At 45.7% G+C, this 71,797-nt stretch overlaps 1 protein-coding gene across 4 annotated transcripts; it reads left to right on the top strand.

Moving 5' to 3' along the window:
- The first annotated feature begins 2,455 nt into the window (after window positions 1–2,455).
- Window positions 2,456–42,525, top strand: 1500009L16Rik (RIKEN cDNA 1500009L16 gene). 4 transcript variants are annotated; one of them, NM_001145198.1, is made up of 6 exons: window positions 2,628–2,797; window positions 17,672–17,696; window positions 37,208–37,243; window positions 37,897–37,976; window positions 39,356–39,393; window positions 41,681–42,525. In NM_001145198.1, exons 1-5 carry the CDS (start codon window positions 2,752–2,754, stop codon window positions 39,358–39,360), a joined length of 192 nt encoding a protein of 63 aa, NP_001138670.1. In that variant the 5' UTR covers window positions 2,628–2,751; the 3' UTR covers window positions 39,361–39,393; window positions 41,681–42,525. The 4 variants fall into 4 exon arrangements, with proteins under 4 accessions (XP_011241859.1, XP_011241860.1, NP_001138670.1 ...); XM_006514060.4 differs by having other exon boundaries at window positions 2,633–2,797; window positions 39,361–39,393; XM_011243557.3 differs by lacking the exon at window positions 17,672–17,696 and having other exon boundaries at window positions 2,456–2,797; window positions 39,361–39,393.
- The last annotated feature ends 29,272 nt before the right edge of the window (window positions 42,526–71,797 follow it).

Consider the following 71,797-nt stretch of genomic DNA (forward strand, 5'->3'; position numbering starts at 1 on the left):
GTTTGTGTCTCTGTCTGCTGAGTGGCCTGAGTGGTACTGCTGTGCGGTGCCACCATACTGGACGAAGCTGCCACAGATAGCTGGTAGTGTCAGGCCAGTTTCTGGATCTCATGGTGTACTTTCACTATTCTTACGGGTGTCTCAGGAGTGACTCGCAGGGTCAGGTAACAGAATTAAAGAACAGTGCAAGGGGTGGTGGCACATGCACTTAGTCCCAGCACTCAGGAGGCAGAGGCAGGCAGATCTCTGTGGGTTGGAGTGAGCCTGGTCAGTGAATTCCAAGACAGCCAGGGTGATTACAGAGAGAGACCCTGACTCAAAAAAAAAAAAAACAAATTATCTATCTATCTATCTATCTATCTATCTATCTATCTATCTATCTACCCACCCACCCACCCACCGATCCATCCATCCATCATTGATACAGATACAGAGAACAGTATTTTTTTTTTTTTGGCTGTTTGGTATAGCCTTTCAATATAGGATTTGTTTAGGGATGGCCTCTGAACCAAGACAGCAGAGGCCAAGGTGGAAACCAGTATACTGTGGATCAGTCTCTAGGTGGGAGTGTTCACTTGGAAGGCTGTGGTACTTCATGAGTAGAGACTTGTTGGAAGGAGTGGGTCACTGGGTGTGGGCCCTGAGGTTATCATACGACCCAGCAGTTTCCTGTCTGCTCTTGGATCCAGTGAGACCAGCCACCTGAGGCAGGAATTTAGTTCACAGTAGCCAAAGGGAAAACGGCTCCCGATGCAAACTCCAAGCTACTCACGTATGTTACAGTGTAAATGGATGTTAAGTGCAACTAGAATGCTAGGTTTAAACACCAAAGCTAGACTCACCAAGGACGACCAAGACAAAGACCCTTACAGCTGGGTACAAGTCACTCAAGGATTTGATACAACTCAGACAAACCATGAGGTCCAAGCCCAGCATCGGTGAGCTGCTCCCACAAGATAACCCCCCCCCATCAGTTAGTTAAGAGGCAGCTGTAACATTGTAGCTGCCTTTTGGTAGCTGTGAGGACAGACAGAGCTTTGAATAACTGACAACATTTAGGATACTCACAGGGCAGGAGGTAACACCAAAAGAGTTACTTTCTCTTTTTACCGAACTTTTATGTCTTAGGAGCCTGACTCATTATCCTTTAATGTTTTTCCCTGTAAACCTCTTAATAAAGTTTCCCACCTCACTCTTACAAGCATCTGCAACTTTAATCTTTATTGGCATAGGACAATGAGCTTGGAGTCACTGCCTCTGGTCAATCATGGCGATAGTTAAGTGTCCACTACCTTAGGACTCTGGCTCAGACCCCCCTGGCTGAGAAAGACTGTTGCTCTCCAGCCCTATAACAGCTTCATGTGCTTTTAACGCCCTCCCTTCCCCACCACAATGGATGGAACTTCCCTCCAATCATCAGCCAGAATAAACCCTTCCTTTCCTAATTTACATCTTGTCAAGTATTTTGTCACAAAACTCTCTCTCTCTCTCTCTCTCTCTCTCTCTCTCTCTCTCTATATATATATATATATATATATATATATATTACAGTTGTGGAGTAACAATGAAGTAAATTTATCGCTGAGGGTCACCACAGTATGAGGGACTGCATTAAAGGGTCATATGTAGCATTAAGAAGGCTGAGAACCACTCTTTTATATGACCCCTCAACATACCTATAGAGTTAAGCCCATTTCTTAAGCCGTTCCACCCTGTATAACTCCATTTGTGTCCCTGTTTTGATGTAGCTAATTTGTTTATAATTTGTCTGTCTGGGGACACAGTCTCCCACATGTTTGCAACCCCAGAGCTTAGTAAAGAACTTGGCACAGTCAGGGCTTCTCTATAAATAGCGAGTTTAAACCGGAGCTCTACTTCCTGGCTTGAGCTTACCTCTCAATGAGTTTTATTGATTCTGCATTGTGAGCCAGGAGGACACTAGGGAACGGAGGGTCCTCGTCTTTAAGGAATTTGTATTACTGCTCAAAAGCTCAAGACCTATTATAGCAGATGGTGTTAGCTGAGGCACAGGTGCTGAGCAGTTTACAACCTCTCAGTGTGGCTCCTAAAGTCCCACAGCTGTCAGAGGGCAGAGCAGGAGTTGTGGTCCCAGCAGTTAGGGACCACGGAGATTCATAGATCTGCCTTAGATCAGAAAGCAGGGTATACAACTCTAGTTACAGATCTGGGAGACATTGATTGTAAGGAGGAGCACCAGGTCTGACCGACCTGGGGCAGAGCTGGTTTTTCTAAGTGAGGAAGGATGGAGCTGTCTCAGCTTTCTTCGAAAGCAGGAGAGGTTTTGGTTTCCTCTTCAGATCTGAATATCAATTAGTCTGTCGACCTTAGCCTTATCAGACGTACACCCAGGATACTCAGAGCAGGTGTTCCCTGTCACTTCCTCTCCTCTCCACATCCTGGGGACAGGGAGGGGCCACGAAGAAAGAGAGCGAAGGTGAACAAGAGGGAGAGCGAGCGGGTGAGACCTGCTGCGGACCACGCCTTCTGCCATGACCCCCAAACCCTACTTTAAACTCCCGCCCACTTTCAACCGCCACCAATGCTTGGCCCAGGAACGCGCAGAAGGCTGCGCATTGGTCGGTGCCGTGGTTGCCGCGGTGACGGGTGGGTTCGTGGGGGTCCCCGCGCGGGGCGGGGCTAGGGCTGTCCCTAGTCCCGCGCGCCGCCTCCTTCTGGGTCTCCTCCACTGGGACCTGAGGTCCAGAGCGCGGCTTCCCTGCGGGTGGCGCGATGGGTTGCGGGAACTCCACGGCCACCAGCGCGGCCGCGGGCCGAGGTAAGCAGAGCTGCGGGGCGTAGGTCCCTCGGGAGAGGGGGCGGCGGCGGCGGCGGGGGTGGGGGTGGGGGCGCAGTTCCTTCGGCCCATCCTCAATTTCGAGCCTGGAGCTCGCCTGCTTCTGGAAAGACCGAGAGGAAGCCGGTGCCCCTGTGCGGGGGCGGTCACGCCCGGATTCAGCGGGGAGGACAGTCGCCTGGGTCCTGCAGCCTGTCTCTGCATCCTTCTGGGGAGCAGAATTTCCCAGACGTGTTTCTGGTCCCTCACATCCCCTTTCTATTGGCTTGCATCCAGGCCTCACCCGGACCCCTTGGCTCCCAGTCCCTGCGCCTGGGAAAGTGTTGCTGAGCAAATCGGGACTTTTTTGGGGGTGGGGCCGAGTGCCAGTGGGTTGGGGACAGCAGCCTGCAGGGCTCTAAAAACGCATCCGTTTGGGTCTGCGTACTTAAGACCCACCCTGCTGCCCGCTAAGATTTTCATAGAGGAGCTGCGGTACCTAGACGCACAGATTAGCTTGATGGAGCTCTGGACTGGCCTCTCTTTTTGATAAATTTTCACTTAAAAATACATCCAAACTTGTCTGTGCACGACTTCATTTCGTTGATTGGCAGGGCAGGGCTTCTAGATTTTCCTGGCTAAGCCAGGCTTTGTATCAAGTAACTTACTGTAAGATTCAGACCCTCTGATAAAACTAGCTGATGTTGGGATTTGTTTGGGGTGGTGTTCTCTGCTGACGTATTTTAGCGTCTTTTTGGATAGGGTTCCCTACCTTCTCTAGCTGAGTCCAGTCAGGTATCACAGCCCACTCTAACCAGCAAGCGCAAACGGTAGTCAAATACTGCAGTGTTTGCGGAGCGGATGTGGGTGTCCAGCTATTGAGTTTTGAAACCTTAGGGATGTCACCTCCCATAGCCAAGTCCTTAAGGCTTGGCAGTTATTTTTGTGATTGATTGAAGCACTCAGGTTTGAACTCAGGGTCTGATCATTGCACGTGCTGCGCAGACCTTTGACCATCGGGCTGTATTCCTGGTATCGTTCTTTACTTTGAGATAGGGTCTCACTAAGTTGTCCAGGCATGCCCTGATCTCACTGTGCTGCTCTGGCTGGCCTTAAACTTGCTACTCTCCTAGATCCGTCTCTTTATGACCTAGGACAAAAGGCCTGCAGTACCAAGCCTGGCTGAACTTGTTTAAACATTTACAGGATGGGAACCATTGTGGAAATCTATTCAAATATTGGCCAGATTTGGTCTATCTTTTTTTTGGGGTGTGGGGCACAGTCAATGTGATACTTTTGGATTAAGTGTGTCTCAAGGGATCTAACTAAAACATCTGGGAGTCTAGGCCCAGGGAAAGTATATCCATTCCAGGTGACCTTCGTTGTTTTGAATTTAGGTCTGTCTTTGGTATCTGCAGACAGCCACTGGGAAGCAAATCTTTTAGATTCCTATAGCAGTGACTCAGCTTAGTTAGTATCCTATGCAAATGAGAGCAGGGGCGGGATTTAAGCTGGGGTGTGGCCCCGTTTCATTGCAACAAGGAAATCAGGAAAAGTGTCAAAGCGTCAAATGTCCGTTCTGAGGCTCAGTGTAACCTATCGCACGCGTGCTTGGCTGAAAGAAAAAAAAAAGAGTTGAGAATGTTAAAAAACAAAAACAAAAACTGAAAGGAGGACCCAGAAAAGATTTAGAAATGAAGAAAGTTTGGCGCATTTACATTCTTTAAGAATCTATTTTTATTCCTATGAATGTGCAGCTGTACGCTATGTGCATGTAGGTGCCCGAGAAGACCACAAGAGGGCAGCATATCCTCCGGAACTTGGGTTCCAAGCCATTGTGAGCCACTGTGTAGGTGCTGGGAACCAGACTTGGGTGATCAGCAAGAGCAGCAAATGCTCCTAACTGCTGAGCTGTTAGTTCAGCCCTGCACAGCGACATTTTATTAACAGACTGCTTGTCAGATTTGGGGCTAGAGGGAGAAGTATTGTTGTTAAGTGAAAATTGGAACGATGATAACAGAAACGTTAATGTACAAATTACATTTCAGTGGTGGGGTGGCCAAGGAGTGGAGACATTGGATTTTAGGCTGGAGATGTAGCTTTAGGTGGTACCTGCCTAACACACACAAACCCTATAGACTCTATCTTCCAAACCCAATAAAGTGGGCATGGTAGTGCCGGTCTATAATGTCTTGGTAAATATTTTAAAAGGGTTTCTACCCCACATTAAATCATCTGCTTCCAAAATGAAAGACACAAAACCTTTGTATTTATAATAAGCCTTAAAGCACTAGAGCTGGGCAGATATCAGTCCTCTATGCTGGTTTGTCTGCTTCCCTGTCGCTAAGTTCCTCCTGGGCCGGTCCTACCCCAGCAGGCCGCCCTCATGGCCATGTGCTCACTATCTACCTACCCCACGGCCATTGGTACCTTCTTTCTTCTTCCTCCCCTCTCCTCACCACAGTCTCTGACTTTGACCCCAAGCCCAGGAACCAAAGCCCCACCTACCTCCCTTCTGCCCAACTACAAGCTGTAGCCATCTTTATTCAACCAATAAGTTAAGGAGCAAGGTTTACACAACAAAAGCTGTTACCTGTGAGAATTCACTCTTCCTGAGGCAACTAGGCCTTGGGATACAGGAATTTAGCATTATTATACATAGCAACAGACCAAATCTCAACACTCCAGTCAGGAGGGTCAGAAGTTCAAGGCCATCCACACTAGTCCCTCACTTCATAGTGAGTTCAAGCCATCTCAAAATCAAGTAAACAAATAAAATAACAACAACAACAACAAAACAACTATCTGCCACAAACAAACAAAAACAAACAAACAAACCTCAAATCCTCCAATCTTTCTGCTGCTAATCTTGGTAATCCTACAGTCAGGGACAGGGTAGGAGGCTCACTCCCAAGTTCATGGCCAGCCTGGTCTATATGGGGAGTTCCAGAATAGTCAGACTGTCTCTTAAGGGGAAAATAAAAATCCTATTTCTTGGGATCAAGAAAAAAAAAAGATTCTCTTTGCAAGCATTAGGTTGACTTTTCCCCTTTTGAGTAGCTCTCTCCCTGGGTAAAGGGAAGTGCAGCTCCATCGGAAAGGATCCCTCCGAGTGCCCGTCCTTAATGATCTGCTTTTGTTTGTGAAGGACAGGCATGCTAGAGCACGCTGTTCTCTGGCTTGCTCTTTGCTAAAAATTACTTTATGTTCAGAGAGAGCAGGGCAGGGAGTGGTACATCCCGTAGACCGGAAGGAGAGGACGCTGTGAGGGGGCGTGTTGGCGACATCATCGCTAACCAGGCTCTGCCCTTGGCTTTGAGAAGTTCTTCTCAAACAGTCCCCAGCCTGTGTGTCCAGCTGGCTGCCTTCGGCATTTGGTCATTGTTATTTTCTGTCTGTCAGCTGGTGGTAGGAATTTCGGTTTCTGAAAGGGAACACATCAAGATGAGACGTGGAAGAGCAGAGAGGGATACCCCAACACAGGGATGGTTGCTCCAGCTGCAAACCGTGGCTTTGCTATCACAGTCAGTAAGGGCCGGGCTGCAGACCTGTCCCGAGCCTGGGAGATCCCGTGAATGGATGAGGCTGTCCTGGACCTCTAGGTATGAACTGAGTGTAGTTTTTAAAATGTCCCAGGAATCCTGCTTTCAATATTTCATACTTTTCAGTAGCCATACTGAAGAAAAAGAATGTAATTAAAAAGGCAAATGGAGATGAAGGAGAGTGACCTTGGACTGGAAGCTCAGGCTTTGATAACTGTTGCTGGCTGTGTTGCTGTGGGGGGGCATTTGGCTATGCTTTTCTGAGCTCTGGTTCCTTTATCTATATTGTGGTGGTATAATTGGATGTACCCTGTTTCCTAGGGCCTATGTGAAACTCCAGATAATGGATCGAAACACTCTGTAAAATGAGATTACCGTATTTGCAGTAAGAAGTTATTAGTACGTTGAAAAAAAGGTGGCTTCTGGAAATGTTTTTCTATACGAAAACGACAAATATGCTTTTGTCTCAAGAGGTCTGAAACCATGTCTGTCTGTCTGTCTGTCTGTCTGTCTGTCTGTCTGTCTGTCTATCTATCTATCTATCTATCTTTGTGACAGTCTCTTCATGTATCCTGGCTGACTTAGAACTTGCTATGTAGACAGGGCTAGCTTCCAGTGAAGCTCATTTTGTTCCCCACATATCCAGGCAAATCCAGACACTTATTTCTCTTTTCTCCCAGCTATCTGGACCACTGACTTTCTTGGCTGTAGCCTAGGGAACTTGGCTAGTATGACAGATAGACATGCTGCATAGGGGCTGAGAACATGTGAGTCTGTATGCCACATCAGTGGAGAAGCTGGGGAATGTGGTCTCACGGCCATGGAGACCCTGTCACTCTTCAGATTCCCTGTGTCCTTGACTTCAAGCTTACCCATGGCCTACCGCTGTGCAGAGCGCTGTCCCAGAGACTACAGGACAAGGGAGGAGCTGCCAGCAAGAGATGATTGGAGATTGGAGTCCAGTTTTCTGGCTGTTGAGGAGCTAGATGTGGAAGGCTTCGTCTGTGAGAACAGTCGCATGGGACAGGAGAGCAGTGGATGGTAGAATGCACCAAGAGCAGCCGAGCGACAGGGCTCATCAGAGAAGGCTTCCTGGAAGGGGAGTTGAGTTGTTGATGCTGATGGTGTTGTGAGACCCCTTTGAGTTTGGAAAAACTCCCCATTTTAAGGGTCTTATTCTTTCTTTCTTTTTTCCTTCTGGTGTTGGCTGCCCAACTCAGGACTTTGCTCGTGTTAGGCAAGCACTGTACCACGGCACCACAGAGCTTTCTTCCAATTCTTATTTATTTAGTTTCGGGAATGCTTGATCCTCTTGCCTTGTCTCCCATGTGCTGAATTCCAGAATGTTCCCCGTTGCTCTCAGGAACAGCTCATTTTACTATTTCCACAGGAGCACTTTCTCCCCATAGGAGTTTTGATCTTTCGCAACTGAGAGCTATGGAGGGACGGCTGTTTGTGGTTTCTGTTTTGTGGTGTTTTTTAGCATTTCTCCTGAGAAATGGCTGTGCAGAGTGCTCTGTTTGGATAGTTATTCCCATACAGGGAGCCTTGGCGGGGGGCCCTTGTCCAAGCAGCCAGGAACTCATACTGTGTGTTAGTCTTCCAGCTCTTTCCTCAGGAGGCAAAGACTGAAGTCCAAGGGATCACTCAGTCCTTTTAAAAACCATGGGGAGGGCCATGCAGAGTGGCACATTCCTTTAATCCCAGCACTCAGGAGGCGGGGGCGCCGGGTCAGGGGCAGGTAGATCTCTGTGATATTGAGGCTAGCCTGGGCTATATAACAAGTTCTAGGCCAGCCCAGGATTATATAGTGAGATCTTGTCTCCAAATAAATGAATAAATAATAAATTACGAAAGGAAAGGAACACAGATCGCACAGAGGGAAAGCTGGGGAAGTGAGTCAGTTGGTCGAGTGCTTGCCTTGCAGCCTCTGAGACCTGAGTGTGGACCTCAGAAACTCCGTCAAGAAAGCTAAGGGGCTTTTACACATTACATCCAGTAGCGGATGGACACAGATGCAGAGACCCACACACAGTCAAACACCAGGCAGAGCCCGGAGAGTCCTGTGGAAGAGTAGGGGATAGAACTGAGCTAGAGGGAGGGGAGCTAGCACCACAGGAAAACCCACACAGTAAACCCATGGGGGCGCACAGAGACGGAACCATCAACCAATGAGCATGCAGGGGCTGGACCTAGCCCCGCCCCTCCATATTTCTAGCAGATGTGCAGCCTGGTCTTCATGTGAGTCTCCTAACAAGTGGAGGGGGCACTGTCTCTGACTCTGTTCCCTGCCATTGGATCCCCTTCCCCTAGCTGGACTGCCTTGTTGGGCCCCAATGGGAGAGGATGAGCTTAGTTCTGCTGGGATTTGATGCTCCAGGATGGGGTGGTACCTTCTCTGAGGAGAAGGAGAGGAGTAAAGGGGGAGGGGGGAGATTTGTAAGGGTAGGGAACTGGGAGGAGAGGAACGAGGGAGGCTGTGGTTGGGATGTGATGTGAATAAAAAAATAAGTTATGGAAAAAGAAACAAACAAACAAATAAAAAAAGAATAGAAACATACAAAATCCCAGCATGGGGTTGGGGGAAAGGAGGAGACAGTAGGATCTCTAGGGCTTGTTGGCCCCTCCAGCTTTCCATACTTGGCCAGTCCCAGGCCATAGAGATCCTGTGACTAGAGAGGGATGGCTCCTGAGGAACACCCACCTGAGGTCGACCTCTGACCTCCACGTGCACACATATGCCTGCAGTCACAGGAGAGTGTCTGCTCACATACACAGTTCATATAAGTATATACTATTAAGCGAGTCTTTGGAATGGAAGCCAGAAAATCCCTTTTTTAATGTAAGTCAGAAATTTTCTTTAAAGCTCCACCAGGAACCTGGGGAGATGGCTCTATTGTTAGAGGGCTTGCAGGTGGATGTGTGAACGGGAACCCACGTAAGTGCTGGGTGGGCGTGGCGGCCGCCTGGGTGAGCGTGTCAGCCACCTGTGTTGGTTTTCTCCTTCTCCACTTTATTTTTTTAAGTCAAAGCTTTTCACTGAACCTGGGCTCACTATTTTGGCCAGGAAACCCCAGTGAGCCTTCTGTCTTTGCATAGAGTACTCCCTCACCCCCTGCTGGCCAATGGTGGGATTACAGGCAAGCTGGCTCTCCTCAGTGAACAAGGTGGAGAGAGATAGTGAGGAGAAAACTTGACCATGGTCTTCCACATGCCTGTGTATTCATGCATATATGAGCATGCATACACACACGCATACATGTGCACACACACACACACACATACATGAAAAAAAAGTCCCAGCATTCCTAGATATCTTCAATATCCCGTTTCACTGTGAAATAAAGGTTTACCTCCTGGGCAGTTTCTTTAGAAGCATTTGGCATGTGACATTTGCATAAGTCAGTTGTATTTCTTACCAGAGATAGCTCGTGGGCAACCATCTGGCCTTGTTTTTATGGGCAGTTTATTGTTATGATGCTTCTGATTTTTATGTAACAGTGGTCAGGAGGGGAGGAGCTTAGCAATCGCCTTATTTATCAGTGTACCTGGGGAGCTAATGTAATGCTTCGGGGTCCAATTATCTAGATTAGTCATCGCTTTGTCCTCAATGAGCTGAGTAATTGTATTCCCTTTACTGTAACCACGAAGGTCCAGCCTTTCCTGGTGTCTGCAGATGGCTTGATGGTGTGGAGGTGAGGCCGAGGTGCTTAGCATTAACCCATGCCTGGAGGGAATGATAGGAGACGTTGATGCTGTCATCAAAGTGGTCGAGGACAGCTTGCCTTGTTCTCTCCTCCTGCCCTAGGGTTAGAAAGGCCTAGAACCTTCCTTCTGCTCTTGTAAGCAGAGAGCGCTGCTTTCTCTCTGAAGCACATTGCTGTCTTGTCTTGTCTTCCTTCCTTCCTTTCTCTTTTCTTTTCTTTTCTTTTTCTTCCCTCCCTCCCTCCCTCCCTCCCTCCCTCCCCCTCCCTCCCTCCCTCCCTCCCTCCCTCCCTCCCTCCCTCCCTCCCTCTTTCTTTCTTTCTTTCTTTCTTTCTTTCTTTCTTTCTTTCTTTCTTTCTTTCTTTCTTTCTTTCGACAGGGTTTCTCTGTGTAACAGATCCCTGGCTGTCCTGGACTCAATTTGTAGACCAGGCTGGCCTTGAACTCATAGAGATCTGCCTGCCTCTGCCTCCCAAGTGCTGGAATTAAAGGCTTGGGCCACTACACCCAGCCTCTTTTGTCATTTTTATCTTGTGTTTCCTTCCCCCCATGGAACATTCTTCTGAGACCCCCTTATATTTTATTCATAGCAATATCCTGGGCCTCTAGACCAGTTTCCAAACTTAAACGTTATATTTCAATCAATGGATCAATCCGTCAATCAGGTGTGTGTGCAAGAGTGCATGCACGAATGTGTGAGTGTTTGAATGTGTAAGTGTGCGTGCATGAGTGTGTGTGTGAGTGTGAATGTGTGTGTACAGGTATGGTGGCCAGATGTTGGGGTTCTTCGACTCTGTTGATTGCCACCTTACTTTTTATGACAGCCTGTTAATGAACTCGGGGCTCAGATTTGAACTAAACTGGCTTCTGTGACCCTCTTGGCTCTGCTCCTTGGCAAATCCTGGGGTTACAGGCATGGCCTGCGGTGTCTGGCTTTCACTTGGGTCCTGGGGATCCAAATCCAGGTTCTTGTGCTTGTAAAGCCCAGACCCTCAATCTCAAAACTTTTAATGGGATTTTTTTTAGCTTTCTAAAAATTTATTTGAGTGAATATGTTTGAGAAACAAATAAGAAGGAAAATGAAGTTTTAAATTGTGTGAGCACACGTGCCCTGAAGAAGTAATTGGGAAAATGAACTGCAACTGTGAACAATTAGGAAAGCCTGCTCTGCAAGAAGTGGGATCTGACTGGGTTTGAAGATTCTGTAAAACGTGAATAAATAGGATATGGAAGAGTGGTTTTTGTCTCTTGACTTTTTTAGGGTGTAGGGGGTCCAGAAATCAAACCCAGGGCTTCATGAACGCTGGACAAGGGTTTAAAGTCCCACCTTTAGCTGGAGGGCATCTCTAGCGTCCTATAGTGTCCTGAAGACAGATGTGGCCTTTGGGCATGTATTATAGGTAGTGAGAAGCCTGGCTTGGCTGGCTCCCTTGTATTCTGAGATGGGACAGAAGTAGGAGGGCTGGGTCTGGGGCCGTGAGGGGAAGGAGAGGCACCTCAGCACTGAGAGTGTGGGGTTTGGAGCCCAAAGGAGCCCTGCTTTCCCATCTGTCTGTTGTGACCTTGGTCAGCCTGCTTAACCTGTCTGTGATATCGTTTCCTCGCCTCTAACCTTGGGGAAATAACAACCGGATCTTTGCAAGAGTAAAGCAGTTAATGTGTCTACCCTGTTGGAAAGAGTGCCTTACCCACTGGAAGTGCTGAGAGCCTTCACAGTGCTAGTGTCCCACAGGGAAAGGCATGAGCCACAGAAAGTGTGCACTTACAAGAAGGGTCAAGATGTTGGAGTGGAGCTTTTCAAGTGCCAAGAGTGCCTTGGGCCAAGGCCAGGGCACAGAGGTCCTGAAGTCAGTCCTGGAGACTGGCTGAGGGAGGATGCAGGGGGGATGGAGAAGGAGAGGAACAAGAGGGATGGAGGAGGAGGGAGATGGGCAGGTGAGAAAGCTGTTTGGACTGGGTAGCAGCAAGGAGGGTGGTCGCCCACTGTGAGAGTCAGCTAGGAGGGATGGGGGTCGCATTCGGGGAATGGAGAGGGACTGGTTACCTCCGTTGTCTCAGATAGGCAAGAACATGATTTTTCCCTCATTCCTGTTATTCGTTCTCTGTCCTCGGAGCTGACACTGTGACCACATGAGAGGCTCCTGAGGGTGGTCCTGCCGAGTCAGTTCCACTGTGAGGGACTTTCCATGGACGGTCATGGATGAGATTACGTTACAGTAGCTGAATGGTATTGTTTTACCATTATCTGGCTGCCTTTGGTGTGTGTGTGGGGGGGGGCGTATGTGTGTGTGGTGTGTGTTTGTGTGGTATGTATGTGTGTGTGTGATATGTGGTATGTGTGTATGTGTGTGTGTGGTGTGTGGTATGTATGTGTGTGTGTGATATGTGGTATGTGTGTATCTATGTATATTTGTGTGTGTGGTATGTATGTGTGTGTGTGATGTGTGGTATGTGTGTACGTATGTGTATTTGTGTGTGTGTGGTATGCATGTGTATGTATGTATGTATCTATCTATCTATCTACATACATATGTATGGTATGTGGGTGGTGTGTGTGTCTGGAGGCAGAGGAAGACACCAAGTATCCCACTTCATTATTCTCTACCTTATTCTAGTCAGCCTCTGGCTGAATCTGAAGCCTTGTTGTCTGAGTTAGACTGGCTGTGCAGCAAGCTGCCGCCTGTCTCCCCCCCTCCCCCAATGCAGGGGTTGTAGTTGTGTGTGTGATCATGCCCAGCTTTCATGTTTTGCTGTGGATTGGAACTAGGGCCCACATGGGTCTGCAGAGAACGTTCTTGCCAACAGAACCCCCTCCCCAGGCCCCCAAGCCCCATAGACTTCGTTTGTTTTTCTTTTCCTTTTTCTTTTTCTCTTTCTTTTTTTAACCTCTAAAGTTAAAGTGTTTAAGAAGAACCTAGAGTCAAGGAGTTTTTCTGTGAGAGCATTAAACTCATCGACATGACTGCCTATTTCTGGGACACATTGACCTGAAATTTTTCTGTGTTATTGGAAGAAATACAGCTTATGAATCTGTATTGTTCTTTCTGGGGGAAAAAGAAACCCGAACTCCAAGCCGTCATTTGAACTAATGAGTGGTTGTTTTCCTTCTTTTGACCAAATTGAGACTATGATTAGGTTTAGTACCAAGACTGGTCAGAGGAACCAGTGTGAAGTGTTAAAATGAAGGAGGATTGCTTGTTTTTCTCTGCATGTTTACACAGCTCTCAGCAGGATTTGTCTTTTGAAAAACAGTGAGACATTCTGCCTGTCTTTATTGTTTCCCATAAGCACCAAAGTTATTTAGCTTTCTGATTGCTTATACTTGAAGGAGAGTGCCTTGTAAGATGCACTAGTTTTTTTTTTTTTTCTAATATGAAAATGCATGCTATTTTTTTTTTTTTTTTAGATGGGAAAAGGAGCTGGATGTGGCTGAGAGGTAGACCTCTTGGGCTGGGTGTGGCTCAGTGGTAGACATCTTACATTGGGTGTGGCTGAAAGGTAGACCTCTTGGGCGGGGCATGACTCAGTGGTAGACATCTTGGGCTGGGTGTGGCTCAGAGGTAGACCTCTTGGGCTGGGTGTGGCTCAGAGGTAAACCTCTTGGACTGGTTGGGGCTGGGAGATAGACCACTTGAGCTAGGCGTGGCTCAAGGTAGACATCTTGGATTGGGTGTGGCTCTGGGGTAGACCTCTTATCTGTGGTGTTCAGTGGTAGCACTCCTGCCTGGCATGCATATGTTCTGCTTTTGCTACCTAGTGCTCCACCGAATGGGAGGGAATTCTCTTGGCTCATGTATGCAACCTCTCACATTAACCAGTGTGTGAATTTGAACAATTCTAAGAACGTTCTGGGCAGCCTGACTCATTCTTCATACTCACTCTGTATGGAGGAGCATCTGCCTATGGGATGCTTCCTTCTAAGCATGGAAGCTACCGGGATAAGGTGGTGTCTTGCATCTAATTGGCTTGGTGGGTTTGTTTGTGTTCTTAGAAATGTGAGACATGTCAGGGAGAATGTATTCTTCCCAAATATGAATTTTACTGTGTGTGGCTGTTTGAATATACTTGACCCACAGGGCGTGGTACTTTTAGGAGGTGTGGCCTTGTTGGAGAAAGTGTGTCACTGTGGGTGTGGGCTTTGAAGCTCCACCCAGTGAGGAAGACTCAGTTTCTCCTGGCTGCAGTTAGATCAAAGTGTAGAACTGTAAGGTCCTCCTGCACCATGCCTGCCTGGATGCTGCCATGCTCCTTCCTTGATGATAATGGACTGAACCTCTGAACCTATAAGCTAGCCCCAGTTAATTGTTGTCCTTATAAGAGTTGCCTTGGTCACGGTGCCTGTTCACAGCAGTAAAACCCTAACTTAGGCATCATGAGTTTCTTTTTAAAAGTGAAGCAATTAATCAACTAATTAATTTAGTGGTGGTGGTAATTGAACCAGGCCCTCGTTTATGCCAGGCAAGTGATCTAACACAAAGCCATGAAACCTCAACCAGTAGAATTTAAAAACTTTTGAACAGCACCGTGTGTGTGTGTGTGTGTGTGTGTGTGTGTGTGTGTGTGTATGTATGTGTATGCCTTAGCATGCTTTCGGAGGTCAGAATACAGATCATTGGTGTCAGTTCTATCTTTCAACTATGTGGGTCCTTAGATACTCAACTCAGGTCGTCAGCCTTGGCTGCAGACATCTTACCCCCATCCCCATCCCACCCCCGAGCCACCTTGTTGGCCCTGGAAGTGCGTTTTAAGGTGAGGAAAGACAGGAGTAAGGTGATGTCATATTGAGTGGTCTTCCTTAAAAAGCTGTCCCCATCCCCTGATACGTGAATGTTCCCCTTTTCAGACATATAGATAGCCAAGTGAGGGACTTCCTGGCAAGGTGATGATACTAGATGGTCTGATTGGGCCCTCAATCTAATAAGAAGTATGCTTGCTGCCACACAAGAAATCCCAATGGCTTTAAGATCAAGCAAATTGGTACTTCAATAGCAGATCATATATATATATATATATATATATATATATAAATTTGGTTTGATTGAGTTTGCAGTGCATTTTTATGTGGCAAACTTTTGATTTCAAGAACTCATGGATACAGTAATGAAAGTGTAAAGGAGAAGGTGAAAACTATTTTGGTAAACTTGTGACAACAGCTCACAGCTCACAGCATGTTTCAGTCTTAAAGGTAGTTACCTTCAGAAAGAAACGGGCCTCTTCTGTAGGTTACGATTTCTTTTCCATATAAGACAGACCTTCCCTCCATTTCTTTAAAAAATAATTTTAAAGATCATTGTATTTATTTTATGTGTTTGTGTGAGTGTGTGTGTGTATTTGCACCGTGCTTACCTGGTGCCCTCTAAGGTCACAGGGAGGTATGGACTCTCCAGGAACTAGAGTTAAGGATGTTTGTGTACCATCATGTGGATGCTGACTGGGAACAGGGTCTCTCTTAACCACCAAGCCCTCTCTCCAGCCTCTCCCTCTGTCTCTTGTGTCTTTTAAGGCCCATGGCATTAACTCACAAATCCTGTTAAACAGGGAAGAGGCAGTCTGTCAGAAAATGAAGGTTTTAGTTGAATAAATTATAAACCAAGTTTATACAGTTTAGAGCAAATGGGGTTTTTATTTTATTTTTTGCCACTTTGAATAATTCTGATCAAGGCATTTTTGACATAAATTAGATTAGAAATCTTGATCCCATTTATTGTAATTATACAAACATGGTTAAAATGCTACAGGAGGTCAGACACTTATATATGTTTTTTTATTGTTTTATGATCTGATCCTTTTTCAGGATAGTGGTTTAAAATTTCACATTTATGTACCTATGGACTCTGATATTTTTGCCACAGATTTCCAAACATTACACAGTTATCTTAAGGGAAAAAACATCTCTGAAAAGAAGCAGGTGTGAAGGAGTCATAGTCTCTGCACCCTAGTTGTTAGCTGACCGTGTTATCTGGTTTCTCAATGGCAATTCCTTTCCTTTCTGAAAATGAGGTTCAATTGCTCTACAACCCTGCTGGCACCTGGGGTGAACTGTGGCTGGGTCCTTCCCCTTACCCCAGCCACAGCTACTAAACACACACACACACACACACACACACACACACGCACCACACACACACACACACACACACACACACACACACACACGCACGGGTGTGCCCGCCATTTTCCAATAAGGCATAGCTATAAGGAGATGCAGACTTTGGGAAGGTGACACTAGCCATTCCCGCTGAGCCTGCTTGGTTGGGCACCGGCAGTGAGCCCAGCAGGGAGAGGCTCTTCTGGTACCCAGAGCCTGGTGCAATCAGGGTGAAGCAGATTGAGACTTCCTGATAGCTGATTGAAGTGGGTGCCGATTACACAGCATGCTGCTGGGTGGTTGTTGTTGTTTGTTTGTTTTTGTTTTAAAAAGAATTTGGCTACTATGCTTTGCCTTCCAAGCCTGCTCTGTCTGCGCAGGGTGCCCCCATTCTCTAGACACTGGAACATAATGATTCGGTGACTGTTAGACAAACACTGGAGAAACGACTCCACAGGAGACAGGAGACAGGGAGTTGTCTTCCGGTTCTGTGCTGAGCCATCCCTGGGATGTGTCGTTGTCCGTCCGTCCGTCCGTCCGTCCCCCCCCCCCCCCGGCAGTCTGTGATAGCGCCATGTGCTCTTCAGCAACTGTGGCCTCAAGATGGGTTTTCTGTATTAGAGATTCTGCGAATCAAAGTTTCTCCCACCTCTGGATGTCCCCTCCCCCACCACACAAGGAACAAGAATCCACTCCCTCTCCGGCTTCCCGTGAATGAAACTAAGGAGAATATTATTTCTTTCTGGTCTTTCTTCTAGATCCTCTGCTGGTTTCAACTCTGAAAACTACTCTTTCTTTGAGGCACTGATTGTTTATTATTTATTCGTACTACCAAAAAATCCTCTCGCTGGTTGTTTGTTTGTTTTTTTATAATTTAATTTTAGGTGTTTTGTATGTTTAATTTTAGGGTGGTGTAAAGGATTTTAAATTCCAAAGTATCTGTCTCTGCCTGCTTGACTCCCTGCCTGCTTGCCTGCCTGTCTCCTTCTGCACGCATGTAGGCACGCACGCACTCGCACACTTTATGGAGGGAACTGAACTTGCGTTCAGCCTGGTCGAGTCACATGGCATTCGGTGTCTTCTCCTTAATTACTCACCCACTTCGTAAGCATGCCTTCCCTCCTTTCTCTGGAACACTGTGACCATTTTCATTTCCTTTGAGAAGGACAGTCTTTTTGCCCTTGTTTGATTCCAGAGGGGAAACGAGGTTTCACATGGTATAGGATGGCATAATGTCTTAGCTAATAAAGGTAGGAGCCACGCTCCCAGGCTTTCAGATAGAGGTGAATGCAGGGCACAGAAGATCTGTGAAGAGCCCTGGCCTGTGTTTGGTCTGTGGTGGTAAGGGGAAGGGGCTAGACTCAAGAGAAATAGACTCAGAGTGTGCATGCACGCACAGATTCACACATGCACACACACACACACACACACACACACACACACACGCATATTCCATCTAGGAATTTCCGATTCATTTAGGTATTGGGTATAGTTTTTACAAGTACTATCACACCAATACAAATGTTTTTCTTTCCCCCCTAGGTCCAACAGGAGCAGTTAAAGACACGTGAGTACTTGACATTTTGGTATTATAACCTCTGTCTCTGAGAAAAGCTGTTTTTTGTGGTTCTGACTTTTAGGAGTCTAGGCGTGGCTGACAAGACACAGGAGACTTTCTGTGCTGTGCGCTTGTAAATGTTACCATTTGATTGACAGCTAAGCTACTATTTGAAGGATGTTAGCATTTGCAACTTTCCCTGTTAGCCCTTCAGTTACCCTGGCATGCTAGCTTAGAGTGTTTAATAAGAATCTGTTTCTCTTTCCACCCCAACCTGTGCAGAGATTGAGTTAGCAACAGCGGTCGTAGGGGAGCCTGACACGTGGGGCCTGGGACCCTCCTGTGTCTCAAAACTATCCAGGGAGGAAACTGGAGCCGAGCCTACACTCATTTATTCCTGTGGCAATACCTCGATATTCCTAGATACTCACGGGAATGCCGTGGCCGTTTTCGGCAGCATGAGGGGATCTTCCTGAACGTCATGTGTTGGAAAGGCAACCCCAGACCCCTCTGTTGATACTTTGAGCTTTTTGGAGGTAATTTGGGTTCATCATGATGGCAGAGCCCCCATGATGGCATTAGTGGATTTCTAAGAAGGGGAAGAGAGACCAAACAAGTGTGTTTGCTTGTGTCTCCATGTCCTCTGCCGTATGCTGGCACAGCACGAAGGCCCCTAGCAGACGCAGAGTGTGTGCCGCATTGGTCTTCACAGCCTCCAGAACCACAACCCAAATATCCTCTCTCCTTTGCCGATTCCCTGGTCTCAGGTGTTTTGTTATAGCCATAGAAACTATATCAAGACATCCTTCCTTATAACCCATGTTGAACTGAACTGTAGCCTGAGGATTTCCTAATCAGGCGTCTCTACAGGAGGTTTCCTACGCTCAGGGATGCCGTCCGTGTCTCCATGCCATCCCTCTGCATTCTATCTGTAATCCAGATCTAATAAGGCCTGTATCGGAGCCCACGACCTCAGGGGTTTCTAGTCACTGAGCTGTGGTAGTTTGATTTCTGTTGCTGTGATAAAATACCCTGATAAAAACAATGTATAGGAGAAAGGGAAGATACGGCCGCAGGAGGGGAAGGCAGGCGGTTGGAACCTGCCTGATCACATTGCATCAGCTCCCAGAAAGTAGAACCTGAAGTGAGCGGGAGGGCACAACCCCCCAGGCTGGCGCTTCCTCCAGTAAGGCTCCACCTCCTAAAAGTTCCGAAACCTTCCCAAACAGCATCCCCAGTTAGGGACCACATGTGCAAACGCGTGGACCCCTAGGGGACACTTCAGGCATCACATTCAAACCATAACCATGGAGGTTGGGATTAACCCTTCCTGTCCCTCCATTAGTTAGATGCTGAGGCCATACGGTGTCAAGAGAGCATGAAAAGATTTGTCACTTACTTGGTGAGGCTTTCTGGGGAGAGCGAGGGTTGCACCCAAAGTGGTCGGCGGCTTAGATTGGGTGGGGGATGGGCGTGCCTTTGGTTTGTATCACGGTTGGGTAATGGGTTAGGGCAAGGGATTTTCCACAAGGATGGGGCTGGACCTTACCGGGAAGGCAGGCTTTTGTACAGCTTGTGTGGCTATCAGGCTGAAGGGGGAGCGGGGAGGATCTGAGTGCTGTCAGTGCTCCAGTATTAAAAATAGAAACAGACTCTTTTTTTTTTTTTTAAGTCACAAAGAAGAATTCAGAGAAGACTACAGTGTTGTAAAGTTTTCAGGGAATTAAATAACCATTTCAAGTGACAGTTTTGGGGACAAAAGCAGTAATCACTTGCTTCAAATTCCTGATGGAGCTCTTGAGTTTCCAGTGGTTTCTGGAATGGCCCTGAACACACTTCTGCCCTTGTAAACTGTGTATTAAGTGAAGTGGCCATTTTAAGTGGCGTTTATTATTATAAAGTAAAATACTTTAAACCGACAACTGTTGAGGACGCTGGATGTCCTGCAGTATAAGATACGGAGCCAAAATGTAGTTTTGGTTTTTATTTTTGCTTGATAGGTTATTTTTTGTTGTTGTTGTTTTTAAATTGGATATTTTATTTATTTACATTTCAAATGTTATCCCCTTTCCCGGTTCTCCCTCTGCAAACTGTGGGTATACGCGCACACACACACACACATGATGACACACAAGTGCCAGTCCAAATACAACTTGTAGTAGCTCGTTCTCTCCTTGTACCATGTCAGCCTTGAGGATCAAACTCAGGTCATCAGGTTTATCTGTAAGCACCTTTATCCACTGAGCCATGTCCCTGACCCAAGATTTGACTTCTTAGGTAAAAAAAAAAAAAAAAAGCACTCCTATCTTATGAGTGAACCAATTTCTTTTATCTTTAACATGTGGAAAAGTTCGATAAGCTTTAAAAATAAATTTCTTCAAAATGTATTAGGATTGTGTCTGGGTTGCTAACTCCTGGGGTTATGTGATGGCTCAGTGAGTAAAGGTGCTTGCAGGCAAACCTCAGGACCCGGGTTCAATCATCAGGGCTGACTTGGAACATGGAGGGGACAAGCTACTACACATGGGGGAGGAAGGAGGCACTGAGGTGTTAGGAAGTTGGAGCCACAGAGGAAGGCCATCAGGTGGGGCACTGGGAAGGGGAGGCCTTGCATAACCAGGCTGTGGTAGATGCAGTCAGTGTGTTGAATGGGGAAGGAAGAGAAGGGACCAGGAGGAGGGTGCTACAGTCTCTGACTTGAGTCAAGGATGGGGATGGTGGATGCTCTGAAGAGGATGCGCTGGCTTGGCTATCACCACATCCCTCCCCTGGGGACGGTGGTTGCAACTGAGCGTACTGAGAAATACTGAGTCAAACTGAAATTCTCTAGAAGAGAATTGGAGTAGAGAATGCCAGAATGGATATTTATAGGCCTGAAATCCCAGCTACTTGAGCAGCTGAGGCAGAGAGATGTCAAGTTCAAGGCGCCAGCCTGGGCAAGTTAGTGAGAACCAGCCTCAAAGGCAGGTTGAGGTTGTAGTTTCCTGTTAAATGGTTCCTCACATGCATGAGGCTTCAGTCCTGATATCACCAAAACAAACAAACAAACAAACAAACAAACAAGCAGGACGATCATGAAAAACTGGAAAACACAGAATATCATCATCATCATCATCATCGTTAGTTTTCCGAGACTGGGTTTCACTGTATAGCCCTGGCTGTCCTAGAACTAGCTCTGTAGACAAGACTAGCCTCACAGAGATCCTCCTGCCTCTGCCTCCTGAGTGCTGGAATTAAAGTCGAGCACCACTACTGCCCAGCTAAGAATACTAACTTTTTTTTTTTTTTTTTTTTTTTTTAAAGAGAACGAAACCAGCTATGATGTGACTACCAGAGGCAGTGGAACAGTTAAAGTTTTTGTTAGCGTTTCGGCCTGATTGTGGTCATGTGTGGCTTTTGATGTCGAAGCTGGAGGTTGTCTATGCTGAGGGAGAGAGTAATTGATAGAAGTAGACCCTAGAACAGGCTTGAGGGGTTAAAACACAAACCCCCGAAATGTGTGAGTCTGGGGAAAGGGCCTCTAGAGTTAATCTCCTTGAAGCAGACCTGTGTATGGATGTAAGCTCTGTACCGGCTCCAGGCCTCCATAAATCATGGTGTAATGACAGAGAACACGTACTTGTAATTCATTTGGCTGATTCGCACAGTCTTTGCAAAGATCAAATGTACTTTTTTTCTTTTAATTTCAGTGAATTTTCTGAGCTTCTTGGCAACAGTAGGTTGTGTAGGGGTATTTTGGTTTGCCGTGGTGAACCAAACTTTGTTCATTTTGAAACAAACAAACAAACAAACAAAGGAATCCATTGACAGTGTTGGTGGAAAGACCCCCGCAGTTTGGCCCCAGTCACAGCTAGATGCAGTGATCAGATCCAGGAAGCAGCTCCTCCCAGCTCACTTGTTGCAGACAGCTGTCCCAGGTCATGGTGGAGGTGGCTGCTCAGTGCCTATTAGCTTAGCCACCGTGGAAACAGACTGCTTTCCTTTAGTTTCATCCGGGACCCCCAGCAAGGTCCCCTCTCCCACAGTGAGGACGGGTTGCCTGTTCTAAATATGGAATTCTCATTGGCCAAGGCCAGGTCATGTGTTTGATTTGGGAACCAATCATATAGCCTCATTTAACCACATGGTCAAGACTGGGTGCGTGGTGGTTTCCCTAATGAAATTTGGTGGTGTGGAAAAAGTTGGGGATGGGGCAGTTAAACGTTAGGGTCAACTTCGTCTCACTGTCTGTCACTTTTCATATTTAAAAAATATTGATTAAAGCACGGTGGTGGTGAAACACACCATTAATCCCAACACTCGGGAGGAAACAGGAGGATCTCTGAGTTCAAGACTGTCCTACAGAGTTCCAGGACAGCCTTGGTCATGCAGAGAACTCTGTCTTGAAAAACAAAACAAAACAAAACAAAACAACAATAAGCGCGCATGCGCGCGCGCGCACACACACACACACACACACAGAGTGTGTGTTTATTAGTGCACATATTAATTAAGTATGTTTCCTTATGACACTTTCATACATGTATATGATGTATTTTGAAAATATTAATCTCCTATGTCCTGTGTAAGAACCTAAGAATTTTGATTTTTAAAGACTAAGCATTATTTGTGAGAATATGTTTCAAAGAAGACACTATTAAATAAGTTAACTCAAATTTAATGTTTGTCTTTAAAAACAAAGCAAGAAAAATCATAGCCTTCAGGTTTAAACAAGATAATTCAAATACTTCTTTCACTTAAAACTTGGAGTGACATCTCATTAGGATTCTTTTTTTTGACAAAGCTATTTTATTGCCATAAAAGGTAATGAATGGAGAGAAAAATATCCAGAAAAACACATTGACAAGCAACCTTAAAAAAGAAATTGTGAACAAGACAGCAGTAATGTACATAAAATACATAAAATATATAAAATGTACAGTCAGGGTTCTGTATAGTGACAGAACTTATAGGCAGAATTTATTAGTATCTATATGTGTGTGTGTATGTGTGTGTATATGTATATATATATGTGTGTGTATATACATAGATAGATATGATTTAATAAAATGACTTATAATCCAACAATAGCTATGGAAAAAGTCCAAAGAATGCAGTAGTTGCTCAGCCTATGAGGCTGGACATCTCAGCCAGTCTTGAGTAGACACTGGAATCCTGAAGACGTAGGCTTCAATGCCAGTGACAGAATGGACTTGCTAGCATAGTTTGCTTATCCTGCTTTCTTATACCATCCAGGACCATGGGCTCTGAGGGTGGGATGGAGATACAAGGTAGCTCCTCCCACAGCAGGTAGGAACTCCTGCTTCAATTATGAGTCAAGAAAATGCCCCCACAGGCTTGCCCACTGGCCAATCTGGTGGGGACATAGTCGCGGTTGAGGGTGGCTCTTCCCAAGTGACTCTAGCTTGGGTTGAAAGACCCTAGTGGGGAGACTTCCACTCAAGTCCCGAGATGGTGCGCACCCAAGGAATCACGAGAGACAGTCTTGATGCAAACACACGAGGCAGTTTAATGATGGAACTCTGGGCCGACACATATCTCACGCAGGAGACAGAGGAGTCGACCCTAAGGCTCAAAAGTTAGGGGTTTATATAGGAAAGGAGTGGTGGGGGATAGGGGAAATTGGTGCAGTTACACACAATTGGGCAGTTTAAACATCAGCAAGCAGTATGTGCGGGTCGGGACAGTAACTCTAAAGGGAGGGTGTTTATCTTTGTTGGCAGAGCATCTGGTTAAACTCAAACTATATCAGAAGGAGACCAGGCCAGGTGGCCCATTACTCATCTGAGCTTGTCCGGAGATTGTCCTTGCATGTCTCTCTTATCTTAATGGCTAGTTGGTTCCTGGGATGACTTTGCAGCCTTCGTGTTGCCTGACTCTCTTATCTTTATGGCTTTAAGTCTGTAAACCTTCAGACTAGGGCCTTGAATAAACTAGGCCTTGAATATACCTTCTGACTAATGCTTTGAATAAAGTTTTCTTCCTTTCAGGGTCAAGTTGGCCAAACACAAGGAGGCACAACAGTGTCCTGCCATTCTCCATAAAGGTGTAAACTTATTTGTCATTTTAAAAAATAATTAAAAACTCCATGATTGATGTAATGGCTAAAGAAAGAAAGAGAGAGATAGAGAGAGAGAAAAGGAAGAACAGAGGTGCTCAAACTGTGAGACAAGAGGTTGAATGGATGGTGTTCATGGCTTTAAAGCTGGTGATAGAGATACTTTAGGTAAGAGCCAGAATCTTTAGTGCTTTTGGAGTTTTTATAGCAGGGACAGCCTCCAAAGAGGAGAGTTTCTGAGAGTTGATGGAATTTGCCCTATATGCAGCACAGTGGGGAGCTTAGGAGTGCACTGGCTCCAGTCTCCTGTTTGGAGATGCTGGGATTTTTGAAAACAAGCTGTGTGTCTTTGATGCTTTGCGCAGAATCAGTATAACAGGGGAAAAGATGAGGACTCTGAAGGTCAGGAGGCAGCATATTCCTGTCTTGATTGTAGCAATTCCTAGCTCTACCCCTGGCTGGAGAGGATGTTGGAGACTCCAGTGGAAAGGGATACAATATAGCCCTTCATCCCTCTCCTCTGTGCAGAGGTTGAAAGTACCTGCTTTGAAATCGATGATCCTTGTGCTCTTCAGGAAAAAAATGCAGCCGTTCTGGGTCAAGGGGCTCAACCAGGTACTGGGTCAAGGGGCTCGTCCAGGTAAAGAGCAAGAATTAGAGCAGCTGGGAGAAGGTTTGAAATTTTGAACAAATGAATCAGATTGCAGAAGAATAATTGAGTTGGAAATCATCCTATAACTGTTTGGTAGACTTGGTCTGAACCATAGTGTTGGTTACATTTCTCCAGACTGCAACAAAACCCCTGACATAAATAGCTGTGAGGAAAGACTGATTTTGGCAGCACTTCAGGCCCTCATGGGCAGAAGGCCATGGCAGAAGGAGGGTGGGGGCAGAGCCTCTTCATATCCCCAGGAAGCAGGGACTGCCTTTCGCCAGCTAGCCTTACCTCTTACAGTTTCCACAGCCTCCAGAAATTGTGCCACCAGTCAGGACAGGGCAGGGCAGGGCACAGGGACGGGGGGGACAATTTCAGACTCAAACCATAGCACTGCTCTGAGGAGCTGGAGGCCCCGTTAAAAAAAATTCTAAAGGAAGTGAAATGATTAGGTTTACACATGGAGAATTATTCTATTATAATAGCAAGTATGATTTGGAAGCAAATATATTGTTAATTAATAAGCCTGTTCCAGCTGGGTGTTGGTTCATGCCTTCACCACCATGCTCCAGAAGTAACGGAGGCAGAGAGTTTGAGGCTAGCCTGGGCTACCATGTGAGACTTTGTCTAAAACAAAGAAAGAAACAAACAATATCACCCCCCCCCGCCCCAAAATCCCTCCGCTGCAATGAAACAAAAACCTATTTCAAAAGACTATCATAAAAAATAAATATAGACAAGAGGATGGAGCGCTGGATCTGGCAGCCTTCAGATTATACTTGTACTGTTTATGCATTGAGCCTCCTAGGTGGCACCCTGGCACGGATGGGGCAGGCGCAGGCACTGGGTTATTTTTTCTGCTTCTCAGAGTGGCTCTGTAAGAAGAGCTTTATATTTAGAACATTTTTTTTTCTTGATGAGTAAGTAAAAAGGGAATTATGATTGTGTCACGTAAATATGTTTGTTCCGGGAGGTGGGGGGAGGTTTCAGGCAAACTGAAGCTGGGAGGAATTAGAAAGTGTTCATTGGAACAGCGGCTGTGTCTAGTGGTTTGCTGTCAGTATTTGTTTTGGAACATGACATGGTTTTGTGATTCTAACCCTCAAAGGGTTATTTGGTCATGTAGGGTGGTTTGTTCAACCCCAAAGCTGAGAAAATATAATGATGAAGATATATTGATTACCCCGTAGTATTGGTGAAGAAAAATGATGTTTGTGCACACACACACATAGTTTTTGGATTGAACCTAGGACTTTACATGTCCTAGGGAAGCTAAGTTATAGCTCAACCCCTCTTCTCACTTTTAATTCTGAGACAGTGTCTTAATAAGTAGCCCAGGCTGGACTTGAACTTGTAATCCTTGAGCCTCAGTCTCTCTTTTAAGTAGCCCGGGATCATTTGGCCTGCTTGTAGTTTATATTGGATGGATTAATGTTAAATAAGTTTTTTGCTTTGTCAACGTGCTAGTTGTCGATAGAATGAAAATCACAGTGTAAAATAAATGAAAGATTTTGTTGTATAGGTGGTTATTTTGAAATGGTCATGTACAAGATGCAGTATTGAAAAGCTGGGTGGAGAGCCCACCCTTTGTTGAGCAACCACAAGGCCGTGATCAGTTGGGAAGTGGTCCATCTTCTAGAGGCCAGACTTAAAAGCAAAGAGAGGTCATTTATGGCTCAGAGGGCGTTCAGTATCTGGTCCACTTAGGAAAGTCTACAAGGTGAGGATGAAGCAGAAAGGTGTCTAATTATCTGCAGCCTCTGGATCAATGTATGATTGACTCAGAGATGGCGAAGAAGAACACCGTGCTGGTTTTGGCGAGCTCACAGGAAGTAGCTGCAGGCAGATCAATAGGTACTGCCTATAATCTTAGATTCGATGATGGCCTTGGTACCTGTGTGTTCTCAAATACTCCCCCTCTCTGGGTCACTCTCTCTCTTCCTAAAAGGCACCCTACTCTGCTGAGTGAATCATGTCTCACCCCTAAACGGAGGATGCACCCACAATCCCAAGACATTGAAAGCAGGAGGGGTTTTAGTTACAGCGGACTGCCTTTAGTAATATCTGTTTTTGCAAACATTCTCCTTGGTGTTGTGATCAGAGTTCTGGGAGTTTGTGATCTCAGTCTTGGAGATTATTATACTCAGTGGGTGGCTTTAACCTTGACATCTTTTTCCTTGAAAACCTGTTCTTTGGCGAAAGGAGCTAAGTCTTTGCTGACAAAGACAGACCTCATTTCAATGACTTTCTCAGTGTGGTTTATAAACTTGCTTCTTAATGGTTAATGGTTGATTCTTTGGAAAGGTTTCCGAGGTTTAGAACTTTTTAGACACGTCTCATAAAATGATAAGCAATATTTCAGTCGTATATTTTTAAAATATTAAACCACATCTCACATAGTTTTCAAACGGTGGGGATGACCAAAACAAAAGAGACACAATCTTGCTACCAGGAGGAGTCCTGCTCCCTCTGAGAAAGACAAGTGAGTCACACATCTTATTCTTTAACTTGCTGGTTGATGTGCCACTATGGAAGGAAGCGGTGACTTGTTAAAACTCATGTCAAGCTCTTGGTGTTTCTGCTCTTGAGACCAGAGAGCTGAGTCTTCCTGGGTGCAGCTGTGGAATCACACCAAATGCAGCTCATGGTTCCGGTCCCTTCCCCTGCCCCCCCCCTTTCTCTTGCTAACTGGCCTCTCCATATATTGGCTTTGAAGCATTCATGACCAATAATAGTTAACTTGAATTTGTATCATTAGCCAGCTAAGGGGTGATGAGCTCCATTCAAATACCCACCTTTCTGGGCCTTTAACATTACTTAAAGATGGCAGGTGAGATGGCCTGCTGATGAAGGCACACTGGTCACTGTGGCTGAGGACCCGCGCCTGGTCCCGGGGACCCACATGGTAGAGGGAGAGAACTGCCTCCTGTAAGTTGTCCCCTGACCTCTTGGCCACACCAGGACACGCATGTGCACATACGCACACACATAAATAAAAAGGCAATAAAAAATTTTCTAAGTCCTTAAAGGACTTCCTCCTGGACCCCCGACCATCTCTCCTTCTCCCCTCTGCACTTAGCTGTCCGTGGGAGAGAGAAGTCAAGGCAGGCTTGTTGCATACAGTCAGTAAGCCATGTTAGTTGGGAATGTGGCATACCCAGTGGAGACACGCTATGTAGTGTGGAAAGCCCTGCAAAGGTCTGGGTTAAATCAGCAGTATGAAAACCCCAACCCCCAAAATCTACCACCACAGACAAACAAGAGCTCCCAAACACTGTTTCGTGGGCAGGCCTTGGATTTAGTTCGGCGCTGCAGCGGTGTCTCGAAGCTGTTTGGGCTCTGGTTAGATAAGAGAGAGAGACAGCTGTTGTAGCCTTTCCGATTTTTTTTAATCCTCTCTCGAGGGTGCTAGACGGGTCTAAGCAAGAACATGTGAAATTAACGAGGAAGAGCTGGGTTTCTCGCTCCATGTTGCCAGCCAGCAGCTTCTCTTCTCTGGCAGGGCTTTAAGCACCCGTAGCTCCTAATGGGAAGTGTCTACCTGGGTCCCTCACCTGGTGGGGCTTGCCTTGCTTGGAGTGCTGAGCAGCTGCTCGAATGTACTTAGAGTTCTTAGATTTAAAGATGCCACATTAGCTAGAGAGCCACAGAGGTGGGAATAGCTGAGATCCCAAAATAAGAATGGATCCGTGAGCTCCGCAGGCCAAGCACACAGGAATTCGCACTGCCAGATAACCACCAGGGTTTCATAGTCACCCTAAACGGTGAAGCCTGCAGAACATGGGTGGGACACATGTCTTAGGACACACAACTAAATAGGAGAAAGGTGTGTCGGAACTAGACTTGGCTTATTAACCCTGATGTGATTAACAGTATCCAGATCTGGTACATTTAGAATTTAATGCTACCACTTTACTTAGTTTGGCTGTCAAAATCAAGACCCTGGGCAGGGAGGCTCATGCTGGGGTTGCTCCCGGTCTCTCCCTTCTTTATCTCTTGGCGGGGTCCGCAGAATAGAGCCTGTCACTAAGGTGAAGGAAAAGGCAGGGAAGTACGTGAGCCAGGGGAGGGGCTCCAGGAAGCTCTGGGATAGTGTCTTATAGACACGAGAGTGTGTCACTGATGGCTGTGGTGGTGTCCCAGAGGAGCTGTCCACAAAAGGTAGAACCTAACCTCCAGGTCTGTGTGAAAGCTTAATAACGGGCCTGACAGTGGTAAGGAACCACGAAGGTGCTGTAACCTGGAGCAAGCTTTGGTGACAGCTCGTTCACCAGAGGCTTCCAGGGATTAATTAGAAGCACAGCTTTCTAAATGCTAAGTATCTCTGTCTCTCTAGATATATTTATTTATTTATATTATTTTTATTATAGTAAGACATACCCAGAACAACAACAACAACACCCCAAAACCCCTCCTGTAGACCAGAAGCCCAATTAGGGTCACCACAACAGGAAAGGCACAACCCTTGACCCAAGTCAGATCATCCTCCTGGTGAAGGGAAGGCCAGCTCGCTCGAGGAAGCCTTCAGCTGGAGGATGCCCGCCCGGGAGAAGTGCCTCCCAGACTCCCACGCTCACACACTTGTGTGTACTTGCTGAAGTGGCCGTGCCCAGAGAAAACGGCAGGAACTCGACCTCTGAGAGAGAGAGTCCCAGCTCCTGACTCTAAGTTGGTATTAACTCCAGAGGACCTGTTGCCCACCATTCCCAGAGTGGCTTGTGTAGTCCTATCAAGAAAATGGAATTTGGGCCAAGGCTGAAGTTGCAGCAGATGCTGTCATCTGCCAACCCATGCTCGGGGTGCTTTCTGCATTTTTACAGCCCTGGGTTTCAGGATAGTGTATTTGTCACCTGGCCTCATCCCCCAGTGGCCCTCTGACCATGAAGTGGAAGCCATCACTGTAGCTAAGGCCAAATGAAAAACCGCTGCATCTTCTTTCACTGGCTGGGATAAGTGGTGGAAAGTCAGAGTGCACCTGCAGGGCATTTCTGTGATTGATGTTCTCCGTGAAGACTTGAAAACATCATTTCATAGAGACACCTTTCCCCTGTGGCTTTGACTTAGCCGTTGGGTGGAATAGGAATCAGGTTCATCCTAGAGGATGCTGCGCTATTGTACATTTCATCTGATGGGGACTCCAATTTCAACTAGAAAGGACTGGTGTATAAATAGGGAAAAAAATCATACATGCTCCTGGCTTTGTGTCAAAGCCTGTGGTCTGACAAATACTGTCTGTCTGTACCAGAAGCAGTCTGTGTCACGAGGCATGGCCCATGGTTTGGCAGCATGTTTGCCTCTGTGTTAGATGAATCCCTGGTTTTCTCCACCTTCTATTCTGCAGTGTTTTGAACTTATTGACATTCCGCAACATATCACACTGTCCAACACATCAGTGACCTCGTTAGCACTTGCAGCTCGTGAGCAGAAAGCAGGAAGTTAGTTTATTTAGTATGTAACACACGTGCTCAATTCTGGGACGGAGATAAACTCTGTGCTCAATATCAAGGAATATATTAGTGGCCAGTCAGCACAGAGGAGAGCCACCCCTGACTCCTTTCATGTATGTGCAGGTGGACATGTGTTTGAGACAGGGTTTCTTGTTGCTTCTCTGCCTATGCCAGGCTAGCTAGGTTGCTGCAGGGGGACTCTGCTGTATCCATCTTCCGTCTCTACATAGGAGCACTGAGTTTATAGACCATGCACATTGCTGCGTTTGGCACTGTTCCTTTTCGACAGGGTGAGACTATGGGCGAGCTGAGTTCACAGAGCTATCTGGAACCAGTCAACTCCCAAAGCCCATTATCAAATGCAGTAGATCCTCCTGGTCCTCTTTCTGGTTCATGAGCTGTGACTTCGCCTCATTTTTACTTTCTCTCTCCCAGCTTGGAGCAATTCACTCTGTAGGCTCTCCTCTCTAAAGAGAGACTCCAGGCAGCAGAGTCATCCTGTTACCTGCTTTCCCCAAAGTCCTTCAGTTCTGGCAGAGAGCAACGACGCTGCCAGTTTTGGAGAAACATCTGGACTCTTCTTCCCTTGGTGGCTCTGGTTCTCACAGAGCTGGGGGGAAGTGTGGTTTAGTGTTCTGCTCTCAACCCCTGAGGAAGATCTTACAGTCCATTAGGCACATCTGCGAGCCACGTGAAAGTCACCACCTTCCCCATGGAGCCTTAGTGGCCATGAGGGAGAACGGATCGCAGCCCCAGTGAGGCATAGATCAGCTCAGAGGCTCAGTGGAGCTTATGTGGCTGTGTGGATCCAGCTTGACACTACATCATTAACCAATGATTTCCATTACTTCTATAACAGAAGTTGCGATACCCTACAGTGCTGTGTATGGGTCTACCAAACTTGGCCTTTTCTTTCACATTAATCTATGTTTCCTGTGGGAATCCTGGCCATTCAGTACTCTGCGAACATTCTCTCTGACCCTAAGCTAGGAAAATATTAATTAATGTACCACCAAAGCAGGTTAGTGACAGAATCCTTCAGACTATAGAGTTCTATGGGTGGGGGTGGGGGCAAATGGTATAGTGATTCCTTACAAGGGTGCACAGGTGGGTCAGCTCTGTTGCTCACAGAGTGAGGATAGTATTTGAACTTGTGCTTGAAGACAAGTTGGAGCCCTGAAGACTTCAAATTCCTTCCTAAGTTGCTGAGCAAGTGCTGAGGTTAATTTAACATCCTACTTTTGAAACCCTGCCGGATAATGTGCACTTCTCCCCACAACGAATGAAAGAACGATCTAGAGGCAAGTTAGTTTTCCATGCCAATGTGTATGAGTGTGCGTGTGTGTGCATATGTGTATGGTTGTGTTTGCATGCTTATGTTGTATGTGTTTATAAATATGTGCCAGTGTTTGTGTGCATGTTTGTGCCTTTGTGTTCGTGCATCTGTGTGTATTTTTCTGTGTGAATGCTTTCATGTGTGTGTGCACATTTGAGTGTACATGGTTTTGTGTATATGGTTCTTTTGTGTATATGGTGTCTGCATGTGTGCATGTGTTTATGTGTGTGAGTGCATATATTTACATGTATGTACATGTGGGCATATGTGCACATTTGTGCTTTGTGTACATGTTTGTGTGAGTATGAGTGCATATGCTATGTGTTTGTGTGTGTATGTATTTACATGTGTGTGCACCTCTGTATGTATGTTCATTTGTGTTTGAGCATATGTGTGCAGTTATGAAACATGCACATGTATAGGTGTGTGCATGTGTTTGAGTATAATTACATGCATGCTTGAGTTTGTATGTGCATGTATATTTATAATTGTATGCTTATGTGCAAATATGTGTGTGTGTGCATCTGTACAAATGTGTGGAAGTATGTCTATGTCAGCACACATGCATATGTATGCATGCCTGTGTTTTGATATGTACATTTATGTGTTTCTGTGTATGAGTATATATGTGTGCGTTCATGTATGTGTGTTCTTGTCCATCTTTGTGTGTGTGTTTGTGTGTATATTTGTGATGTGTGTTTGTGTGTATATTTGTTTATTTGTATGCACAGATGTATGCATGTGTTTTTGTGTGCAAACGTGTTTGTCTGTATATCTGTATACTTTTGAGTGTAGGTGTACATATATGCTTATGTATGCATACATGCATATTTATTTGTATGTATTCTTGTGTTTTTGTGCACTGCACCTATTGTGTGTATGTAGGTATTTCTTTGTATGCATATACTTGTATGTTCATATGTGCCACATATGTTTCTGTATGCATGTATTCATGTTTGTGTATAAGTATGCATTTTTCTTTCTGTATGTACTTGTGTTTCTTGTATATGCATGTGCTGTTTTTGTATTTGTATGCATATTTGCATGTTTGCATTTATTTGTGTGTGTTTTTTGTCCACATATACATGTGTATGCATTCATATATATGTGTGCGCATGTTTGAAGGACTCCTGTTGGAAATGGCACATTCCAATTGTGTCTGCATGTATGCTTATGTGTATGTGTGTACATGTGCTGGGCTCTTTTTTGGAAAATGGCGCATTCCAGTGATCTTTTCCAGGTCAGTCTAGCATGGTCATTTTTGGAAACCCAAACTTTCCTCTTCCTGCTCCCTGAGCTTAATTGCCACCTCTTGACCTGTGTCTTAGCATTTTACTGCTGTGAATAGGGACCATGACCAAGGCAATTCTTACAAGGACAACATTTGTTTGGGGCAGGCTTACAGGTTCAGAGGTTCAGTCCATTATCATCAAGGCGGGAACATGGCAGCATCTAGGCAGGCATGGTGCAGGCAGAGCTGAGAGTTCTACATCTTCATCTGAAGGCTGCTAGTGGAAGACTGACTTCCAGGCAGCTAGGGTGAAGGTCTGAAGCCCACACCCACAGTGACACATCTACTCCAACAAGGCCACACCTCCTAATATTGCCACTCCCCTGGGTCAAAAATAACCAAACCATCACAACCTGCTTCTCTCACAGCTGTTTGTCCTTGAGCACAGGGATGCTAACTATGAGACAAGACTCTCAACTGGAGCCTTAAAACCCTAGTCATTAATGCAATCCCATTGGTCTGTTTGGCCTTTGGTTCCACATCTCTAGGCCTTCCTCTTTCCAGGTATCTGCTTTGTAAATCTTTCTTTGCATCTTTAAAGGGGAGTTGATACCTGCTGTGAAGGATTGTGAGAGGGTGGTGGAAGAACCTCATGAGCAGGTTGAGTTGGGAGGTGGGCTCATGCTCAGTGCTCTCACAGGCTTGGCATGTAGGCAGCTTCGCCTGTGGAAAGCCACCACCCTGATCTCTCACTGGAGCTAGGCTTTCTCTCTTTCTCTTTGAATAGAAGGCTGTGGAACATAGTATTTGAACTCCAGGGTTCTCTGCACTCATTTCTGTAGATTGAAGCTCTCAGAGCTGTTGGGTAGAAGAGTACTGACATATCTCATCCTTCCCTGATGCACAGGAGAGACTGTATACTAGCCAGGGTTCTCTTCTCTAGAGTTACACACAGAGCTTATGGGATCTCTCTCTTTCTCTCTCTCTCTCTCTCTCTCTCTCTCTCTCTCTCTCACACACACACACACACACACACACCTCTCTCTCTCTCTCCCTCTCCCCCCCCTCTCTCTCTCTCTCTCACACACACACACACACACACACACACACACACACACTATATTGGAATGACTTGCAGGCTGCAGTCCAACTTATTCACCAGTGGTCAGCTGTGTCCCACAAGGCTGGGTGTCTCAGCTACTCTTCTGAATCTGCTAGGATCCCAAAGAAGTGGGCTCCAATGTCAGTGAAGGAATGGACTTGCTAGCTGACATAAGGGCAAACAGGCAACGAGCAACAGTTCCCTTCTTCCAAGTCCTTCTACAGGCATCCAGCAGAAAGGGTGACCCAGTTTAAAGATGTGTCTTCCTGCCTCGAGATCTGGATCAAAAGCCCACATCTCCCTGCCTCAAGATCTAGATCACAGGCATGCCTTTGATTTCTGAATTGTAGTTCATTCTAGACAGAGATAAGATAGAGACAAACAACAGTGGCCATCACAGACTGGTTGACAATGGCTTGTGTTTTACATTTTGAGACAAGGTTTCTATCCCAGTCTGGCTTTAAGCCCACCACAAAGCCGAGGAAGACCGTAAGCTCCTAATTCCCCCTTTTCCTGAGTTCCAGGATTCAGATGTGTGCTAGCACATCCACTTTATGTTTATGATCGAACCCTGAGCCTGGGGCACACTAGACTTTTTAAAAATAATTTATTTTTATTATGTATGCATTGGTGATTTGCCTGCATGCACATCTATGTGAGGTTGTCAGATTCTGGGCTTCCAGACAGTGTGATGCTGGGAATTGAACCCAGGTCCTCTGGAAGAGCAGTCAGTGCTCTTAACCAGTGAGCCATCTCTCCAGCCCTAGACAAACATTCTATCAACCGAGTTCCATCCCAAGTCCACTGAGGCCATTTTTAAAGCCCAGGGCTCCCGTTCCAGAATTAAGAATCGTTATTTGTGAAAAATGGATCAGGTGGCAATCTCATACACAGAGGCAAAGACAGCAAAGCGGGCTTCACAGCTTAGCTGAAGGTTTAGAAGATTGGACTCTGTATGTGTGTGTGTGTGTGTCTAAGTATGTTCATGTGTGTGTGTATCTATGTGTGTGTGCGCGCATATGAGAATGTGGATGCCCAAAAATGACATCAGGTAAGGTTCTAGATTGCTCTCCATCTATGGAGGTAGGGTTACATCGGTAGATCACAGGGTCTCCCACTGAACAAGGCTTTCCAGGCTGTCCTAGGAAGCTGCAGGTTTCTGCATAGTTCTGGGATTGTGGCATGCCTTCTCCACTTTTTATATGAATGCTGATGACTCAAACTCGAGCCCTCACATTCCCTCAGCAAGCATTTCACACACAGACTCTTTCCCAGCCTGAGACTGGACATCTTAGAACCCATTATACATGGCGATTTTAGAAGATTTGTATCCGACACTTCAGTTACTCAGTATGGTGACTGTGCTGTCAATCCCTGCTGCTTGTGTGTGTGTAAAGGTTGCTTATACTGAGAACGCAGGCTGGGCTTTAGATAACCGAGAAGAGATACTAGATTTAAGATATGGGCTGAGAAGATGGCTCAGCAGTTAAGGATGTAGACTGCTCTTGTGGGGAACACTCACATCGGGCAGTTCACAACTACTTGTAATTCCAGCTGTGGTGGGTCTGATGCCTCTGGGCTGCAAAGGCCATATACTTATATGCACATACCCACAGACAGACAGACAGATAGACTCTCTCTCTCTCTCTCTCTCTCTCTCTCTCTCTCTCTCTCACACACACACACAGGAATAGACACACAATTAAAAATAAATATTAAAACATTACTGTTTTCTCGTATTTGGGAAAGTTAAGCTTTGAATCAGAGTTAGGCAGAAGAAGAACAAGTTAGAAGACACAGCTGGAATCGAATGTGGAGAAGAAGCCACAAGACATGATGCATGTGCAAACCTACCAGTTACATTCAGCTTCACAAATGATGCCTTCACGGTAGTGTGAGTCACTCTGGACCACAGCACACAGTTCTGATAATCGTGACTGAGCTTCTCGCCGCTGTTTCCCTGTCACCTGAGCTACGGATTTATGACTCCATTTTAGCTTAAAGTAGTAAATATCATCTTATTAAACCTCAGAGATGTGCACCACCCCGTGTCTGGTACAGTGTGGCTCTGACGAGCCTCAGTTACAGAGGATTTGGCTCTTCTGCAAGGGCGAGTGAAACTGATGATCAAGATGCGTGTAAATACTGGGCTGAGTTCCGTAAATGACAATCTCAGTGTCACTGTGCTCATGGGCAGTATTCATCCAATGACTGTCAGATCTGCTGGCAATGAGGGAGATCACAGGTGTGTGCATAGCTATGGTGGGACCGGACCTAAATTCCACATGGGTAAAACCGTGGCAGGGCCGCCGCTAGAATCTGGAATCAGACGCGATACCGTTGCACCACGAGGTTCCTCCGCCACTAGAATCTGAAGATTCAGTGAGGGGGGTTGGAGGTGTTTGGTGTCTGTTCTGATTGTGGTCCCTTCTGGATGACTGTGATGTACAACATCGCCTTTCTCTAAGAAAAGTAACCTGTGTGCACTAACCAGGGCCCCAGGACAATGTCCCCTTAGAGATGGGCAGAGGAATTTTTGTGGAATGTGCACTCCTCCTGCATAAGCAACGAGTCTGTTAGAGGCACCCAGAGGCCTGAGGTCAAGCTCAGATGTAATTTTACAGAATGTCCCCATTTTGTTTGTTTGAGTAAAAGTAATATTGATACTGGTACAAAAATCAATCCTGAGATGTTAGTTATTAAACTGAGCCTAGGACACAAACATGCCAGGCCATCAATGTATGTGTGTACACAAATGTGTACATTTGTGTGAGTGTATGTGCATGTGTGTGCACACATGCATGTAGAGACCAGAGGTCAAGCTCAGGTGTTTTACCTGAGATGTTTGTTTTGCTTTCTGAGACAGAGACTGTCTGTCACTGGCCTTTGGCTGAGCAATATGGTACAGCTGGTCAGCCAGCGATCTCCAAGTGTTGGCCTGCCTCTGCCCTCCAAACTGCTGGGATTATAAGCATACATCATCAAGTCTGGCTTCTGGGGTTCAAACTAGGGTTTTACCACTTACACCACAAGTCATTTAACAACTGAGCTATGCCTCCAGCACTGACGCTATGTGTTTTGAGGAAGAGAGACCCCTAGGAACTTTCTTTGGAATGTTTTCCTGCTCTTTGTAGTAGAATGTGTATTAATGGCTCAGTTGTTGAACAAAGGGAAATCAAGTTGGCTGTAACTCTTTCTCATGAGAGAAGACTCATTACTCTTGGTTGGGCTTCTCTGGTGGCACAAGGTGCCCATATCACAGTGAGGGCAGGAAGGAGTTTGAGGGGTCACCGGCTCACACCTTATTTTACAGAGGGGATCCAGGCAGCTTGTCACTGTTGATCACTGGGGGAGGGTGGAGTGGGTATCAGCTTTCTGACATCCAATTTTGTGGCCTTTTCAGTCTCAGATGCTCCCCCAGTCTCAGATGCTCCCCCAGTCTCAGATGCTCCCCCGTCTTTATTTGGTTTGGTCATTGGGCTTTTTAGCATTTGCTAAGTTTATCCATTTTGATTACATTGCTCAGTCTTGACTGTGTGGTCAGAGCCAGCCAGAGTGCTGTGCTGCAGAGGCTCAGGGTGGTAGTGAATGTGAACCAGGGGCCTGTTACCTCCACTTTGCTCGTGACCGAGGATGAAGTGTCTGGTTTGCAGCCAAGCGGCTCACACAGGTGTGTTTGGCCTTTTTTTAGAACAGAAGACTCGATAACGGAAGACGACAAGAGGAGGTATGTGTGTTGCCATGGCTGGTTTCACGTGAGTGGCTTTGGCCATAGTGCATGGATGTAATCACACTAGCCCAGGAACAGAACACAGCCGGGATATTGGCCAGGATGTGCACCAGCACAGACTAGGAATCTCCACTTCAGCCTGGCAAGCTCTGCCCTGTGTGTGGCTCTGTGCAGACTCCTGTCCTTGAGGTGACTTCTCCTCACCTCTCCACTTCTTCTTTCTCTCGCTCTTCCTCGGGTTTACTCTGCTCTGCTCCGCTCCGCACTGCACTCCTGGGCTCTCTGCCATATGACACACTCGTCTTTCCCTATGAGGAAGTGATTTCTGAATATCCTACATTGCCTCACCCCACAGGGATCTCTGGATTTGTCAGAAGTGGCGTTTGACACCTGGCACACATTCCTCGACCCATCACTCGACTGACTTAGCTCACTTCTTTCCCATCAAAAGCAAGATATTTAAAACGTTTTACTGATTTAATACAGCTATTTCCCCAAAGCTTCCTTCTAACATAGAAAACCAAATATCCTTTGAAACGTCCTGAGTTGTCTTCATGATCACATAATTGTTTGGAGTGGTCCATGCTCTGTTTTTCGATGCTTCTATCTCTGTAGCACCCTTTAACTTGATCTGATTTCTTTTCTTAAAGAAACTATGGAGGAGTGTATGTTGGCCTGCCCTCTGAAGCTGTCAACATGGCGTCTAGTCAAACAAAGACTGTACAGAAGAGTAAGCAAGGGTTTTGTGGGCTAGTTCCTCAAAACAAAAGTATGTGTGTGTGTGTGTGTGTGTGAATATATAGGTGTGGGTGTTTGTGTCTCTGTGTATAGGTGTATGTATAGGTGTAGGTGCTTATTTGTGTACGTGTGTGTGTGTGTGTGTGTGTATGGGAATTGGCATTTGTGTATGGGTGTGTCTATGTGTGTAGGTGTATGTATGTGGGTGGGTATTTGTGTATGTATGTGTACATTTACATTTCTGGGTGCTTGTGTGTGTATGTGTGTGCACACATGTATGGGTGTGGGTGTTTGTGTATGTGCATGTATGCACTTATGAGTGTGCAGATTCATGTGTATGTGAGGGTCAGAGGAGAGGTCCTGGTGATCCTTGGGAGCTGTCTTTCCTTTTGGAGACAGGCTCTTTCACTAACTTGGAACCTTCCGAGTCCTTTACTCTGGCTGGCCAGCAAGCCCAGCAATCGATCCAGCTGCCTTTGCCTGCTCAGCACTGGGCTTACAAGAGCATGCCCCGTGCTAGGTTTCCTTTGTAATTGTGGGTTTGGGGGCTCAAACTCAGGCCGTCATGCTTGCCCACCAGGCATTTTACCTTGCCGACTGAACTATCTCCTTGGTCTCAAAGACAAATGCAATTTATATTTTCCACCTACCTGAGTTAACCATATGTTCCGCAGTGGCAGTGAGCCACGTGTGAACTATGTGTTCCCTGACACCGTTTCTCAAAAGTGCCGCCCACATGTTAAAGCAACCTCCACGAAAGCCCAGTTTGCTTGGAGATTGCGAATAGGGGTTTTATTTATGCACGTGCACCACAGATAACCTCGATTTCTCGTTAATTTCAGTGCTGATGAGTGTGAAAGGGAAAAACCAGAATTTAAGCAAGTTGACGGAATGCTTGCAAACATGGGCTGTATTTCCATAACACAAAGGGGGACTTAGCAGTGCGGTGGCTACAGGGAAAAGCACTGCTCACAAAGCTATATCACCTCATTTTAAACACACTGTCATTATTTGTTGTCTGCTACTGCTTGCTTTATCATTCATCACATCTTAATATACCCAGTGTGTGTTTGCATGTGGAGATCAGAGGGCAATTTGCAGTGGTCAGTTCTGTACACGTGGGCTCTCGGATGAAGCTTAGGCAGTGGGCTCCTGTACCCTTGGATGCATCTTGCCCACCCTCCTTTATGATTCCTGCTAGCAAGTGTGTGTGTGCACATGTGTGTGCATGTATGTGTACATGTGCATGTATGTGTGTGTGTGCATGTATGCATGTACGTGTGTATGAGAGACTATTTGAAGCTTGTAGCTTTTTGGAAAATATAATGAGCTTTTAAAAATCTGAACACTAACTGTTATTCTCTCTCTAAGATTAGAGGAAGATAACATGACGGCTGGATACTCAAGAGGTACTTTGTATTTTCCTGAATTATCTCCTCCGTGTATTTTCCTGCGATGACGAGGAACTGCTTGTAGTTTCTGTGTGCATCTTAGAGATCTCGAATGCTGGTTTGACGTCTCAGAAGCTCTGGTCCACTGTATTCCCTACTGCCATGCTTTCTCTTCATTTTTCCACAAATGCAGTGTAATTGATTTCATAAGAACAAACTGCATGCCTGCCTAAAACACCAGGGCGCACCAAAACCTGGGAGGGCTTAGGGCTTGATGGAGACCTCAGCCAGGGAGACTCTGGCTAGGAATCCCATGAGGATCAACACACAATGTGTAGATACTGTGTTCAAGAGGAGAGATGTCCCATGGCATATTCTGTCTGGCACTCCACTGCGTGTTGGTCTTGGCAAACATGCCTAACCTCTTTTGAAGCCTCCCCTTTCGGTAGGGCTGTTTCCTAAGAGAGTCCATCTGTTCAAAGTCAGCCTTTAGGCTTGAATTCAGGCTCTTCCACGGGCTGGTTGAATGGGTTACCTTTCCCTTGTGGCCTCAGTTTTATAATCTATAGAATGGGTCTTTTGCTTAGACATAGTGGTTGTTGTTAGGACTAGATGGAATTAATGGTAAGTAACTCTTGCTTTCTTCATTGCCTGTGTCTTTATCTTCTTCCTTCCTATTCCTCTTTCTCTCCCTCTTCCCTCACCTTTTTCTCTTCTTCCTCCCAACCTCTTCTTCATATACCTCCCCTCCCAAGGTCATCTCTTGTCGGGTCAGTCCTGGAGTTGGTAGAGACTGAGAAGTTTCCAGATGGAGACTGAGTAGTTTCCTTGCTGGAGGGCTGGGACACGCAGGGTCTACTTCTTAAGGGAAGTCACAGCAGCCTTAGAATTGTTCTCTGGGGAGTGGCTCATCAGAGAGGCAGCATAGAGATTTATAAAGACTGGAATCCACCCCTCACCCCCCAGCTCCTGAAAATTCACCAAGGAATTTTTTAAGTCTAGTATTTATTTGAATAGAGTGCCCTCCCCTTCCCCACACAGAATTCCTGGCTTGCTGTCATTTTGTCCCTTGTAAAAGTCCCTGTGGGACATGCCTCCTGTGTAGGCCGAGCTGGAAGAATGCCAGCCTGCGCTACCATTCTCCCCTCCCCCTGTAATGCTGATGATGTGTAAGAACTGATCAGAAGAAGGGTCCTGTAGACTCATGCTGAAAACTTGGTTCCCTCTGCTGCACACAGACCCCAGGTGACCTGTGCTGGGGCTCAGCTTTCTCACTTGCCCTTGTGTGGGGGTCAGAAGTTCCCTAGTAACAGTTTAGCTGTTACTGCTGACACAGCCCCCATGGCTTTAAGCGACTCGCTCACTGTTCCTGGATCCGAGTGCGTTCTTTGACTCTCATCCCCTGCTGTCTGCATCTGCCTCTGACGGTGTCTCTAAGCAGTCAGTTGGTCCTGGTTTCCCTCTGCCTCACCTTTGAATCACCTGAAAGCTTTTCCTGAGTGACTGTGTGTCCGTTATGCCACTTGTCTGTGACACTGCGACACCTGTGATGCCCCATCATCATGTGATTCCTTGGGCAGAATCTCGATGCATGGACTGCCCTGGCAAGCTTCTGATACGAAGGGCAGACTACACTATTTTTGGCTAACACCACGGCCTTTCTGAATGGGATTCACCTCGTGAGCGCAGTGGACTGCATCTTGAGCCAAATCGAGGAACGACTCGATGTTAGCACCACTTACATGATGACACCTGGCTCCAGAGTGGAAACCACGGCCATAGAGCTGTGACTTTTTAAGAGGCATCCTCTACCCAGAAGGGAAGTGATGGATGGCATAAGACGTGCTTTCCACAAAGCCAGCAAACAGCAGTTTATGAGGTGGCTCTCAGATGCCAGTGTGGGCCAGTTTCATCAGCATTCCCCCAGGGGAACTGCACAAGCTATGGATGCATAGGTCCCCCTGCAGTACCATGTCAGGAAGTTATCACTGCATGATCTATAGTGTGAGTTCGGTGCTGACGTGCACACAGCCTGGTCTGACCATTGTTATTCTGTATTTTAATTTTAATTATATTTTACAAGTCTCTCAGCATCCAATTTGATCTCTTTATATAAATATTACCAATGTTTAGAACTATGCTGCCCAGCACTGAATCTTAAGTAACTGTTGACTGGCTATTGAACACACTCTGCTTAAAAACAATTCAGCTAAATAATTTGCAGGCTTAGGGCATGCACTTTTGTCTAAGATTTTTTTAATGTGCTAATTATTTTCCTCCCCCTTTTCTTATTTTTCCTTTATAGCTTGCTCATGAATTTGGAAGGAACTTGGCTTCCGGGACACTGAACACAGATATCTTCAAACAAATTCCGAAAGGTCATTCCTGCTGTGCAACCTCGCCCGAATCCTAGCTGTGTAGTGAAGGCCATGGGTCCATACTGATGTTGTGGTCATAGAAGGGACTTTGTGCCACCCACCAATGAGAGACCATAAAGGCTGTTGCTACCCGGCCTGGGCCACCAGGCTCCACACCATGGTGTTTCCCCTCCTGGCCATCCAGCACAGGTCGCCAAGCGCATGTCTTTTCACTGATAATCTTTTGATAGTTTTTATATGACACAATCCTTATTGTATTTATAACATGGTCATAGGGCCACATAAAGGAATTACCTGAAGTAATATATTGCCTCTTGTCTTCAATGTTTCTATGTCATTATTTTTTAGCTGTAAAGTTGGTAAATGGATTCTTATAACCATCTCCCTTTTTTTACTAGTTGGTTTAAAATTTTTATTTACATGCTGGGAGAATTCCCTTTGTTAAGAACATTGCAGCATTTGAAAATGAACTCGTTAAATGTGCATGCTATACACATATGGATTAAAGTCCTCTTTTCTTCAGTCAAAGGCTTAAATAATTATAAGTAGTCTCCAGCTACCCACTTGCCTGTTCTCCCCTTGTGTAGCCTGAGCATCTCATCATATTAACTCTGCACTGTCTCTTAGGACGTAACTGAGGACAGTTAATGTTTAGTGGGGTTTCTGGGAAATGCTTAATTTGCTAACAATATGTGTATGCACTCATGACAGCAGTATAAGGATCTCAGTTTGCCAATGTATTTCAACAATTAAACATTTTTATCCCTCTTTACCTGGATTTCTTAATTATTTTCAAAAGAACACTTTCAAAGAAGCCACACGTGGTATTATCATATGTAAATAGAGTATGTCAATATTTATATGTAACACTGGTTGTCTTAGCTAGGGTTTTACTGCTGTGAAGAGACACCATGACCAAGGCAACTCTTATAAAGGACAACATTTCATTGGGGCTGGCTTACAGGTTCAGAGGTTCAGTCATTATCATCATGGCGGGAAGCATGGCAGTGTCCAGGCAGGCATGGTGCTGGAGGAGCTGAGAGTTCTACATCTTGATCCAAAGGCAGAAGAAGAAGATTTATACCATACTGGGTACAGCTTGGGCATATGAGACCTCAAAATCACCCCCACAGTGACACACTTCCTCCAACAAGGCCACACCTCCTAATAGTGCCACTCCCTATGGACCATGCATTTAAACACATGATTCTATGGGGACCATACATATTCAGACCACCACACTGGTTAAATATGATTACTCTGAAAAGTAGGATATTTTTTTCCTAAAGAGAAAGCTGCAGTCATCTGTATTTGCTAAATATAGAGCCATCAAATTGCTCAAAAACAAACAAACAAATTCAAAAGTAAAAATTACCAAGCACATATTAGTAGGCACATATTCCTGTCAGTGTTCACAAGTTCACTATGGCACTCAGTGGGGACATCAATTTGTACATCACTAATAATAGCAACCCTGAGAAGCCTGAGGCAGGACAGTCAGGGCTTCAAGACCAGCTGGCTACACAATGAGTTTGAGATGATAATAAACTACACAAGACCTTGTCTCAAAATATTTTTAAATAAAAAAAATAGCAACTACATTGGCTTCAGAAAACTTAATTTCCAAATAACTGTAGCCGGACAGAACACAAGGATAGGCTGGGGACACGGTCTAGTATGCATTCCAGTAGTTTTCTTGTCTCTGTTGTTACTGTTCCAGTTTGAAATTACACTGTGTCTCAATTAAATGTATCAGTTTTGTTTCCTCTTCTTCCCGATGATGTTTGCACAGCTCTTCCTCAGGCTTTTGATGCCTTCTGTGTAGGAATTTTGGAACATGTCCTTTAATGTGAATCTCTCTGTGCTCTTCTATTAGACTGTGGTTACAGATCTTGAGGGAGACACCCCCCTGACCCCCCCCCCCCGAGATAGAATGCCCCTCATTTAATCAAATCCTGAGAGCTCAGGATCCCATCTTATTACTGGTGACATTGACCTTGACCCTTTGGTTGAAAGGTGTGGTGGTTTGTATACAATTAGCCCAGGGAGTGGCACTATTAGGAGGTGTGGTCTTGTTGGAGTAGGTGTGTCACTGAGGGCTTTAATACCTTTGTCCTAGCTGCCTGGAAGTCTGCTGCTAGCTGCCTTCGAAATAAGAGGTGGAACTCTCAGCTCCTCTTGCACCGTGCCTGCCTGGATACTGCCATGCTCCCGCCTTGATGATAATGGACTGAATCTCTGAACCTTAAGCCAGCCCCAGTCAAATGTAGTCTTTATAAGAGTTGCTTTGGTCATGGTCACTCTTCACAGCAGTAAAACCCTAAGACAGAGGGATCTCAGCTCTCCACCACTGTTCCTAGTTTCTCCTTTTTCTGGTCTTTCTAAATGCACCATGAGTTTAGAACACTTGAAGATGGGTGTTGAACATTCACCCCCTGGAAGAATTTGGGTGTGTTTATTGAAAATATGATGACAGTTTTGCGGTATTCTTATTGTCACCAGGGTTCTAGTTATTTTCTAGGTACCAGGGGATGATTTGTTCAGGGTGTATACTAAGCCAATCACTATTCAGCTCCTAGTTCAACATTTCTTTGGAAAAGAAACATTGTTACTGATGGAATGATTTGCACACTGGGCCACTGGGAACTGCAGCTTGCATAGTCAGGTTGGTGCTGATGGTGTTTTCCCTGGTGATCCCAGCCACAGTCTGCCATGCTTCCTGTAGGAGAGGGGGACGCTGGGGTAACCAACTGCTGTACTTGGTGCAAACTAATGAGTGCATCTAGCCATAGCATCCGTGTATGCGTCTGCTACCTGACGATTGGGTAGTGGACACTTTATTGCTTTAGATAAAGAAAAACTTTTCTACAGAGGAAGAAAAGCATCCTGCTAATTGAATATTTTGGGAGAGCCACTTGGAGACTGCAGGTATTCTTTTTCCCCTTAAAGCTTCCATAGCTATTATGAATACTGTCTTTGGCTCCTGTCTTTCTGAGGGATGCTTGGGGACTGAGCTCAGGGTCTTGTGTGTGCTAGACAGGTATACTGAGCTACACCCCTAGACCTATGCTAGGGTGCTGGGCATAATTAGTGGGTGCTCCAGTGCCCATTTTTACTTTCCATTCCTTCAGAAGTTACTACTAGGAATTCTCGTATGTATGTATGTATGTATGTATGTATGTATCATCAGTAAGAATATATGGATATTGTAGGGTTACAATCATTATTATCATGCTTTCCTGGGTTTGCCCATCTTTGACCATTGGGTATTTTTCTGGTCTAGATTATGATATTCTCCGATTTTTTTTCTCCTGTGCAAATTGACTCTCAATAGTTAGCAGTGCCACAAAACAAAGATTGTCTTTTTAAAAGTTAAAACTCCATCAAATTCCATTACAAATGAACAGCGTCTTCCATATTATGACAAGTTTCAACATTTCCCTTCCACTAGGGACTCAGCTAAATTTAGAGCTTCCTAATTCTTGTATGTTAATAACACAGCCACCCACTTCTTGAGTCTTAAGGCAAATGATTAATGTCTTTCTAAAGTACTGTAAGAATCTGGACGACAGAGGAGGATAAACCATTAATGTGGAGACTAACAAAGAAAAACAGGGGCCTGGCTGTACTGACTAGTTTTGACCAACTTGACACAAGCCAGACTCACCTGGAAGGAGGAAACCTCCAGTTGAAGAATTGATTATATCAGACTGGTCTGTGGGCATTTTCTTTATTAGTGATTGACATAGAAGTGACCAGCCCACTCTGGGCAGTGTCAATCCCTAGGCTGGAGGTCCTGGGTTACATAAGAAAGCAGGCTGAGCAAGGCTACGAGAGCGAGCCAGTAAGTGTGATTTCTCCATGGTCTCCATGGTCTCTGCCTCAGCTCCTGCCTCAGTGTCCCTCATGATATACCATCACTTGGAAGTATAAGATGAAGTGAACCCTTTCCTCTTTACCTTGCTTTTTATCAGCATTTTATCGTAGCAAAATAGAGGTAAGTTATACACTGGTACCACCTTCAAAATACCTGAAATGTAAGAGTTTACACCTCTCCCAACAATATGCCCCCCCCTTTTATGAGATTATTGTTAAAAATATAGTGGAGATGTTTGTCAGGGCATTTCTGGTTAGGAGGCTGTCTGATGAAAACATGACTTTTGAAGCTTTCTGTTAGAGGTGACACACATTGTAGACTTGGTTGCAAAGATTGCTAACACCTTCCTAATTTCCTGCACAGAGGTTTTAATTGACACGAGGTGATGGAGGGAACTTGTGTTCTTCAACCACAGATGAGTGCCTTTCCGGCTTGGGAATTCATGCAGCTTGCAGTCATAGAAGTCATAGAAGCTGCAGGAGCTGCAGTGAAGGAGAAGCAAGTGCCGGGCTTGCAGGACAGGATGGATGCAAGAAAAAACACATATGAGATCATGCATACGTGAAGGAAGTTTTCGTTTTTAATAAGTTAAAGTTATTTTTAATGCATGTGTGCGTGTATGTGTGTGTGTGTGTATATATGTGCATTGTGTGTGTGGGGGTGGTGGTGGTGGTGGTATGTGAGAGCCTACAGAGACCAGAAGACAGCATCAAGCCCTTGGGAGCTGGATTACAGGTGGTTGTGAGCTGCCCAGTGTGGGTGCTGGGAACCAAACTTAGGTCCTTTGGGAAAGCAACGAGCACCATTAACTGCTGAACCATCCATCTCTCTGCCCTTTGGGTTTTTTGTTTGGTTTGGTTTGGTTTTGGTTTTGGGGTTTTGTTTTTTGTTTTTTTGAGACAGGGTTTCTCTGTGCAGCCTTGGCTCACTCTGCAGACCAGGCCTGCCTCGAACTCAGAGCTCTGCCTGCTTCTGCCTCCTGAGTGCTGGGATTAAAAGCATAGGCCACCACTTCCCAGCTGCCTTTGAAGAAGTATAGTTTTTAGCTTAATTAATATATACCAAAATTATTTGCAGAGCTTGTTTCCCTTATCTTCTGCTATCTCCTGCTGCAAGCTGTCTGCACCAGCCACTCTCTATCTTTGGCTGTTTCCTGCTGCATAAAGAATCTTCCCTTTCCCTGCCAGTGTAAACAAATTCAAGACCACCCAGCCCCTTCCCTATCTGCAGGGACAGACTAGTGGTCATAAAGACCACAGCTGCCAGAAACCACAGTCCTTGAGAAAACTTCCCTACCCCTCCTTGGTCTGAATTCTGAGGAAAACTACAAACTGCTTTGACCTTGCTGATTGCTGACTAAGTTTTCTGCCAAATTAAAATTATACTGTTGCTTTATTAGCCAATAATAAAATAGCTGTGTGAGCCCCTTCAGAAAAAGTATAAATTAGCTGTATTATAGACAATCAGGGTTGACTCTCTCTGCGAGGCTGAGTAACCCCACACGTGTTGGAATAAAAACCTCTTGTTATTACAGCGATCTGTCGTCAAACTGTGTTTCTGGGGATCGCGTTCTCTATATGTGGAGCCCAGGGGTCCAACCCCCTTTGGCTTTTATTTTTATTTTTAATGATGCAATAAACAAGGTTAAAAAATGTCAAGCTTCCCCTAAAAGTCCATGAATAAATCTGCATGAACTTAAAGATGATATAATTATGGAATCGGAGAGCCGAGGAAAATCCTCGTAAATTGTCACCTGCCCTGAGACAGGGAAACAGGTTGATATGAAGGAAGCATGCCATTCGTAAGGTGACACATTGCTCTGCTTGATTACGTGAAAGATGAAAACGCATCTGAAACCTGGGAACACTGGAAGAGCAAATGGCTGGGAAACAAGGCAACATTAATGGTAACCATGGGGCTACCCTGCTCTACACCTGAGAACTCTCAGCAGTGTTTGTGATAACCATGGGGCTACCCTGCTCTATACCTGAGAACTCTCGGCAATGTTTGTGATAATCATAGGGCTATCCTCATCTACAAAGAACTCTCACATAGAGTGCCTGAAAATGTGAGCAAAGACGCTAAGAAGATGGCTCACTGAAGGGCTGTAAATGGCCACTGAGCCTTCCAGGAGGGCTCATCACATTGAAGTCCAATGTCTGGAAGTAGCAACGAGGAGACAACTTGATGAGGCAACTCTCCCTAGCCAACAACTTGTCCCCAACCCCGTCCTGTGGCTGCCAGCGTGATGACGTCATCACTCTAGCACCATTAAGATGTCTGCTCCTAATTACTGTGCCTTGCCCACATCACTGATGAATTTGAGATTCACAAGCAAGAGCTCCTCTTACTTACATACTTTTGAATTCTTGTGACCAAGTATCAGACAGAGACACCTGAAGGGAGGTACTCTAGTTTAACTTGCTGCTGTGACAAAATGCTCCAACAGACAGCAACGGAGGGAGAAGGGGCTTATTTCCGGCTTACCCACTGTAGTGGCTATTCCTGGTTGTCAACTTGACAATATTTGGAATGAACTACAATCCGGAATTGGAAGGCTCACCAGTGACCCTTATCTGGAGGCTTGGAGATGCTTATCTGGATCTTGGTTTGAAGATCTTGAGCCACAGTGGCTATGGATTCCAGAAGATTGAATCTCCGAGTTAAGGAACACACCTTTAATCTGGGCTATGCCTTTCATCTGGGATTAAAGGTGTGGTGGAACACACCTTTAATCTGGGCTACACCTTTTGCTGGAGACAATATAAGGACATTGGAAGAAGGGAGTCTAGCTCTTGCTCTTGCTCCTTCGCCTGCTTGCCGTGTGAGACTGAGTAACTGCTAGATCCTTGGACTTCCATTCACAGCTGCGACTGAACAATTGTAAGGAATTGGGCTGCCGACTGTAAGTTATCAATAGATTCCTTTACTAACTAGAGACTATCCGTGAGTTCTGTGACTCTAGAGAACCCTGACTAATACAGAAGTTGGTACCAGGAGTGGTTCTAGAGTAACAGAAGTACAAGGATGAATCTTTTAAAATACTGGAATTGGCTTGTTGATCCACCAGCACTTTCAAATATTGAAACCTCTCCAGATTCTCTCCCTCCTGGGAGCTCAGAGAATTTTGAAGACCCATGGTTGAAACTATATTCTGAACTTAAAGAAGCTAATGCCCTTGATTTTCTTAATGAATTAGGTGATTCAGTGCACAAAGCTTTCTACAAGATGGGGAAAAAATCGAAAAATGATTTTACTGGCTGGCTGCTCTTAGTATCTGTGGAAAAAATGATGAATGAAAGGAAGGAGTTGTGTGATAAAATCGAAAGGCTCCAGACACAAGTAAACGATCTAAAAGTTGCTAAGTGTGTCCTTGAGGAGAATCTTCTCTCTTGTAGCAATAGAGCTCAAGTTGCAGAAAATCAAACAGAAACTCTCATTGTAAGGTTGGCTGAACTACAGAGAAAATTCAAGTCTCAGCCTCAGAGTGTGTCGACAGTTAAAGTAAGGGCTCTAATTGGCAAAGAATGGGATCCTACAACATGGGACGGGGATGTGTGGGAAGACCATGTTGAAGCTGAGAATTTTGAATCCTCAGATTCTCAAGGGTTTGCCCCACCTGAGGAAGTAGTACCCTCAGCCCCACCTCTTGAAATAATGCCTTCCCCACATGAGGAAATTAATTTTGCAGAGTCTGCTCACGGCCCACCAATAGTTTCTTCTAGACCTGTAACCAGACTCAAAGCAAAACAGGCTCCTAGAGGGGAGGTAGAAAGTATAGTCCATGAGGAAATTCGCTACACTACTAAGGAGCTTAATGAGTTTGCTAATTCATTCAAGCAGAAACCTGGTGAATATGTGTGGGAATGGATTTTAAGGGTGTGGGATAAGGGTGGAAGGAACATAAAACTAGAGCAGGCTGAGTTTATTGACATGGGTCCTCTGAGTAGAGATTCTAGGTTTAATACGGAAGCTCGCATAGTTAAAAAAGGTGTCAAAAGTTTGTTTGAATGGTTGGCTGAGGTGTTTATCAAAAGATGGCCTACTGGAAATGACTTGGAGATGCCTGATATTCCGTGGCTTAGTGTTGATGAAGGGATTTTAAGACTTAGGGAAATTGCAATGCTAGAGTGGATATATTGTGTAAAGCATAATTGTCCACAATGGGAAGGTCCAGAAGATATGCCTTTCACCAGCTCTATAAGACGCAAATTGGTGAGAGGGGCACCAGCACATTTGAAGGGTTTTGTTCTTTCCCTTTTCCTTGTGCCAGATCTTAGCATTGGAGATGCTTCTGCTCAATTAGATGAATTAAATTCACTGGGCTTAGTTGGATCCCGAGGTAACAAGGGCCAGGTGGCAGCATTGAATCGCCGGAGACAAGGTGATCCTAGTTATTATAATGGACAGCGTAGACAAAAGAATGTTTATAATAACATACCCAGTAATGGTCAGCACAGGAGAGGTGAAATTTATAATGGCATGACTCGCTTGGACCTTTGGTACTGGCTAATCAATCATGGTGTTTCCAGGAATGAAATACATAGGAAGCCTACTGCATATTTGTTTGATCTGTATAAGCAGAAAAATTCTCAAACAAATGAAAGAAAGGCTACATTAGATCGTGGTAAACAGCAATCTCGGCCAGTGAATCAATTTCCAGACTTGAGACAGTTTGCAGATCCGGAACCCCTTGAATGAAGGGGTGGCCAGGTTCCTCTGAGGAAGGATCTTGATAAGACACTCAAAGGTTTTGCTGTTACCCTTTCTCCAGTTCTTCCCCAGAGGGACCTACGGCCTTTTACAAGGGTAACTGTACACTGGGGAAAAGGAAATAATCAGACTTTTCGGGGTCTGCTGGATACTGGTTCTGAGTTGACACTGATCCCAGGGGATCCCAAGAAACATTGTGGCCCTCCAGTTAAAGTAGGGGCTTATGGAGGGCAGGTGATTAATGGAGTTTTGACTGATGTCCGACTCACAGTAGGTCCAGTAGGTCCCCGGACACATCCTGTGGTGATTTCCCCAGTTCCAGAATGTATAATTGGGATAGATATACTCAGAAATTGGCAGAATTCTCATATTGTAAGGCTCACCAGTGACCCTTATCTGGAGGCTTGGAGATCCTTATCTGGATCTTGGTTTGAAGATCTTGAGCCATAGTGGCTATGGATTCCAGAAGATTGAATCTCCGAGTTAAGGAACACACCTTTAATCTGGGCTATGCCTTTCATCTGGGATTAAAGGTGTGGTGGAACACACCTTTAATCTGGGCTACACCTTTTGCTGGAGACAATATAAGGACATTGGAAGAAGGGAGTCTAGCTCTTGCTCCTGCTCCTTCGCCTGCTTGCTGCGTGAGACTGAGTAACTGCTAGATCCTTGGACTTCCATTCACAGCTGTGACTGAACGATTGTTGGGAATTGAGCTGCCGACTGTAAGTCATCAATAAATTCCTTTATTATCTAGAGACTATCCATAAGTTCTGTGACTCTAGAGAACCCTGACTAATACAGAAGTTGTATTGGTTCCCTGAACTGTAGAGTGAGGGCTATTATGGTTGGAAAGGCCAAATGGAAGCCTTTAGAGTTGCCTCTGCCAAAGAAAATAGTGAATCAAAAACAGTATCGTATTCCTGGAGGAATTGCAGAAATTACTGCCACTATCAAGGACTTGAAAGATGCAGGGGTGGTGGTTCCCACCACATCTCCATTTAACTCTCCTATCTGGCCAGTGCAGAAAACAGATGGATCATGGAGAATGACAGTTGATTACCGAAAACTAAATCAGGTAGTAACTCCAATTGCAGCTGCTGTACCAGATGTAGTTTCCTTACTTGAGCAAATTAACACATCTCCTGGCACCTGGTATGCGGCTATTGATCTGGCAAATGCCTTCTTCTCAGTACCTGTCCATAAGGACCACCAGAAGCAATTTGCTTTCAGTTGGCAAGGCCAACAGTATACCTTCACAGTTTTGCCTCAAGGATATATTAACTCTCCTGCCCTGTGTCATAATTTAGTTAGAAGGGATCTTGATCGTTTGGATCTTCCACAAAATATCACATTGGTGCACTATATTGATGACATTATGCTGATTGGACCAAGTGAGCAGGAAGTAGCAACCACTTTGGACTCATTGGTAACACATATGCGTATCAGAGGATGGGAAATAAATCCAACCAAAATTCAAGGACCATCTACCTCAGTGAAATTCTTAGGAGTCCAGTGGTGTGGAGCATGCAGAGATATTCCTTCTAAGGTGAAAGATAAGTTATTGCACCTGGCCCCTCCTACAACCAAGAAAGAAGCACAACGTTTAGTGGGTCTATTTGGATTCTGGAGACAACACATCCCTCACTTGGGTGTGTTACTTAGGCCTATTTACCAAGTGACTCGGAAAGCTGCTAGCTTTGTGTGGGGCCTGGAACAGGAGAAGGCCCTTCAACAGGTCCAGGCTGCTGTGCAGGCTGCTCTACCACTTGGACCATATGACCCAGCAGATCCGATGGTACTTGAGGTGTCTGTGGCTGATAGAGATGCTGTTTGGAGCCTCTGGCAGGCCCCTGTAGGTGAATCACAGAAAAGGCCTTTGGGATTTTGGAGCAAAGCTCTACCATCATCTGCAGACAACTATTCTCCCTTTGAAAAACAGCTCTTGGCCTGCTATTGGGCCTTAGTGGAAACTGAACGTCTGACAATAGGACACCAAGTCACTATGCGACCTGAACTACCCATCATGAGCTGGGTACTATCAGACCCTGCAAGTCATAAAGTGGGACGTGCACAGCAGCAGTCTATTATCAAATGGAAGTGGTATATACGTGATCGGGCCAGAGCAGGTCCTGAAGGCACAAGCAAGTTACATGAAGAAGTTGCTCAAATGCCTATGGTTTCTACTCCTGTTACAATGCCATCTGCTGCCAAGCATGCACCTATAGCCTCATGGGGTGTTCCCTATGATCAACTGACCGAAGAGGAGAAGACTAGAGCCTGGTTTACTGATGGCTCTGCACGTTATGCAGGCACCACCCAGAAGTGGACAGCTGCAGCATTACAACCCCTTTCTGGGACAACCTTGAAAGACACAGGTGAAGGGAAATCTTCACAGTGGGCAGAACTTCGGGCAGTACACATGGTATTACAGTTTGTTTGTAAGAAGAAGTGGCCAGATGTACGATTATTCACTGACTCATGGGCTGTAGCCAATGGATTGGCTGGATGGTCAGGGACTTGGAAAGATCACAATTGGAAAATTGGTGAGAAAGACATCTGGGGAAGAAGTATGTGGATAGATCTCTCCAAATGGGCAAAGGATGTGAAGATATTTGTGTCCCATGTAAATGCTCACCAAAAGGTGACTTCAGCCGAGGAGGAGTTCAATAATCAAGTAGATAAGATGACCCGTTCTGTGGACAGTCAGCCTCTCTCCCCAGCCATCCCTGTCATTGCTCAATGGGCACATGAACAAAGTGGTCATGGTGGTCGAGATGGAGGTTATGCTTGGGCTCAGCAACACGGGCTTCCACTCACCAAAGCTGACCTGGCTACTGCTGCTGCTGATTGCCAGATCTGCCAACAGCAGAAACCAACACTGAGCCCCAGATATGGCACCATTCCTCGAGGTGACCAGCCAGCAACCTGGTGGCAGGTTGACTACATTGGACCACTTCCTTCGTGGAAAGGACAGCGTTTTGTTCTTACTGGAGTAGATACTTATTCTGGTTATGGATTTGCCTTTCCTGCACGTAATGCCTCTGCTAAAACCACCATTCACGGACTGACAGAATGCCTCATCTATCGTCATGGTATTCCACACAGTATTGCTTCTGACCAAGGAACTCATTTCACAGCCAGAGAAGTACGACAGTGGGCTCACGATCATGGAATTCACTGGTCTTACCACATTCCCCATCATCCTGAAGCAGCTGGGCTGATAGAAAGATGGAATGGCCTTTTGAAGACGCAGTTACAGCGCCAATTAGGTGGTAACAGCTTGGAAGGTTGGGGCAGAGTTCTTCAGAAGGCAGTATATGCTTTGAATCAGCGCTCGATATATGGTACAGTTTCACCCATAGCCAGGATTCATGGGTCCAGGAATCAAGGGGTGGAAAACGGAATAGTTCCACTTACTATCACTCCTAGTGACCCTCTAGGAAAATTTTTGCTTCCTGTCCCCATAACTCTAGGTTCTGCTGGCTTAGAAGTTTTGGCTCCAGAGAGGGGAGTGCTCCTACCAGGAGCTACAACAAACATTTCATTGAACTGGAAGCTCAGACTTCCCCCTGGTCATTTTGGGCTTCTAATGCCCTTAAACCAACAGGCTAAAAAAGGAATAACAGTGTTAGGAGGGGTGATAGATCCAGATTACCATGGGGAAATTGGATTACCTCTTCACAATGGTGGTAAGCAAGATTATGTCTGGAGTGCAGGAGATCCCTTAGGGCGTCTCTTAGTACTACCATGTCCTGTGATTAAAGTCAATGGGAAACTACAACAGCCTAATCCAAGCAGGATGACAAAGGACGCACACCCATCAGGAATGAAGGTATGGGTCAATCCTCCAGGAAAAGAGCCAAGACCTGCTGAGGTGCTGGCTGAAGGTGAAGGAAATACAGAATGGGTAGTAGAGGAAGGTAGTTATAAATACCAATTAAGGCCACGTAACCAGTTGCAGAAACGAGGATTATAAAGTAATATGAATGCCCATTGTAAATTTACTAATGCGTTTGCGATTGTACGAGGGATAGTTATATCATGTTAGGCGTATTTACAACCTTGTTATTGTTTCATGTGAACATGAGATATTATTTGTGTCAAGTTGACAAGGGGTGGATTGTAGTGGCTATTCCTGGTTGTCAACTTGACAATATTTGGAATGAACTACAATCCGGAATTGGAAGGCTCACCAGTGACCCTTATCTGGAGGCTTGGAGATGCTTATCTGGATCTTGGTTTGAAGATCTTGAGCCACAGTGGCTATGGATTCCAGAAGATTGAATCTCCGAGTTAAGGAACACACCTTTAATCTGGGCTATGCCTTTCATCTGGGATTAAAGGTGTGGTGGAACACACCTTTAATCTGGGCTACACCTTTTGCTGGAGACAATATAAGGACATTGGAAGAAGGGAGTCTAGCTCTTGCTCTTGCTCCTTCGCCTGCTTGCCGTGTGAGACTGAGTAACTGCTAGATCCTTGGACTTCCATTCACAGCTGCGACTGAACAATTGTAAGGAATTGGGCTGCCGACTGTAAGTTATCAATAGATTCCTTTACTAACTAGAGACTATCCGTGAGTTCTGTGACTCTAGAGAACCCTGACTAATACACCCACTTACCTTCAGTGTACAGCCCATCATTGGAGAGTGACACATAACAGCCTGCTCACACGTATCCACAGTTGAGGGCAGACAGCAATGAATGCACACAGGCCTACTTGATTGCCTTCTTCTCTTAGACGGTCCAGAACCCCCAAGTAGGAGTGTCATCACTCACAGTGGCACAGAGGTCCCCACACCAATTAACAAGACAATGCCACCACCCAACCCAATTTGGACAAGTTTTTAATTAAGAATCCTTTCCACGGGTGATCCTTGTTTGGGTCAAGTTGACAGTTAAGAAACTATCCTGGGAGAAAAGATTAACGTTGCCTCTGGGGATTTCACTCCTTCGTACTGGGGACAGAATGGGGGCGCTTACGGAGGAGAGAGATTGTGGTGAGACAAAGCCAGGGTCCCGAGTCAGCAGCTGTGTAACCTTTAAGACCCAGTCCTAAAGGCCGGCTTCCACCAGAGAAGCCCCACCCTGTACAGCCCCAATGGTTTGAATCTGAAGTGTATGCCATGGGCTCATAGTTTAAACGCTGTTCTCAGGTTTGTAGGGATATTGCACAGGGATTGGCCATTTCTCTTCCTTCCCTTCATATTCTCCAAAGGCACGGGATGGTCTACAATGAGGGAGGCTATACAACAGGCCTCTATGCTGACCCCAAGGGACAGCTCACCACAAGGCTTTCCAAGCTCAGCCGCATTCCTTTGTTCCAGTATTTTCTGAGGTCCTCCCCCCACCCCCAATCTCTTTCCCTCTCTAATGCTGCAGGCCACACCAGCACCATCTTGTACCTGGAGGGTCCCTGCTTCTCGTTCCTCAGTGAATACCACCCGTGCGCACAGTGGGCTCAGCCCAGGCAGGGTTCACCTAGTGGAGCTGCTATTGAATGTAATGCTGGCTGGCATTTCATCTGCTGGTCAGCTTTCTAGACATGTACAGATGTGATCGAATTAGATACTCACAGCAAGTGCCTCATCTTTATGGTTATAGACAACGTTGAACCAGCTTCTTTAATGATTGGTATAAAGTTTACAACAAAACTTTCAGGTTTCTGATTTTTGGTTTTAAAGACAGAATCTCACATAGTCAAAGCTGGCCTTGAACTCACTGTGTGGTGGGGGATAGACTCATTGTGCTGCCTTCATCTCTCAAGTGTTGTGATACAGCACGGACCACTGGGTTAGGTAAAGCTTTCGGACCCCTGTCCCCGTCCCTTCAACCCAAGATAGAGTTTCTCTGTGTGGCCCTAGCTGTCACGGATTTCACTCTGTAGACCAGGCTGGCCTGAAACTCAGGAATCCGCATGTCTCTACTTCCGAAGTGCTGGGATTAAAGGTGTGTGTCACCATGCCCAGGAAAACTTTCAGTTTTTAATGTAGAAAACGGACAAAAAAAAAAAAAAAAAAAAAAAAGTTGTGGCTGGTTATGCCTTTCTAATACATGCATCTCCTGCCCTCTGGTGGCCAGAGCATCTAATAGCGGCTTGATCTCTCTCCGTGTTTTGATGGGCCTATTCCTTGTTTCCATCCTAGCCCAGCAGGCTTCCCTAGCTGCTAGCTCTGAACGTTGGACACTTTATTTAGCTTTCCCCTGTCCCTGTTTCCTTATGCATAGAACGGAGTCAGTGTCTGTAACAAAGACTTTAAAAGTCTATGTCTGAAATGCTTATTACATGCAGGTTAACCAACTGGATTCCCACGACAGTCTTGGTATAGAGCCATGGTTCTCACCCTTCCTAACGCTGTGACCCTTTAAAACAGTCCCTCATGTTGTGCTGACCCCCAACCATAAAATTATTTTTTTTGTCACTTCATAACTGTAACGTTGCTGCTGTTATGAATTGTAATATAAATACCTGTGTTTTCCGATGGTCTTAGTGACCCCCGTGAAAGGGTAGTTGGACCCCCAAGAGGGTCGTAGCTCACAGGCTGAGGACGACTGTTACACAAGAACAGATATTTGCATCCTACAGTTAAGGTGAATGAGGACCCACAGACAAATAACTTGAAGGTGAGACGACTTAATACTCAGACAGTGACGAAAAGTCCCGCTACAGGGTAAGCGTCCAGTGATATCAGTACATCAATAACACACAGGACTGAGTCTGTGACAGACATGGCTGTGGAACACACGGGTCCGTTTGCATGTGTGTCGTTGCTGTTTTTAACATTCGACTGCCTCTCGCATGGATGGTGCAGTATGTAAGTGAATAGTAGCTTGCATACTTTCTAGGCATCTTTCCTGAGCCAGACCATAATTTCTCACTCCCACACAGGCGATGCCTGGGCCTTCTGATTCTCTTTTCCTAAATGTTGTGCACTGCTCCCAATTCATGTCCACACAGAACCTCTAAATGTACCCTAATTTAGAAGCTAGGGCTGTGCAGATCTCATCAGGGGGAATGAGGTTACAATGGACAAGGGCAGGTGCATCGGACCCAATGACGAGTGTTCTTGCAGGGGGAGAAAACAGATACACACGGAAGTCAGGGATTGTGGGTAATGCCAGGAGCTAAAGGGAGCAAGGAGGGTGCTTCTGCTGCAGAGTGCACAGCCACTGGGGACTTTTAGCCTCTATTTGGGGGAAATAACACACTTCTGTTATTTAAAATTTAAATGACACGTTATTTACATGTGTATGGGTGAGGGTACACAGGCAGCGGGTCATGTGTGGAGTTCAGAGGACAATTTGAAGGAGTCCATTCTCTCCCACCGGGTCCTGGGAATTGAACTCAAGTCGTGAAACTCAAGTTGTCAGGGTTGGCGGCCAACACCTCTACCCACTGAGCCATCTAGCTGGTTCCTCCTTTCATTACTTCAATTCATCCACTTTGTGGTGCCACAAAGGGATTTAAAATGTCACAAAGACCGAGGCCACCAATTCCTTACCCTGTGGAGAGATAGACACTGTAGTCACTCAGGACACATTGGTCTCTTAAAGCAGGTCCTGCACAGTCAGGATGCCACAGCAATGCTAAACACCTGCAGCTGGAGTGTTTCTTGCTCGTTACAGTTCTTGACTGCACTGGATAATGTAAAGGTTGGATAATGAGTTGATCTCCGAACTGTTCTGTGGACCAATGAAACTGTAGCAAGCAGTCTGTTGCAATAGTTTTATATATAAATTTATAAGAATGCAGAACTCTTGGATTATATTACTCTAGGCAACAGATTTGCCAACTCTCCTTGAGACGGTCATTTTTATTTTTATTCAATGTCTATTTTAAAACTTTATGTATTGGGTGTGCATGCACACACACATTTGTGTAGGTCACACACATTTGTGTAGGTTTGCACACACACACACACACCCCTGTGGAGATCAGAGGACAACTTTTAGGAACTTGCTTGCTCCTTTCACCACATGTGGGCCCTGGGGAATCAAACTTGGGTCATCAGAGTGCCTACACCATCTGAGACACCTTGCCATCCCAAAGTCTTATAACTGGAATACTTTAACTTGACCTTAAGATTGAGAGCACTTTCCAGGGCCCCATAGTGGAAACAAATGATCAGATCAACAGTCTGGAGCATTCTGTGTATGCTTACTCTCCACATGACTTGCTCACCCAGAGAAGCAGAGACTGTGCTTCCTGTGGGCAAGGCTGCCTGGGAGAAAAAAGTCAAGTTGAGCATGCCCAATGGGGAGTCCGTCTTAAAAAATCTTCCCACAGGATACAAGAGGAGTGGGAAATAAGAGTTCCTATCTGTGCTGGCTAGTTTTATTCCAACTTGACACAAGCTAACAAGAGAAACTCAAGTGAGAAAATGTTCCTGCAGATTGTTCTGTAGGCGAGCCTGTGGTGCATTTTCTAAAAGGAGGGTTAGGCAGTGCCACCCCTGGGCAGGTCGGTCCTGAGGGCAGTAAGAAAGCAGGCTGAGAAAGTACTGGGAACAAGCCATCACAGAGCGACCCTCCAGTTTCTATGCCTCAGCTACTGCTTCTTGGTTCTGTGAGACCCCGACTTAGAGCATTTGTCCCTGGGAGGTAAAGCCCCTAAAACATTCCCCCAAGCTTGTTTTCCCTGATCTCTAAAAATACAGCTAAAAAGAAACTCTTTGTTCTCTATAGCCAGCAAAAAGCTTTTTTTGTTGTTGTTGTTGTTTCAATACCTTATAATCAGAGATGCGATAATTGTAAAAAAGACCTAGCCAGGTGCTTGCCTGGCTTCCTGTGCCAAGGACACCCCTCCCCTCCCTCCGCCAGAGAAGAGCAGTAGCCAGACTCCGCCCAACTCCTCCCAACTCTCCTCCCAACTCCTCCCAATTCCTCAGCTAGCTGTTAAAAGCCTTCTACTGTTGCTGCTGGGGGTCGAACTCCCCTGCCCTGCACTGCGGAAGGAGTTCGTCCTCAGCTAGCTGATAATAAAACCTCTTGCAGTTTGCATCAGGTGTGGTTTTCTCTTGAGTCATTGGGGTGCTGGCCAGCTCACCCTGGAACTTGAACGGAAGCCCAGCTTCGGGGGTCTTAGTTCCTGCCCGGAGTTCCCTTGGTGATGGGCTGTCACCAGCAAGTATGAGATGAAATAAACCTCTTCTTTCCAGTTGCTTTTGCTCATGGTGTTTTATCACAGCAACAGAACCTCTAACTAAGATGGAGATTGGTACCAGGAAAGGGGAATTTCTGTCACAGACCTTATCATATGTTTTTGGGAGGATTCTGATGACATTTAGACTTAGGGCTGAAAAAGCTGTGTGGTTCTCAGAGCTGAGCTTGGGAGATGAGTATTTTGAGAGCAATTCATTCATGTTTGATTTAAAAGCTGTCTGTCTACATCTTCTTCAATAAATCCCCCTGAGCCAACACATTATCACTAGAGAATGGTATCATTAGTGGTGGTGGTTGTTAGGGTTGAAGCTTCCTACAGACTCTCTCTACCTCTGCGTGAGTTCCACTATGCTGTGATTGAAAAGAGAACTATTAGAATATCTGCTGCAGCCAGATGCTTCGATGGGCAAAGTCTCTTGCTGGCAAGCTTGACAACCGGAGTTCTATCCTTGGTCCTATGTGGCTGATGGAAAGTGCTGACACAGCCATGCCCTGTCTCTGACTCCACACAGGTGCACTGTGACAAACTCACATCCCCACCACCCATACAGACACAGATACATAGGTTTAATAACAAGTAAAGAAACATGACGTGAAGGCGTGGCTTGCACCTGTAATTCTAGCACTTAGAAAGCTGAGGCAGGAGGATTGCCATGAGTTTCAGGCCAGCTTGAACCTGTTGGGATTAATCAAATCAAAAAGACAAAACAAGAAACAAAACCCGACAAAGCAAAAACCAATACCATCACTACCACTGCAAAACAAAACAAAACAAAACAAAACAAAACAAAACAAAACAAAACAAAACAACAAACCAAACCAACCAGTCAGCTAGCCAGCCAACCAAGCAAGCAAACAAAACAACCCCCCAAACCAAAGGTTATTTGTGCAACTACCTAGAGAACTTATGGGCTGTGGTGGTTATGAGTTCCATCTCCCTGGCCCACTTTCTCTTTCCATCCTTGACTACATAGCAAGTTCAAGGCTAGCCTAAGCTACATGAGACCTTGTTGAGAAAAGGTAAAGGGAGAGAGAGAGACAGAGACAGAGACAGAGACAGAGAGATCCCTCAATTATACTGACACACACCTTAGAGATGAAAGAAAAGGGAGAAAAGAACTCGTGATCAAATAAGGATACAGGATTCTGATTTCTTATATTTTAGCGTAACAAACTGACCCCATTGACCTCAGAGCACTGTAGCTGGATAGCTCCAAGTAGACTTGCGGGAGGTTACAGCCCTTCAGTCTGTGTTGGTGGCTCATGAGAGTGGATCAAGAAAGAGTGCAAGACAGAGATGTGACCACACTAAAGTCTTTGAAAACTTGTTCCCAGTGACCTGTAACAGCCAGGCCCACAAACACCCCAAACACTGCTGTCAGCTGGGGGCCAGTTGTTCAAACACATAAGCCTGTTGGGGCTTTACAGATGCAAACTGTTAACACTTGCACCTTTTAGAAATGTATTTGGGGCTGGAAAGGTAACTCAGTGGCTAAGAGCAATGGATGCTCTCCCCTAGGACCAAGGTTCAATTTCCAGAACCTATGCTCTCAGATCACAACTGTGTGAAATTTCAGCCCCAGAGGACCCTGATGCTCTCTTTTGGCACAGACACACAGGCAGGCCAAACACTCATGCACATAAAAAATGAATATATTAAAAAAATGGTATTCAAGGGCCTTCCTGCACTCACCCTGACTACTAGATGCCATGTCAGTCTGACTGTTGATTCAGCTAGGCAGTCCATCCTCTATGTACTCTTTTGGTCTTTGCCATTTTTAAGTATTAATACGTCTGGGTGAGCATGCCTCTTGATGTTTCCTGTCAGGTCTGTATAGTTCTGTTCCTCCTATAGCTGTTTATCTTCCTCTCTACATATTCTCCCCGAATGTCTTCCATTATATTTGCAGTTGTTTGTTCTTTGTGTTATTTTTCCTTCTTCCAAGATTAATTAATTAATTCTTTCATTTGTTGTTGTTGGTGGTGGTTTTGTTTTGTTTTGTTTTTCTGACTCTTGTTTGTTTCCTGATCATTTTTCCTGTGTAGCCCTGGCTGTCCTGGAACTCACTCTGTAGACCAGGCTGGCCTCAGACTCAGAGATCTGCCTGTCTCTGCCTCCTGAGTGCTGGGATTAAAGGCGCACACCACCACCACCACTCGGCCTTCCAAGATTTTCAAGATCTAGTCCTCAACACATCTCTTATTCTCCATGTCCTTTAAGTTTCTCCTTCCTGTGCTAATTACTATTGTTTTCATGACTGCTACAGCACCTGCTGGCTCCTCCTGGGAGGCTTTGTGACAACCACTCATTAACTTGTGCTGGCTCCACTACATTTTGTCTATTTTAACTAATAGTATCAGCTTCTATACGTTTAGGCTGACTCTTCCACGGGGGTCTGCCTTTTGCCTGTTTTTTTTCTCTCCTGATGTTTGCATCTCTTGTCTTGATCAAGGCCCTCCTTGTGCCTCCCTGAATACTCTCTAGTCTCACATGTTGGCTCTGGATAGAATGATTTGCTGTTTTTTATTTATTTTTCTACTCTTTTGAGCTAATTTTACTCTGTGTGTTGTGTTTCTTGATCATGTCTTCATTTTGGTCCAAGTTCATAGGCCTTGAATGGCATCTATTATGCTACCTACAAGAGGGCTGAAGGTCCATATCGTGGCTTCCCTGCCCCAGCATCCTGGTTACCATAGCCTGGTGCTGTTTCCATCTGTGAAAGTGCCCACCAGGCTGGATGCGTCTACTCCCCCGCCCGCGTGAGTACTGCCTGCACATTGACATGCATTACCTCCTGACCCACACTTGGGGGGGGGGCAATGCTAGTGTTTATCCCTGCTGAGTCTCCTCTAGTAGCTTCCCAAACCTTTTAGAGGCAGGGGAATGTGGTCCTTCAGAAAGGGGCTGGGCGACCACGCTGCTCTTCCGGCTCTCCTCCTTGCTCACTGTGTGCCCTGAGGAATGTTGGCTGATCTCTCTGGACTTCCCCCTCCTCATGAGTGAAATGAAAGCCAAGGTACTGAGCCCATGGCTGGAAGTGGAGAATTACTGAGAAGGTTCATTTAAACATGAGCAGATGGCACCACCAGGGACCTGAGGCCTTTTATCCCTTTCATCAACCAAAGCATCTTGTTTCCTGTGTCTCTTTGGTCAAAGCTGCAAGCCCAGGCTCCACAAGCTTCAGGCTCTCAGGACTGCAGGCCAGCTGGCACATGACCTGTGAAATTCACGTCTTTATCAGGGTGTCTGCGTGCTTTCCACAGCTTTGTAGGATCAGCTCAGCATTACCTGACAGACAGACACAGTGAGCCAGCATCACCCTTGACCTTCCAGTAGGACTCTACCACCCACACCTGTCTGACAGTGGTGTGACCCCCCAATAGCAGGCATACCTGTGTGGTGCTAGCTGTAGTATCTTTTAGTCATCTTTACTTGTAATCAGCCTAAGAAACAATCTTATATGGCCTGGGAAACACAAACTGGGCACATGTTAAGAGACATTTTCAAACAATACCATTGCATGTGCGCTGACAAAGGGCTTCTATAGAAGCCCATTCTGCAGATAAATAAACTGAGCCTAGTCATTGTATTTCTGGTTGCTGTGACTAAATACTCAACTAAAGCAACATAGGAAGCAAGGGTTTATTTTGGTTCATGCTTTTAGGGAATACAGCCCAGGGTTGTGGTAAAGGCACGTGATAGGAAGATGAGGTGCCCGTTGCATTTTACCTGCAATCAGGAAGCAGAGGGCGATGAATGTTGGGGTTCAGCTCTCTTTATTCTCTTTTATTCATTCTGAGACCCCTGCCTATGGCATGGTGGTGCCCACACTCAGGCTGGGTGCTTTCTTCTCGGGTAAACCTTTCTGGAAACCCTCACCCAGCAGCAATTCCTCCAGGTAATTCCAAATCCAGCCATCACTCTGGGGCTAGAGAAGGGACACAGATGTGTGGTGTCACATGATGGTAACATGTGGTCACGGAGGTCCCTTGGGTTGGCAGTTCCTTTACCTTCTAGCTGTGAGATCTGGAGTGGGTCACGGGATGCCTGGGAATCTTGGGATCTTTGATGGTCAAATGAGAACGTGAGCAGTACCTGCCTATTGTGTAGTTATGGAGAGGATGAATAGTCTCTGTGTGTGTCTATATGTGTGTGCACACATGTAAGCACATTCCTGTGTATGTGTGTTTGTGCATGTACACTTGTAGGTGTGTGCTCATGTGTATGTACCTGTGTATATGTGTGTGCATATGTGTGTGTGTCTACATGTGCATATTTGTGTGCATGTATGCATGTATGTATGTGTATATGTATGTGCGTGTGTATATGTCCATATGTGTACACGTATATGTATGTGTGTGAGCATGTGTAAGTATGTGTATGTATGCATGTTGTATGTATGCATATGTGTATATGTCCATATGTGTGTACATACATGTATACACGTGTATATATATGTGTGTGTGTATGCATGTGTGTGAGTGTGTGCATGTGTATGTGTATATGTGTGTGCATGCATGTGTGTATGTGTATATGCATGTATGTGTATATGTGTGTGCATGCATGTATATATGCATGTATGTGTATATACTTGTGCATGTGTAAATGTGTATATGTATGTGTAAATATGTGTATGCATGTGTGTGAGTGTGTGCATGTATATGTGTATATGTGTGTGAGCATGTGTGTGTAAGTATATGTATGAGCCTGTGTGTGAGTATGTGTATATGTGCATATGTGTGTGCATGCATGCATGTGTTATGCATGTTATACGCACCACTCTCAGCCCTGGCTCTGGCACTGAGGAAGGAAGCCCTCAACTCCTGCCCTCCCACCTAATTCCACTTCCTCTCTCCTTCCGATTCCTGATCTTGCTTTTGGCATCTGTTCTGCTTGGCCTTTCAGGAGCTGCAGCAGGGGGCTCACACCTTCCCCACAACCGTGTCCACATTCCAGATCTGGGCAACTGGAGGATGCATGAATAGTTTTAGGCTTTTCTGCAGTCCAGAGTCACACAGGCTGCTAAAGCTTTGATTCTCCCACTTTTCTAGATGAACTTTCCCACACTAATCATAAAACCATTACAATATGATGTTTGTTATAAAGAAGACTAGTGGGAGCCTGCTGAGGGCATCTGATGCACCCTGTGAGCATCTTTACAGAATCTCTGATGCAGACTCTATTTTTAGCACTTTAATTGCACAGAAGAAGGAGCGGGGATGCTGAGAGGCAGAGGAGCTTGCTTGGAGTTACTAGCTGCTGAGTTCCAGTGTCCAGAGAAGGCCTAGAGCCATCTGATGTCGGAGGGACAGCTTCCCTCTGCAAACTCCATCAGCATGGCTTCGTGGCCCTCACCTCTTGCCCTATTAAACCATTATTTTGTTATATTGTGGATAGGTGTTTTGACTGCATGTATTTCTGTGCACTATGTGAAAGGTACATGCAATGCCCTTGGAGGCCAGAAGAGGGCGCTGTATTCATTGGCCCTGAGTCGTGGGTGCTGGGTATGGGAGCCTTGATCCTTTGATGGAACCCTGAGTCTTGTGGAAGAGCAAGTACTCTTAACCACTTAATTCAGCCCTTAGCCAATTTAAAAACAAAACAAAACCAAATAAAACATTCATTCTCTCTTCTCTCGCTCTTTAAGTTCCTGTTGGAGTATGAGCTGCTGTCCTTTCACAGATGTAGATCTGGAGGGCTTGTGGAGGCGTGGGCCTGGTGGCTTCTCTTTAGGTAGATCAGGAAATGACAGGCCCTACCACTTAGCTGAGATACTTGACAATGTGTTGCCTTTGTTAAGTGCTTTGCTTCCATTTAACAACTCCCTCAGATGGAAGAGTTTATAGCGCTGTTTTTTTTTTTTTAATGTTTTCAAAAAACCCCTGAGGGTTGGAGGTGGTGGGTGGAAAATCAGGCAGAGCAGAGGGAAAGTTATTTATTTCTTGGTCTGGCTTCATTAAAACAGCTCTCTTTTCTCTGTCCTTAGCATCTTGGCTTTCACTTGTTAGTGGTTTGGGCCAGTCTCTGTTTGTTCTGTAATTTGTGGCTGGAGTGATCCTTTCTCAGAGTGGGTAATCTGCACTGCCTCTCCTCCTGGCCATGAGCTGACCACACTCTGTCAAGGCCTTCTTTGTGTAGGGTCTGTTTCTTCTGTTTAGCAGGGATGCCATCTAGGGAGTCCATCCATGGGGCAGGAGTGGAATGGAGTCCCATTCGAACAACCTGACATTTGAGACATAATGGCAGCTCAAGATATTTTCCCTGGCACAGGGCCACGCAAGCAGAGGTTTAACACACAGGATTTCCGTGGAGGTGATGGAAACACAATTGGATTTTTGTTGTTTTCCCCAGAAGCAAGAGCAGAAACCACTCAGAGCTGGATCCAGTGACAGGCTTATTTCAAGCTGTCTCAGTGGAAAATGGTGGTGTTTGGCCTCTCAGGAATGGGGTGGGGTTTGTGGGGCACAGGTCACACCCTCAGCTCTGAGAGTTTGTGGGGGCACAGATCACTCCCTCAGCTCTGAGAGTTTGTGGGGGTACAGATCAAACCCTCAGCTTTTAGAGTTTGTGGGGGCACAGTTCATACTCTCAGCTCTGAGAGTTTGGAGGGGCACAGGTTACACCCTCAGCTCTGGGAGTTTGGAGGGGGCAGAGATCATTCCCTTAGCTCTGAGAGTCAGCTCTGAGAATTTGGGAGAGGGGCACATATTACACTCTCAGCTCTGAGGGTTTGGAGGGGCACAGGTCACGCCCTCAGCTTTTAGAATTTGTGGGGGCACAGTTTATACCTTCAGTTCTGAAAGTTTGTGGGGGCACAGGTCACACCCTCAGATTTTAGAGTTTGTGGGGACACAGTTTATACCTTCAGCTCTGAAAGTTTGTGGGGGCACAGGTCACACTCTCAGCTTTTAGAGTTTGTGGGGGCACAGGTCACACCCTCAGCTTTTAGAGTTTGTGGGGGCACAGGTCACACCCTCAGCTTTTAGAATTTGTGGGGGCACAGTTTATACCTTCAGTTCTGAAAGTTTGTGGGGGCACAGGTCACACTCTCAGCTTTTAGAGTTTGTGGGGGCACAGGTCATACCCTCAGCTTTTAGAGTTTGTGGGGACACAGTTTATACCTTCAGCTCTGAAAGTTTGTGGGGGCACAGGTCACACTCTTAGCTTTTAGAGTTTGTGGGGGCACAGGTCCCGCCCTCAGCTCTGTTTTGGGAAGGGGCACAGGTCATCCCCTCAGCTCTGAGAGTTTGGAGGGGCACAGGTCACAGCCTCAGCTCTGAGAGTTTGTGGGGGCACAGTTCATACCCTCAGCTCTGTTTTGGGGAGGGACACAGGTCACCACCTCAGCTCTCAGGCATCAGAAGGGTTCTCTCATCCTCTCATCTCCTTCTCTCTGGGACTGTGTGGCCTTCTTGAGTATCGTCTGTGTAAAGAAGCATTATTGGATAGCGAAGGGGCAGACACTTTTGGTTTGTTCTCACTATCCCTTCCAGAAGCTTTAGTGAGTGGCACAGTTTTTCCCTCCGTTTCCATTGGTGGAGCAGAGGTCACCAGTTGCCAGGGGTTGTAAGGTGATTATGTGGGGTAGTGGCCCTCCATGGCTCAGATCAGCTTAGGGCCTGATATTCGTGTCCTGTTACACATTCTCTTTCTTCTCCGATGTCTCAACATGGCTGTAGCCACAAGACCTTTAACAGAGCCAGAGATGACAGCTCAGTGTTAATGACTGTGTTGGGAGCCGCCCCCACATTCGCCGTTACAAGATGGCGCTGACATCCTGTGTTCTAAGTGGTAAACAAATAATCTGCGCATGTGCCAAGGGTATCTTATGACTACTTGTGCTCTGCCTTCCCCGTGACGTCAACTCGGCCGATGGGCTGCAGCCAATCAAGGAGTGACACGTCCGAGGCGAAGGAGAATGCTCCTTAAGAGGGACGGGGTTTTCGTTTTTCTCTCTCTCTTGCTTCGCTCTCTCTTGCTTCTTGCTCTCTTTTCCTGAAGATGTAAGAATAAAGCTTTGCCGCAGAAGATTCTGGTCTGTGGTGTTCTTCCTGGCCGGTCGTGAGAACGCGTCTAATAACAATTGGTGCCGAATTCCGGGACGAGAAAATCCGGGACGAGAAAAAACTCCGGACTGGCGCAGGAGGGATACTTCATTCCAGAACCAGAACTGCGAATCAAGGTTATAAGGTTCCCGTAACACAGACTGTTGAGAAGGATTCAACTGCCGAATTCAGAACTCATCAGCTGGGGAACGACGGTGATAAAGGTTCCCGTAAAGCAGACTGTTGAGAAGGATTCAACTGCCGAATTCAGAACTCATCAGCTGGGGAACGGAAGTGAGAAATGGCTTTACCAGGTATGTTTGGCCTTGAACTTTTTCTAGTGTTAGGAGCCCTTTTGTTCCTTTTCACATGTTATATAGTGCTTAAGGCAGGGCTAAAAATTCTAGAGGAAATTCAGGACAGTCTATCAGAAGTAAAGCGGAGAGAGAGAGTAGGAACAAGGAGAAACGGTAAGTATACAGGCCTTTCCAAGGGTCTTGAACCCGAGGAAAAGTTTAGGTCAGGTAAGAATACCTGGAGAGAGATTAGAAGAAAAAGAGGAAAAAGGGAAAAGAAGAAAGCGGAGGTCTCTAGGAAAAGGAGCCTGTGCTCATCGCTGGATGGGCTCGGGGAGCCAGCTCTTAGTAGCTCTGAAGCAGGTGAAGAATTCTCCTCTGAGGAAACAGACTGGGAGGAAGAAGCAGCCCATTACCAGCCAGCTAATTGGTCAAGAAAAAAGCCAAAAGCGGCTGGCGAAGGCCAGTTTGCTAATTGGCCTCAGGGCAATCGGCTACCAGGTGCACTCCCGCCCTATGCGGAGTCCCCGCCCTGCGTAGTGCGTCAGCCCGTAGTGCGTCAGCAATGCGCAGAGAGGCAGTGCGCAGACTCATTCATTCCCCGAGAGGAACAAAGGAAAATAGAACAGGCATTTCCGGTCTTTGAAGGAGCCGAGGGTGGGCGAGTCCACGCTCCGGTAGAATATGTGCAGATTAAATATGGAATCAATGCTAATTTTACCTTGGTGCAGTTAGACAGGCTTGCCAGCATGGCACTAACTCCTGCCGACTGGCAAATGATTGCAAAAGCCGCTCTCCCTAATATGGGCAAATATTTGGAATGGAGATCTCTGTGGCGAGAGGCTGCACAGGCGCAGGACCGAGCAAACGCTGCTGCTTTAACTCCAGAGCAGAGAGATTGGACTTTTGACTTGTTAACGGGTCAGAGAGCTTATTCTGCTGAACCTGATAAGAGGTATCAATGGAAGGTCTTACCACAGGGAATGTCCAATAGTCCTACTATGTGTCAACTTTATGTGCACATGGATGACATCCTCCTGTGCCATAAAGACCTTACCATGCTACAAAAGGCATATCCTTTTCTACTTAAAACTTTAAGTCAGTGGGGTTTACAGATAGCCACAGAAAAGGTCCAAATTTCTGATACAGGACAATTCTTGGGCTCTGTGGTGTCCCCAGATAAGATTGTGCCCCAAAAGGTAGAGATAAGAAGAGATCACCTCCATACCTTAAATGATTTTCAAAAGCTGTTGGGAGATATTAATTGGCTCAGACCTTTTTTAAAGATTCCTTCCGCTGAGTTAAGGCCTTTGTTTAGTATTTTAGAAGGAGATCCTCATATCTCCTCCCCTAGGACTCTTACTCTAGCTGCTAACCAGGCCTTACAAAAAGTGGAAAAGGCCTTACAGAATGCACAATTACAACGTATTGAGGATTCGCAGCCTTTCAGTTTGTGTGTCTTTAAGACAGCACAATTGCCAACTGCAGTTTTGTGGCAGAATGGGCCATTGTTGTGGATCCATCCAAACGTATCCCCAGCTAAAATAATAGATTGGTATCCTGATGCAATTGCACAGCTTGCCCTTAAAGGCCTAAAAGCAGCAATCACCCACTTTGGGCAAAGTCCATATCTTTTAATTGTACCTTATACCGCTGCACAGGTTCAAACCTTGGCAGCCGCATCTAATGATTGGGCAGTTTTAGTTACCTCCTTTTCAGGAAAAATAGATAACCATTATCCAAAACATCCAATCTTACAGTTTGCCCAAAATCAATCTGTTGTGTTTCCACAAATAACAGTAAGAAACCCACTTAAAAATGGGATTGTGGTATATACTGATGGATCAAAAACTGGCATAGGTGCCTATGTGGCTAATGGTAAAGTGGTATCCAAACAATATAATGAAAATTCACCTCAAGTGGTAGAATGTTTAGTGGTCTTAGAAGTTTTAAAAACCTTTTTAAAACCCCTTAATATTGTGTCAGATTCCTATTATGTGGTTAATGCAGTAAATCTTTTAGAAGTGGCTGGAGTGATTAAGCCTTCCAGTAGAGTTGCCAATATTTTTCAGCAGATACAATTAGTTTTGTTATCTAGAAGATCTCCTGTTTATATTACTCATGTTAGAGCCCATTCAGGCCTACCTGGCCCCATGGCTCTGGGAAATGATTTGGCAGATAAGGCCACTAAAGTGGTGGCTGCTGCCCTATCATCCCCGGTAGAGGCTGCAAGAAATTTTCATAACAATTTTCATGTGACGGCTGAAACATTACGCAGTCGTTTCTCCTTGACAAGAAAAGAAGCCCGTGACATTGTTACTCAATGTCAAAGCTGCTGTGAGTTCTTGCCAGTTCCTCATGTGGGAATTAACCCACGCGGTATTCGACCTCTACAGGTCTGGCAAATGGATGTTACACATGTTTCTTCCTTTGGAAAACTTCAATATCTCCATGTGTCCATTGACACATGTTCTGGCATCATGTTTGCTTCTCCGTTAACTGGAGAAAAAGCCTCACATGTGATTCAACATTGTCTTGAGGCATGGAGTGCTTGGGGGAAACCCAGACTCCTTAAGACTGATAATGGACCAGCTTATACGTCTCAAAAATTCCAACAGTTCTGCCGTCAGATGGACGTGACCCACCTGACTGGACTTCCATACAACCCTCAAGGACAGGGTATTGTTGAGCGTGCGCATCGCACCCTCAAAGCCTATCTTATAAAACAGAAGAGGGGAACTTTTGAGGAGACTGTACCCCGAGCACCAAGAGTGTCGGTGTCTTTGGCACTCTTTACACTCAATTTTTTAAATATTGATGCTCATGGCCATACTGCGGCTGAACGTCATTGTTCAGAGCCAGATAGGCCCAATGAGATGGTTAAATGGAAAAATGTCCTTGATAATAAATGGTATGGCCCGGATCCTATCTTGATAAGATCCAGGGGAGCTATCTGTGTTTTCCCACAGAATGAAGACAACCCATTTTGGGTACCAGAAAGACTCACCCGAAAAATCCAGACTGACCAAGGGAATACTAATGTCCCTCGTCTTGGTGATGTCCAGGGCGTCAATAATAAAGAGAGAGCAGCGTTGGGGGATAATGTCGACATTTCCACTCCCAATGACGGTGATGTATAATGCTCAAGTATTCTCCTGCTTTTTTACCACTAACTAGGAACTGGGTTTGGCCTTAATTCAGACAGCCTTGGCTCTGTCTGGACAGGTCCAGATGACTGACACCATTAACACTTTGTCAACCTCAGTGACTACAGTCATAGATGAACAGGCCTCAGCTAATGTCAAGATACAGAGAGGTCTCATGCTGGTTAATCAACTCATAGATCTTGTCCAGAAACACCTAGATGTATTATGACAAATAACTCAGCAGGGATGTGAACAAAAGTTTCCGGGATTGTGTGTTATTTCCATTCAGTATGTTAAATTTACTAGGGCAGCTAATTTGTCAAAAAGTCTTTTTCAGTATATGTTACAGAATTGGATGGCTGAATTTGAACAGACCCTTCGAGGCTTGCCATCATTCAGGTCAACTCCACGCGCTTGGACCTGTCCCTGACCAAAGGATTACCCAATTGGATCTCCTCAGCATTTTCTTTCTTTAAAAAATGGGTGGGATTAATATTATTTGGAGATACACTTTGCTGTGGATTAGTGTTGCTTCTTTGATTGGTCTGTAAGCTTAAGGCCTAAACTAGGAGAGACAAGGTGGTTATTGCCCAGGCGCTTGCAGGACTAGAACATGGAGCTTCCCCTGATATATCTATGCTTAGGCAATAGGTCGCTGGCCACTCAGCTCTTATATCTCACGAGGCTAGTCTCATTGCACGAGATAGAGTGAGTGTGCTTCAGCAGCCCGAGAGAGTTGCAAGGCTAAGCACTGCAATGGAAAGGCTCTGCGGCATATATGAGCCTATTCTAGGGAGACAT

The sequence above is a fragment of the Mus musculus genome, chromosome 10 (genome assembly GCF_000001635.26).
Source record: "Mus musculus strain C57BL/6J chromosome 10, GRCm38.p6 C57BL/6J".
Lineage (NCBI taxonomy): Eukaryota > Metazoa > Chordata > Mammalia > Rodentia > Muridae > Mus > Mus musculus.

Coding starts and splice junctions, on each gene's coding strand:
- 1500009L16Rik (XM_011243557.3), top strand. CDS start 2,511: ATGACCCCCAAACCCTACTTTAAACTCCCGCCCACTTTCAACCGCCAC. Junction 2,798..37,207: donor CAGCGCGGCCGCGGGCCGAG/GTAAGCAGAGCT, acceptor GCCTTTTTTTAG/AACAGAAGACTCGATAACGG. Junction 37,244..37,896: donor ACGGAAGACGACAAGAGGAG/GTATGTGTGTTG, acceptor CTTTTCTTAAAG/AAACTATGGAGGAGTGTATG.